The sequence below is a fragment of the Necator americanus genome, chromosome III, assembly GCF_031761385.1.
Source record: "Necator americanus strain Aroian chromosome III, whole genome shotgun sequence".
Lineage (NCBI taxonomy): Eukaryota > Metazoa > Nematoda > Chromadorea > Rhabditida > Ancylostomatidae > Necator > Necator americanus.
Window position 1 is genome coordinate 32,433,408 of NC_087373.1, and position 72,089 is coordinate 32,505,496.

The following is a 72,089-nucleotide window of genomic DNA, read 5'->3' on the forward strand; positions in this document are numbered from 1 at the left end:
CTTCGGCGATATAGTACTGCTTTGTCGTATCCACTTTCGAGCGGGCAAGGCGATGGAAAAGCTGTATCTTAGTGGTGCATTGATCGTTGCAATTGGCTAATGTCCTCGCATACGTCGACACCTTGATCTCACAGTCGACGAAGGTTAGAACAAGGGGCAAACGGTATTCCCGGTAAGCCTCTGTGACCCACGAAACGGTCTGGAATCAGGTCAAGGGGCTGTGTCAGGTTTCATGCTCTTCATAGTGACAAGTATTTCCAAAGGGAGAATCCGTGTTTGGACTCCACCAGTGGAAATCAGTTGGAGTTGAAGAACGGAAAAGTTTCGAAGCTTTTCTGTTGCCAATGTTTGTTACTAACCGCTTAATGCGCGATGCATTCGGATCAAGCTTCAATCTTTTTTCATGAAACGAGAATGCTCGTGAAAGAGGCGAGTGGCGGAGAATTGTCCAGCAAGACGATTGCCGCTTTCATTCCGATACCGCAATCCATATCTTCCGATTCTGTACTTCTCTTTGGTCGCGTTTTCTGGTTTTGCGTTAAAATCGCCGATAACGAATTTGTAGAAAGACTTCTTCTTGGGAATCACATCTTCCAGCTCCTCATAAACGCGACCAATTCGGATTCATCAGCTGCAGATGTTGATGAGTAGCAGTTAATGATGCTAATGGGTTTTTGGCGCAGAGGACGGAGGCGAAGAATGGCCACACGAGGTGACAAAACCTCGTGAGAATCGAAAAGACTGACAACAGATAGGAGCACAACAAAACCAACAACGCCTACATTTCGCGACGGAACCTTTTCTCCACGAATAACGAGTGTAGCGTCATTCATCTGTCGAACGTTGTCGCTCCTTCTGCTCTTGGTCTGCTGCAGAGCTATCATATGGAATTTGATGCACTCTAATACTCCGAGAAGGAAAGCGTGCAGGTCAGCTTCTATGGACACTATTCTCGTGTTGCACAGTCTGTCCATGACGAGCCGTGCGTGTGTCTTCTTGGTCCAAAATCAAAGACGTCCTGAGCAGCCGTGAGATTTCATCGCCTCTCACCGGTCGCCATATCGTCTGACGTCTGAAACAACGGGGCCCAATGTCCATGGTACTGAGCCATTGAGTATGCTGGAGTAACAGGTAGACTTTTCCCCGTACTAATCAGACCAGCTATAGCGAGTTAGCTTTCACCACAGGTCGTCGCAAAACCTATATATATCTCATTGAGCCACCGTGCCACATTTTGCCAGGTTTACTCTCAGCTAACTCTCCGATTACGAGAACTCGGAATGTCGGATGTATCGAAATCCGACTCTGCTTGGGAGACCCTGTCAGAGGAGATCCGCTGTGCAGTGCAGTTCGATGCCCATAGTCATCTGCTCGCCACTGTGAGGCGGCAAGCCGTTGTGTGGGGGGGGAGATTTTTAGTAGTATCAAGAAGACCTGAATCCTCGTGCACACACACAACTACGGACAATGTAGGGCTGTGGAGCTAACGGTTTCTTTAACGGTTTTTTAAGGGTTCCACCTCCAACCACCTGCGGAACTCCACAACGCTTCAGGTTGTTTCGATCTGAGTATATACCTATAAGTTCTTAATCTAACCTAAGTTGCAGCATGGATTTTTGTTCTAAATCACCTCTCCGTCCTACAATCGGCAACAAAAAAAACTTCAGACTTCATTGTTTATTTGTCTGAATATTTGGTGAATATTTTTGTCATGTGTTGCTTTATTTTTTAGATCTCATTATGTGGAAGTTGAATTTTTGTTTCTTTTTAAATTTACACATGACTTGCGTTCTTCGTAGTCTCTTCTATAAGTACAACAACGAAGAGAGCTAATCACAGACAGTGACACAAAAAATGGAACAGAAATCCAATCCCTACTTACTGAAATCCTAGAGGCATCCTGGTAGCGAGCAAACGATAAAAATAACCAAAAAAATTGTTTAGCAAGGACTACGTGATCCTAATCATGAAAGAAAGTTGAAGTACGCAAAAAAACAGCGAAAAATTAGCTGAAAAAGAAGGAAAAACTCTGATGAGCTGATCGACACCATGACGTTATCGATCACTTGTCTGATCGATCGGAAGCGGAGTCAAAAACATGTGGTGTATGTATGTATATGTGATGTATTTATATAATTAGGATAAGCTGTAATCGCTGTAATTCCTCGATGTCGATTGAAAACGAACCGTAGCATCATTCAGCCAGTGATCTTCTAACCAGATATCCAGGTTTATCGACTGTAGGATTATAAGGTTTTCGAAAATGTTAAGCTGTTCGTTTATGTTGGAAGCCAAGTTTTGTTTTTCTATGTACATGTGTATCCATTTCTGTTTTTTTTTTTTTTGGCTAGCAGATAAAAAATACTCAAGGATTTTCTGGATGCAATTGACAGTAGCTAGCGAATGAGAGTTTCCACTCTTTGGTGGACAAAAATCATTCATCAACACATAAAGCTGTTTATTTTCCGACAGTTGTTCCTCCCTCCATGGCTGTGTTGAAATCGGTGCCGATCTCTGCCTTTCTCTTCCGAGATGTTTTCCTTCTCAGTATTTTTCACTCGAATTGCGTGTTGCAGTAAAATTATTTTCCAGACGGGCACAATGTTTGTTGCTGCTCCTAACGAAATCCATTGAAACACGGCGAAACAGCTGTTGGACAGTAAAAAACACCCATAAGAAAAAAAGAGGCCCACACAGGATGAGTGTGTTCGCTTTGCATCGTCTTAGGAGGTCGAACTCGTCCCTTATGTCGTAATATTAACCCTGTCAGGCACGTTTTTGAAGGGTTTGAATCACATTTTAACAATTTTTAAACCCCATTAATTGAATAGTAAGGGGAAATTTATTTGACGATAGACTGTAGCCTCGTTTCTGCTATTAATTTGTGGGCTTTCCATCTTCTTTATCTTTTTTTTTCGTTTTTTTCTCATTCTTAGTACCGTCCTTAGTTTCTCTGCTTTCTCTGCTCTGTCTGGAATGACTGCGAAGTAAAATTTGTCTAAAAGTAAATGCTCCTCGATTTTTTTCTTCCAATTAATTTCCGTTTTTCTTTCGAATTAAAGCGTGATTTTATCGTTCTTTCAAATTTCTTATTTTTATCTCAAGTTTCAAAGATTTTTCAACAGAGGCTGTCGACTTTCCCTACATTTATCGAAATATCCTTCGTATTCCCTGAGTTTTTGGAAAAAAAGGAAATGTTGAAGTGAGCTACTACACGTATGTATGTACTTGCAATAATATTTGTCTAGTTTTTTTTAATCATCGAGCTATTTGTTTTTTTTTCTAGATATTATATATTCTATATCATTACACTTTCTTATTTATCTTATTTCTTTCTTATTTCTACATCATCATATGAATTTTATCGTAGGGAAAATATTAGAATAGCTACACGTATGTTTGTCCTTACGACACTATTTGTTTAAGTAGTTTTTTTTTCGTTCGACGTAATATTTGTTTTCCATTTTAATATTAATGTGTTCCTTGAGAAAAAAAGGTAGAATGAGTGGCTAGACCTATATAATTGCTTACAATACTATTTGTTCAGGTTGCTTTTTGTTTCATTTATACTAATTCCCTCCGGGAAAATGTGGGGAAAAACAATACCGTTCAAACCTCAACATTATGAATTCCAGTAATTGGCGCTCCCTGATTGATACGCCAGTGACTTTATCCTTTTTTTATACTAATTCATATCTGTATGTTTACATTTACACATGAACATTATTTATTTATGTTATTTATTTATTTATTACGCTCAAAGGCGTGCTCAGAGTAAGAGGCAAGGAATGAATACAAATAAACAATAGAAAATCCAGCAACGAGAAAAGAGTAGAATGAGAATAAGCAGGGATTAGTCCAGCGAACAGTAAAGCAAGGGAAGATTCAGTAATTCCAAAAAGCACATAAATATTTATTTATTTGTTTAAGTTATTTATATTTAATATTCGTACTATTCTACCCCTATCACTCATTTTTGAGACACTTTTTTCACCAGAAAATGCGTCCAAAAATTCAGTTGAGAATATTTGTGTTCTGTGTGTGGTTGTGTTTTTCTTCGCCACTACTCGAAATGTCATGTTTTCGCCGGCGACGGTGGTGTCAACTCACTCACTGCCGCTCGAACGCCGCCTCCTCCTCCTCCTCTCGCTGCTCTACGAATGAGAACATACGTGGTATCAAATTCCCTTCTGTCGCCGGCCCCCGGGGGAGAACATGGGCGGGGCGGAATTCGAATCTAATTTGGCACTAAGCCAAACTCGTCCATTAGCCTTGAATATTGAATAATGGAGATGCGAACGGCGGAGTTCACACGGACATTTTCCCGTCGTTCAATGAACCGGTTCATTTTTTTCCCTCGTGTGGGTTGATGTGATTTTTGCTCTAAAAGGCGTTTCTTCCTCTATGAACCACAATACTCTTCTGTACTGGCGGTTTCAAGGATTATTCCTCTATTTTCATATTTTTCCTGACTCATTTATTGACTTGTTTTTTTTGTGATTTTTAAACAAAAAAAAATAATCTCATTATCCAGCCTTTTTCATAGTCAAACCTTTACAAGCATCATTTTGACTTGCTTAATAATTGAACGTTTTCGTCCATAGACCACTCTTCCAGATTCTGTTGTTTACTAGCAAGTTACATTATTTGTTTGCTTATGCATGAAATAGTAGGATCATTAAAATGTGATCTAACCAGTTCGAAATGGTAACGAAAAGCAGGAAGCATCGTAGTTCACAAACCATAGGTCTTACATACTTCTGCACTTCTGTCGGCTAAAATTTTCACACCTAATGGTTTTGGAATTTCTTTCTTTTTATGTATCATACAAATTTACAAAATTCACGTTGCGACTCATACTTTGTTAGAAAAAAAGTCTAACGTATCTAAAAAGGGAATTTATGTCACGTAAAAATTTATGTTACTTTTATAAAACTCAAATAAACTGAAAGTTTTTCCGAGCAAATCCTAGAAGCTATATGATGGCATTAATCGCAATTAATTGATGAATTATATTATTCGTTAGCAACTTATTTTTTTTTATTTTAGTAAATAAATCTCTCTTCAATTTTTAATCTTTAATCGCAATTCTCCATCAACGGGGATTTTCACGAGAATTTTTGTGAACCGAAACTTTTGTCGGGAATTTTTCTCGGGGAGTAATTTCCGGGAGAAGCTTTTTCTTTATATTTTTCGTTACGTTACTTCGTTTCAACATGCCAAAATTCAAAGACAGTCGAACATGGGCAGAACTTAGAAGCTTCTTCTCCTGAAGCATTTTGCTATGGAGATGATTGGTGTTTTTGCGAATGATTACATACTATTACGCAGAGCTCCTGAAATCCTGCACAATTTTTGGCGAGAACCAAGGAAACTCATCCATACTGCCTGGTGACGTCCACACATACACAGATCCACAGAAAAACATTGAGATGTTGTCGAAAAGCGACGCGAGCGAGCGACACAGCATTGCCTTAGTTGCCCCAGTCGTTCCCTATGCTCGCACATCAATACATAATCAGCTGACAGCCCACTTCTCGCTATATTTAGATGTACATGTGTTCCCTACCAAGTAGGGATGAGTTTCATCCAATAATTTGTAGTGTTTAGATTTTACGATTTTTTTTAAAATTTCACTCATTTTTCTGGACCACATAGTTTTCTTTTCGTTATTTTTTTCTGCGGTTCCCTGACTGCTTCTTCTATCCGTTTTTTTTCCGCACAATCTCTTTAATCCTTTACTTGTGTCAACGACAGCTGAATCGTTTCCCCTCGAGCGCTTTTCTTCGCGTACAACTCGTTCAACGTCGTCGTTCACGACTTATTCGCCTCGGAAAAAACCCCATAAAACATCCATCAGCGAATAAGTGCATTTACGTGTATGTTCCTCGATCGTTTCAGTGTGCTACGATCCCAATTTCTCATTACGTTCGATTACGGATCTCCTGTTCCACGTGTGAATCCTCATGAAAAGTGAGCTGAGATGACCTCGGATTACGATTCAGGAGGAGGATCAACAAGTGAGTTGATTTACTGCACGCGGCGGCGTGATGAAGAATAAAATCTTCAAAAATATTTCAGAATTGAGAGATTTCCGAAAATTTACGGAACTAAATTTTAAAAACGTTTTTATAAATAGATTAGTCATAAATTAATGATCTTCTGGTAGTAATTAGATTGAATCTGATAATTATCGCAACCGATCCGAAAAGTTCCGAAGGAAAAAAGGGATTTCGATGCGACGATTTGATTTCATGCTGATATTTTCTCGAAGATACTTGTTTCTATATCTTTTTTGCCATAAATAATCCATGCCATCACGAATTCGATTCAACTAAGAATTTTCTATTTTTACGCTTGAACTTCTAATTTCTCGCCACATCCTTTTCGTGTTTCACTTTTTTTCTCTAGTTGCGTGCGAACATCCCGCAGAATTGCATTTTTCAACGTGAAATTGTGGAATTATTCACAAAATTGTGTCTTTCATGGATTTCAAAATCGGTTTCTTCCAGAATCGCAAGCTCTGTTTTTGATTTGAGGTTCAAACTAATTCGTTTGAACGAGAACCTTAGTTGCCGATGGAAGACTAGGTGTACGCCGAAAGAACGTAGCTTTTTCTCTAATGTTAACATAGAAGTGGATTTAAATCACATCAGTTTTACATTCTGATTCTTAGTTACCCTCTTCACGCTCCTCAAATTTGCGTACAGAGTCAGCGCAGAACGCATCGCGTGAGGTGACGCGTTGCGTACCACAGTGGAGGCGTGCATCGACTTCGCTTCACAGTGCGCGACAAGCTCCTCGAACCTCTTTTCTTCTTGTTTTTCAGAGTTTTTTATTACTTTTTTGTACAATGGTGCAGGAATAGAAATATGTAGTAATTTTCGTCCTTGTTTCACTATTAAGGCTCCTTTAAAATTTTACCCTGCAAAGATGCAATTTCTCCCCAATTTCTTCTTAAATTTCTTGCTAGAAAACGTTTAAGTAAAATTACACTAAAAATGAGTCAGTGCACGCTTTAGAGTAAAAATCCAGTTCCTGCAAACTAAAGTTCTTCGGAGAGATGTTTTGGCATTTAGAGGAAGAAAATAAAGCGTCGAAATGAGGATCTTCTTAGTTCTATGAAGGAGGAAATTCTATAAACGTCCATAACTGCACAAACAAAACGGTAAAGAAATTAAATCGCTGCGTACTGCGTCCTTAGAGGCACCTTAACAGAGTAAATATAGAACCAATAGAAAGTGCCCTGAAAATCAAAGAAAAGGAGCTCCGAGAAGCATGTGGGACAGTGCACGCTTTCGAACCGTGGACACGACACCTCACCTTGGCAGAACATGTGTCACGCGGCGGCGGCTGTACTTTCGTCTGATTTCTACCAGTCTTTTGTAATTGTAAGTGAACCAAAGAAAAAAATCCAGACTCTTCCATGCGCGGGCGGTTGGGGGCACTCAGTGGCGCACTTATTTCTCGAGGCAAATAATTAAAGGCATCTCTCCACGAATCTGAGGTGGTACGGATTTCAGGTGGAGTATTCGTATATGGGATGGGAGACTATGGAGAGGGCGGTGATTCCGTCCATTTCTTCCTAATTGCCGTAGAAAACGGCCCCGGGAGATGCGTGCACAGGGCTGGCGCGCTCTTATCGAACTCCTTGTAGAAAATAGTGCGCCAGAACGCCTGAAGCCGTATCTTCCGGGGTGTTTTTACGGCAATTAGGAAGAAATGGACGGAATCACCCTTCTCTCCATAATGTACGATCCCGTATACGAATACTACACCTGAAATCCGTACCACCTCAGATTCGTGGAGTTGCCTGTAAACTAAAGTTACTAAACTACATTTTCCTCTATGCGTTTTGAAAAGTGTTCGTGGAACTTCCTGGAAAATTTCTGTTATACATCGATGCGCGGCCATCTTGTATTTTTTTGCGGCGCAACTGAGGTGAAGAGAATCGTTTCATGTTCTTTGGCCATTGCCCAGAATTACCTATGGGAGCGCAGAAAATCTCTTGAGGAGCCAACGCGATGAGGATGTGCTGTGACAGAGAGCGGATTTAAAGGCAGTAGATTAAAAAAAAACTGACGATGTCGGTATCTTTCCACGAAAGGAAAAGTTTGGTGGTGCAGATCAGAAGTATTAGTGCGATCACGCCCAACTTCTTCTAATCGTCTTGAAAGAAGGCGTGGGAAACGTCGAATTTCTACACGAGATACCCAATAACGTGGAACATGTGCGGGCACAAGAATAGGCGACGCGTCTGCCACCAAAAACAAGGGGCGTCGGCGGACCATTGGTTATCATAGATTTAGGACGTTGCTAGGTGTCTTGTAGGAAAATTCCATCGCCAACGCAGTACCCCATCTTGTTTTTCAGCAGAATTAGAGGATGCCAGTGTGATCGCTTGTAACTATACGTCGATTATAGTCGTAGTTTACCGCTGTCACTTCTACCGCTGTCGTTTCGTGCAGAGATTTCGATATAATCAGTTTTATGGTGGTATGTTTTGTGGTATGCCTATAACATGTAACCGTTGCCTAGAGATAGATATGAACACAGCCTTAAAAGGGATCCGAATCATGATCAGCTAGCACTTGCTGGAAATATGTAGGCTTACTGACCGGGTGTAGCGCAATCGGTAAGACATTCGCCGTCTACACGATCGGTCGGAGGTTCGAATCCACCCTAGCGCTCACCAAGCCTTTCAGGGGTCGATAAATTGGTACCAGACTTTTCTGGGAGGATAAAAACACTGACTTGACGCATCGGCTAGCCACCGCAAGTCATTGTATGGGCCAGTTACACGTTCGTAAACCTCAACACCTCAATTCTGAACTGAAGTGAACGTGATGGCGCATCCCAAACGGATTGTTACTTTATCCTTTTATACTCATGTAGCCTTACTGATTTATGCTCAGTAGGGAGATGCTGGGAAAAATACTGGTACCGATTTAGCAACTCCCGTTGAAATTGCGGAATCGCTGATGAGATTAGAATTGCATTAAAACTGTCACCTTGGAAAAAGTGAAAGTTGGGAAATATGAAGAGAACGCCAAAAAAAAAATCGATGAAATGACTACAACGTTTTTTGTTTCGGGGTAAATAAATCCCCCATCAACCTCTAATTGGCTAAACGAAGAAGAAAGAACCTTTAGCTATCAGCTTCCTAATTATAATTGGTATTGTGGAATTAATGTGGGAAAACTTTAAAGTGAGTAAATTTAACATCTTCATAGATATCATTCTAGAAGATTATCATCTTTATCAAACAGATGGAGTTTTTACGAAAAAAAAAAGACTGAGTAGTAATAAACTGGAAATTTCAGGAGCGACAACTCAACTTCCCACACTTTCGCCGAGCACATTGGATTTTCTCGGCGAATTGGAGCGACAAGAGAATGGAATGCCTGAAAATCAACGACGTGACTTTGAATTGGCTGTGGAAACGGAACTTGAGGATGTGCTTGAAGCGTTCAATGCTGAATATGAGAATGTTTCTCAGCAACCGTTAGATGATAAATGCATAAATAATAAATGATTCTTATTTTTTTTTTCGTCCACCCATTCATTCATTCAAATAGATCAACAGCACACCGAGAAATCGAACATTATGTAAAACGAGATTTGCAGGCAGGACTTAGATCTTCCTCAATAAAAACTAACGTAATCCATTTTGCTCGTAGTTGATAAATCAAATCATTCTTCTTTTTGTTGTTTAAAGCTTACATTTAATTTGAAAAGTGTTTATAGACCTTTAAGAAAGTTCATACGAATAATGTTATGACGCGTAAAATTTGGAAAATTGAATTCTGTTACAGTCTCATGAGTGACAGATCTGGATGTGTTAAGAAATAATAGGTCTTCAGATTCTCACAAAAGGAATTTATGTTTTCTTGTTATCCCAAAGGTGTTTTGGTGAAACTTCATCATTAGCCTCATGTTTCTACATACTTGTCTTTGTCAAAGGGTTGAAAATGGTTCGAACTCTCTGATGCTATGCATATCTGATCAAACTCTTCCTTACTCGTTGCTAGGCTTCGATATCATTCCAAGTACACCACGCAAGAACTCTAAAAGGAATTCGGACTGACCGACTAGCGGGGTCGCTCACAGCACAGCTTTGCGCCAACGATTGTCGTTAAAACGCATCACGTGTACTGCTTGCGTAACGCTCAGATTGCTCTTTATAGTCTTGATATTGTATTGTCAGTATTTTTTGGGTTACAGGTAATAATTATTGTTATTAATCTAAAGCGTAGTTCAGTTATGGACCTTCATCGTGCAGGAGTGAAAGTGAAGCCAAAGAAGATCCCCCGAACATTTCCACTTACTCTTATAGCGGTGAATCTATGAACCAAACTTTTCAAAACTACTGGATGCACAGTTGCTCGGGCTCGCTCTGGCTGTATTGTTGGAGGACTTGTTTTGGGCTTCGGTAGTTGACGGTCTCGTATTATGTGCCACGCGGGTTATTACTTAGCAACTTTATTCAGCACCACCTCAAACTTGGGTAATTAAACGCATAACATTAACAGTAACTAAGGCAAACAAAGCGAGCAAATGATTAACAGTAATAAAGGCAAGCAATACATGAAGGCAAGAAGAGCTAGCAAAATTGTAAACAACATGAAAAGCAAGAAAAATGGCACAATGAACTTTCTACGGCTATTTATATGGTACATTGAGGGCGGAGTAGACTGTTATGATGTCCTGTAGAAGCTAACACAAAGAAGTACTCGGTTGGCCTGTAAACATCTTTGTCCAATGAATCATTTTTTTGCTACTGCGAACCTAAGGACTACAAATTCGGCCGCCAGACTGCATTAACTCAAGTTATGAATCATCGACAGCTATGCATTGCTATAAGATACGAAAAGCAGCTATTGAGCTAATTAAGTAGTATCACGTTTGTGATACTGGCCATCCTCCTACAGCTGCTATGAGAGTAAACATCGAAAACCCATTCAAGATTCCCAGCAAAACAATATAACACGAGTGGCTATCAAGAGCATGAAACGTGGCACAGTTACCGGACCTGATTTTATATCAGCACATCTTCTTCGGGTAAGTGGCCATCTATTTCATGTAATTCTAGCGGACCACATGACGTCCAATCTTCAGAAAGAAGGCTCTGAGGCCAGCGAAAGACCTCGCGAACTTTCCTCATCTATCTCTCCAAGTTTCTCAAGTTCACGAAGCTTGAGAACATCTTGAATGACAATGACGAGGGAATGAAACGAGTGAAAAGGATGCTGAGGTCGCACGTTCAATGAAGACGGTCCATCTAAGTATCTAAGTGAGTTTAGATGCTACCTGACCGTGGTACTCAGTGCCCTTCTTGTTTTTTTTTTCAATGTACTCAGCCCCATATAATTAGATGGTGATGAGGCAGACAATTTGTGACACCACTCGTTCACATTTCCTCCAAATCGGGGAAACGACGCAGTTATGTGTACCGCAGAGCCTGTCGTCGGCACAATAGCAAACCTGCTACTCCTTTAGCTTCGCAAGTTGTATGTCCACTACTCTGACAAGGTCTTGGAGACCTACCCGTCGTAATCTGCGTATGTCCCAGTATGTGACATCGCTGCCCTGCTACTGATTCTGTTTCGAATGTGAAATTTCCACTGGGTACCCATTACACAGTATGGTTAGCCAAATTTACGGAAACATTGAAACCATGCGGATATCTCCGATATATTCTCAGTGATTGACTTTAAGGTTTGTCAGAGGTGTGCCGAGTCTCTTTTTTCAAGGAAAATTAACGCAAATTACATTGAAAAAAGCCAACGACGTTTGTCAATAACTTTCATGAAGACACGCAGAAACTTAGGTTCCGGAGAGAGTATAACTCACATTAGTGATCAAAGTCAAGACCATTAACCGCCACACTTGCCATTTAATATTACGTTTGGCTTACTCGAACTCTATTCTGATTAGCCAATTCTTCAGTCTCACAAATTTTGTTTAAAAAAAGAAGATTTCTCAATGATTCCTAAAAAAATTATTTTACCTTTTTTATTGTTCTTCTCTAATCAATATCTCTTGTGAAAACTTCTTTCCCTATTCTACTGATGTAACATATTTTAGAATAACAGTTACGTCCCTAAATGTCCCTGTAGGAAAAAAATGCTAAGATGTTGAAGAGTTTAACTTTGAGACAAGACAAAAAAAAAAGAATATGATAATTTGTTATAAGTCTAGCCCTTGCGTTAAACTAAAACAGTGCCTTCTCTCTTTTTTGAATAGTTTTGGTATTAGCACAAAGAGTATTTTGTTAGTGTTGGTGATTTCTTCAATGTTGATTATGTTAGTTCGTCCGTCTGTGCTTGTATTTCTTTTCTTGTTAGGAACTGAAAAATTTTAATGCTAACGTTTTTTCATGTTGTCGTGGAAGAAAAACTCATAGTCTATCCTTTTTTCTTCTATAATTTTTCTTTCTTGTGGTGTCTATAGGTGATCCTGCACATGTTTTGCCCGAAAATGTGAGGTCGAGATATCAGAAGCGGTGAACCGAACTTCACGATTCTGAAGCGGTGCACCAGCGCTAGAAAGCAAAAGATATGATGGCACAAGTTCCACAACGTCAGATTGTGTGCCACGCTGGAATGTTCCAAAATTGGCCAGTGGTCCTTCAGCGTCAGAGAGATGCGCCTATGTCGGAATGCAGAAAGATGTACTGGGACGGATTCTACTCCAAACTTCTGCTTTCTGGGTCTCAGATTGGTGCGCCAGACATCAGTAGGATTGTGTAGCACGCGTCGATCGTCACCGGTCAGGCATGTTGGCGCCAAAGGCAGTGGAACATATCCCGCAGCATCATGCAGATCCTGCTACAAGGAGTTGAAGAGCAGGGGAACGGGCTTAGGCGGGTCCCAAGACGTCATAGTGTGTCAACGTCAGAAAGCAGTAAAATGAATTGAGACAGCCTACCTGCGTGGCGATGCCCTGAAATGTACTCTTCCGAATGTCCACTCCTCTATACGTTACACTCATCATGCATGCTAGGTGATGGGATGATTGCCAAGTGTATGTATGTATGTGTGTAACAAAATCTCAGAGAGCAAAGAGATGGATCCGACGGTGTCAAATTGGTGTATTAGTGCCAGAAATCGATGCAATGGAGTGAGTTGGGTCCGGCAGAGTTGAATTGGTGCGCCGACGCCGGAAAGCGCATGGTACGGCGCGGCATCGCCAGAACTGGAATCAGGGCAATTGTTGGTATAGCAGTACCGGGCAATAATTCCAAGCGGATTGCATGTCTACTTCCCTGCCTCAGATTGCTAACATTCTTTTTTCAGAAACTAGCAGGAGTGTAAACAGGTGTTTAAATAGTATCTAAGCGGTTTACTTTATCCGACGTAGAACACTAACTTTGTCATAGCGATGATGATGTTCCCATCCTTTTGTGATCGTGCATCATTTTATTGCTAATTATTGAAGGAAAGGAGGGGAATCTTCCGTACCACTACAATTAGGCAAAGTATTAGAAGTATCTAATACTTCGATTACTTTTCTCTAATTGTAGTGGTACGGAAGGGAAATAGGTGTGAAATTAAGTTTGAACATTTTACAACTGAAGTACCGACAACATAAAGAAGTATTAAAACACAAGTGGATCTTCCAATAAAGGATAAAATTCTTTTTAAAATAAAGAAAAAGTGTTAGTAGGAAAACAAAAATTCATTTCTGTAGCAAAAAGTTGCACTAAGCGCCACTACTTTTGATTTTTACTGATCTGTAAAGCAGATTCGAGCAGACGAATTCGAGCAAAGCGGAGCTGCAAGAAGTCTGAAGTCTGGCGATAGCAGGATATCCAGAGTGAGTGGTGAAATATAAAGATAAATAATAAGTAATGGTAAAATTCAATATCTAAATGCAGCGCTCCGCCTTGATCAACGCATTCATAGTGTCTATCGGGTTCAAGATAGAACAGACGAAAGCTTTGGACTGAGGTAGTAAAAGGGGACGCGAGGACACTCCAAGGGGGCATCCACAGGGAGTACAAACGAGACGCCAGAGATCGCAGGATATGGAATAGCACTGAATCAATGGTTTCTGTGTAAGATCCTGCTGAAGATCGGTTGGGGTTTGGCAGACTTCACATCAGCCCTCCGATTAAGTCAGGCCAGCTTATCTTTGCTAAAGATCTCTCTCGTAGTATGTACAGTCCAAATTGCAGAACATCTTAACGAGTTCAACTAACCCCTTGCTTACCGTGATTTCCGTCGAGAGTATCGCAGAGACTCACATCTGCTTATCTGAAAGCGGATCCCGGGAATACGCGCACGATATGGTTACCTTCATCAAGATGGAGTTGTGAGTCGTAGGATACAGGTAATTTGGAACCAAAGGCCGTCGACATTTGTAACTTCGCACTACCCAAAGCGAATCTTTCTACATCGTCTGATTACTCGAGGTCGATCGGTCGAAGGTACGACCAAATGGTGCGGAACCACATCTGTTGGACACTGCCCAACTTTTCTGTTATAATATCAGCGGCAGCTAACCTGTACAGCATGAGATCACAACACTCAGTTGTCACATGCTAGTTTTTTTGCTAGATCTCAGACGGTGAGGTACATTTGTGGTTAGTGTTCGAACAGCAATAAATACTGCTCGAATGATAGTTTGTTTTGAGACGATAGGAAGTTTCACATATTCGATTGCATTGTACTGCGATCCTAAGTTATTTCCACTTTTTTTTTGTTCCTACAGTTACATGCTTGGACTCTCTCTAATTACTAGGTTGACCAGTCAGAAATGTCCGTTTTCACGGATAATTCAAATCACAATGAAACCAAGTTCACGAAACTTCAACTTCAATGGTTGATTTAGAACATCCAAAATGTTCTGCCAATTCCCGAGTTGTTTTGGTGGGATGCTCTTGAATGACAGCTCGCAGCACCTCGTTTTCCACAATTTCTGGCTTAAAGGCATCACCCCACGAATCTGAGGTGCTGCAGATTTCAGGTGGAGTATTCGTATACAGGGTGGGAGACTACGGAGAGGGGGGTGATTCCGTCCATTTCTTCCTAATTGCCGTAAAAAACGGCCCGGAAGATACGGCTTCGATCGTTTTGGCACACCGTTTTGTACAAGCCGCATCTTCCGGGCCGTTTTTCACGGCAATTAAGAATAAATGGACGGAATCACCCCCCCCCCCCCCCCTCTCCGTAGTCTCCCATCCTGTATACGAATACTCCACCTGAAATCTGCACCACCTCAGATTCGTGGGGTGATGCCTTTAAATCCGTGTTTATCACATTCGAGAGATTCGTCGCCGGATTGAAATCGCCGAAACCACTGACGATAGGATATTTTTGCTTCTCCAAAAGCGGCACAAATTAATCGATGTGATTCGCATAACATACTAGCGCGTGGGACAAACTTTCGGTTGCATATTTTCCAAACAATTAATTCAGTCAATTCGCAGACGCTCACAAAAAGTAAAACAAATGGAAAACGTGGAAAATAAAACGGAAAAGATTTTCCAAGTAATTGTTTCTCAATCTCGTCTCTTCGTAAAATTTCGGGGCAATGGAAGACACGAACCGAACATTTCTAACTGGCCAACCTGATAGAAATGACATATTTTATTCGAGTCGAAAGAGTTCAGGATCATCTGTGATTTGTCAAAAAGATAATAAAGGATAAAGGATGAAGTGTCCGGCGTTAATCAGTCGGCTTGGGATGCGCCATTGCATTCACTTCAATTCAGGATACTTGGAGGTTAACAAACGTGTAACTGGCCTATACAATGACTTGCGGGGGCTAACCGATGTGTCAAGTCAGTGTTTCTATCCTCCCAGACAGGTCTGGTACCAATTTATTGACCCGGGAGGGATGAAAGGCTTGGTGAGCATTGGGGCGGATTCCCGGAGGGATGAAGGGCTTGGTGAGCACTGGGGCGGATTCGAACCTCCGATCGATCGTGCAGGCAGCCGAACCTCTAACCGCTACAGTACACCCACCCGTCAAAAAGATACGAAAGCAAGATCTTCACTTTGCAGAAATTAAACGAAGGACAACAACACCGATATAAAATACCCAGTGTATACTGAAAAGTTTAGATGTAATAACCAACGCATTTATTCATCGATCAGAATACAAGCAACATGAAATGGTAGTTATTTCCAGCCACAAACATGCTCAAGTATTGAAGTAAACGATTTCTACCGCTGCATATTTTTCCCTGACGTTTACTTTATTTTTGCTTTCTTTATATTTTATTCATTGTTTTTTTTATTATTTTTAAAATTTTTTACTTATCAGTTATGATCCTAACAAGAGAAACGTCCTTTAAAAGGATCATCTAAAAACTTCGAAATTGCTTTATCTATGGCTCTTATAGCATCAAAGGTTTCCTCAAAAAATAACTCATTAAGGTTGTTTTTTTTCTTGTAAGCATCAGCTAAAGCTTTTTTAAGGTTCATGCTCTCTTTAGTGATAGGGCAAAATTTCTTCAACACATCCATCAAGGAAGTCATAGCGTCAAACAGGTATGGAATTATTACCGCAGTCACACGCTGCGAATTGTGTTCTATTTTCTTTTTTAATATTTTCTCTCTATGAGTGTCACTATATCCATCAAATAAAGTTTCGATTATCTCAAATAATGCACGGTTCACACATTCGCCTCTTCGTGTTCTGCTTTTAAGGTAATAGACTGAATTGTCGATAGTGCGCATCCATTTTGCGATTCCGTACATAGGTTTCACAGCCTTGAGCCTCTTCAACACGTCCTTTGCAGCCACAAGCTTGCGTCCGGCATAGTACACCGAATTCTGTTCATTGTAAACACATTCGTCGCAGTGTTTACAAACGGCACTTCCTATTACAGCGATGATTATCAACTAGAAATGAGTGATTGAAAATACTTTTACCTTGAATTAGTAAAGGGGTAAGAAGTAATGTCACGAAAACAGTGACCATCCTAAAATGAATAGGATTTAGTTCATATATGTATATATTTAAAAAAAAGGATAAAGTCACTGGCGTATCAATCCACTTGGGATGCGCCAACGCGTTTTACTGGAATTCGTAATCGTTGAGGTTTTTTGGAACGCGTGTTGGCCTATACAATGACTTGCGGGGGCCAGCCGATGATCAAGTCAGTGTTTTTATCCTCCCAGACAAGTCTGGTACCAATTTATCGACCCCGGAGGGATGAAAGGCTTGGTTTGCATTAGGGCGGTTTCGAACCCTCGACCGTGTGGCTACAACGGACTGCGCCACACCCGCTCCATTTAGTTTATATATATATATATATATATATAATATACATTATATATATTATATATATAGCAGTATTCAATCATAGTGTTGAAGTGTGGTGTTGTTGTGAAGTTGGCATATTATTAAAATGGATTTTTTCCTCTCTGATCTCTTTAATCAGTGTAAAAGTTTTTGTCACGAACAGTAGCGCGTCATCTTAGTGAACCACTTTTAATAAACTCAATTCTTAATAAAAGATTTACCTGATGAGGAGATGACATGAAAAGAAAAGTGGCGGATTTATTGCATTGTGTTGAAGCTTCCATGGTTTTGCGGAATAGGGGTGTTTTTATACGCTCAGAATAAAATCGCATGGAATACACTCAATGACAAACGATTGCTAAACGTCTATGGTAGTGTTAAAACATATTTTTGAGCGCACCCCATTAAATATGCACATTTACGTTTACATACTAATGGAAATAAAGCTGGAATGCATCACGTGGACCAATTAAAAATAGCAAATCATTGTAGGGACGGATGTAACGCAATCGGTTAGAGTTTCGTTGTAGTCACACAGTCGATGGTTCGAAACCGCTCTAGTGGAAACCAAGCGTTTCATCCCTCCGGGGTCGATTAATTGGTACCGGAGCTATCTGGCAGGATAAAAACGCTGCTTTGACCCGTCGGCTAGCCTCCCCCCTAAAGTCATTCTATAGGCGACACACGAGTTCCAAAAACCTCAACGATTACGAATTACGGAATTGATTTAATGAGAACCCTTAGCATTGATGGAAAAACTGAGTGTGACCGGGAGAACGCTGTCTTTTTCTCTAATGTCAACATTAAACTACCTTTAACTAGATCCCACCAGTTTTACATTCTGATCCTTAGCTACCTTTTCATGCTTTTTAACTCTTTGACGACAGCGCTTTTTTTTCGTGGCATGGGACAATATGGCTCAACGTTGAACCGCACGCTTTCCAACTGTTATTTCTTATGATTTCGCATTTTTTAAAAAAAGTTTTTCGTACTTAACTGGTTTCTTATTTTCGAATAATATCACACACACAACATGGCCGTGAAAAAAAATTTTTTTATCTATTTCTATTTCGTTTCTATCTTTTGAAAACATGTAACAAATTCAAACGTTATATAGCAAATCACACTTTTTGTGCACTCTTCAGAAACATTAAGCGCAAAAACAGCTTTTCATTTACTTGAAATAATCCGGCGAAGTTTTTGATTTCAGCAAGATATATGTCATTAAATTTAGGATACTTTCAATTGCTCTGTCGACTCGCTTCTTCGACAGTTACTGACCACATTTTCTCCCCGTATAGCTCGTAAATGTCGATTGGTTTGTGACAGCTACGTGACTGATCATGTGGACCGAGTTGTTGCGAAAATTTCCAGTCATCATGAGTTTCTGCATCGCTTGACCATTCGTCCGTTCAATCTCACTATCTGACAATGACAATGTCTCATTCACTTCTCGAATCAGATCCCATATCCGCTTTAGCAAAGAGTAACATTTTGAAAGTATTTTCCAAATCGTCTAGTTCAGGATCCAGTTCTTTGGCTCCTAAGACTTCGAAATTCATAGAAGCTATAGTTGGGTCAAAACGACATGAAGCACGGACCGTTGCGCAAGCGGCCGCGCTCAGAAGCGGCGCGGTGGAGACAGCGGTTGGAATCGAGATGGGACGATGGCGAACTGCAGAGGTGTGTGGCGGTAGCGTGGATCTTTACACGATCCCAACCGCTACGCTCCACCGCTCAGCTTTGAGCGCAGCCGCTTGCGCAAATGTCCGTGTTTCATATCGTTTTGACCCGACTATAAATGAGTGGGACGAAAAAAACTCGAAAAAAAAAACAAAAACTAGCAATGCCATTTGCAACAAACACAAATTAAGTAATATGAAAATGCAAAAAATCCTACATAAGAGAAAATAAGAGAAACTATGGGCAGCGCGGCTCAACGTTGAGCAGCGCTTGCTCGGTGACTCCCACGTGCCAGACACGCAAAAACGTGCACTGTCGTCAATGGGTTAAACGTACGTGCGGGGTCAGTGCAAGTAGCGTTGTGTCGGGGTGACGCGTTTACGATGACTGCGTAGAGCTACGTAGAGTTATTCATTACTTTTTCATATGGAGTTGTTTGGATTGATTGGTTGTGCTCGAAGCGTTCAACGCAGAATATGAGGACGTTCCTAAGCATGAACAATGAATGATTTTTACTTCGTCCATTCATTCATCCATTCATTCACTCACTCACTCACTCATTGAGAAAATAGCGAACTAAGGCAAACAATATAGTATCAGAGAAAAAAAAAAGATTTCCAGCAAGAGTTAATCCTTTGGGAATACAAACTGATATAGTCAGTTTGTTTGTTTTCATGGAAACTAATGAAAAAAACGGTGGGACGTAACGTTTGGGCGATTTAAAATAGCAAACCATTGTAAGGAATGATGAAATTCCATTATCAAAGATGTGGGAAGGCAGCGACATCAAAGCGCAGAATATCTTTATGCTATTATTTTTGACGATTGCTAAAAAAAATATGGGCATCATTGATGAAATCCCTCTGCTCGTTGAATAAATTTTGTGTCATCACAAATGCGAAGAAGAGGAAATACTCATGACGATTGACGAGTTGTCTGGAAATGCCAAATACTCTTTCTGGAACAAAACTGATCCCCTTATTTCACCGCTCATCCGAAAAAATAAAACAAGAAACTGCTGAAAAAGGTCATATCATATTATTGCAGATAAATAAATCTTTGCGTCTGTGTCTGAGAAGATAACTTCTGGGGTAAAATTGTTTTAACTTTATTTCTTAGTGAAAAAAATGCTAGGCTAATTGTGGCGATCTTTTTGATTCCTCCGGAGCCTAGTCAGTTTAGCTTCAGAGAAGAGTCGAAAATTCCCCGTTGACTTCTTTAATTGACCTCGACGACACGTGAAAGCGTTGAGCTTCGACGCGGAAAAATTAGGGAAGAATTCTCGAACTGACGGACTGATACCTCAAATGGGGCTAAGGTAGTACTGAGGTGCTCGTCATCCTGGCATCACTCAGATGTGCTCTCAGATTTGATCACGAGTTGAATGAAGCAGGGGCGGATGTAGCGCAGTCGGCTAGAGGTCCCGCTGCCTGCACAATCGATCGGAGGTTCGAATTCGCCCTAGTGCTCACCAAGCCTTTCCCTCTTAGGTCGATAAATTGATACCAGACGTGTCTGGGAGGATAAAAACACTGACTTGACGCATCGGCTAGCCACCGCAAGTCATTGTAGAGGCCAGTTACACGTTCGTAAACCTCAAACGATTCTGAATTGAAGTGAACGTGAGGGCGCATCCCAAGTGGATTGATTAACGCCAGAAACTTTATCGATCATCCTAACGTGAACTAATTCTCCAGCGATGTACGCTCTCAATGAAACTTAAGCTTTTACGTATGTGAAGGTAAGTCATGGATATTCAAGGGAATTAAAAGTTGTGCATTTAGTGTGGAGTACGCATATCCCTCCGTACCACAATGAAATATTGAAACAGCTGCTAAGTATCATCCAAACCAAAGTGTTCACGAACGCTGCAAAAAGATTTCTAAGGGGGAACTGATCCATAGCTAGCTCGTAACGATGAAGACAATGTTTGGATCTCATTAGGATTAGATGGTGGGTAGAGCAGTGGGTCACGAATGTGAACTTGAAGGCACTCAATCCCATTTTGTAAACCAGGAACAGGCGTGCGAAACAGCTCCAGTTGCACCCGTGTTCCCAACAATACAACCTATTACGGTTGATATGGTAACTATGGTAATTCGCTGGGAGTTGGCACTTCTGCAGTTTTAAGAGCTTCTTCTTTTTTGACTTACCGTAGTTGTTGGACGATAACAAAATTGCACGGGTTCTATCGCGTAGCAGGTTGTATCGTAGGGGGATCCGTTTTAACAATGGCTGATTCTTACGTTTTCTTTCTGGATTGTTAGGGAAAATTCACTGTGTTGATGCTTATTGTGAACTTCACCCCTACTTTTGTCTAATCGTTGAGAGATCCAAGTTCCTTCAATTTAGAGATATTTTGCCCTAAATTAACCCTAATTAATTAATTAATTAATTAATTAATTAATTAAAGTTATAACACTAAAATTGTACAAAATCATTCCCAATTAAATAATGAATTGTTCACGTTTACATCTTGCATTAGTAAGAATGAAATATGAGGAACGTTCCCAATTTTCAACAAAACTTTCAAGTATTTGGAAATTATCCTTATAGAAGCTCAACTTGCTAAAGTTCTGGATTTTATGAATTTTCATAAGTGAATGTATTACGATTGACGACACTCAGTACATTTACATATATCAACTCTTAATATAGTTTATTTCCTCATTCATGATCAGTGAGCTTTATTTTCAGTTGATCAACGCACTACTAAGAGTAGCATGAGAACACGGATCTAATACTTACCGGCCGAGTACGCTGGTTCACCGATGGAAATGGTTGCTACTATTGTTGTTGTCGGTTGATAACGATTTCCGCTGGTGAAACTGTATGGACAAAACGAAAGGTTTTGAAAACAATTGCAATCGAAAACAATTGCAAGTACTTACGATCCATTAGGCTGGTGCTCTTCCGTTCTTTTTTTTTCAGCAAAGTTTTCTTGCAGTCCCTATGGAAGCGAAATCTGGAATGGGACGACTGTCGATAAAATCGACCCAAAATGGAACGATATTTTAGTGATCTATTTTGATCCGATGTGCTTTATGTATTGTACTTTGATCGTTTCTTGAGCATAGAAATGTGAAAAATGTGATTTACTGATTTCTACAGTTATTCGCTTGTTATCTCTCGCGTGCATCTGTGGAAATGTTGTCTGTCGAAGGCATATAAGAGAACACGCGTCTAGCTCATGCATCGCGTTGTTTTCTCTCATTTTCGCTTTGAATCATTTTTTCTCATTTAGTTTATTTCATTAAATTAGTTCACTCATTTCATTTAATCTCGCGTTATTTATCGTTAATATATGGAAAAAAATATAAAGGTTTAATTACCCAAGTTTGAGGTAACATCCGCGTGGCGCTAGCAAGTGCTAGTCAAGGGCGAGCTACCCATTCGAGTTCAAACCCCGATATCGCGTTAACGACACTTTCTCGGAGGAACTAGCTAGCAAATGGGAATTTCTCACCTCGAAATACACTACTTTAACATTCACTGTTCCACGACGAATGATCTCAGGTGCCAAAGCTGTCTTCGACACAGACACGTTTTCATAGACGCTTCAATGCTTGGATACTGTACTGTAGGGTACCTGGAAATCTCCGACATTCGCAGAAGTACATTGCTCATGTCAAAAACACGACTGTCTCCATTTAAAGCTACAATAATGACACCTTTTGACGGATCTCCGCGAGAACCTGGATCTTCCCGTATTAAAAACAGTACAAGTAGTGTAGGTCGGACCGCAGTGTTGCTTTATCACGGATCAAAAACGAAAGAGAACTCCCAGTGTTCATTCGAAATCGAGTGAAAACTATCAAAGAAAACGCATAAAGTACTGAACTACGATATGTGCCAGGAAGTGATCACCCCTGCGACATTGCCAGGAGAGGAACAAGCGCCCACGGATTCCTTTTGATCCCCTTTCAGATTGTGGTGGGAAGAAACAACTTTTCTAGAACAAACGAAAGACCGACGGCCACCCGATATTACCTCAGATCCCAACACCGAGAACTATCACGCACAAGAAGATCAGCCTACAATCACAATGCCGGACCACGTCATCCATACGAAACGTTTCGGCACATGGAAGAAACTACATCGGTCAATGCACTTCGTTCTTCTCTTCCCTACAAAGAAATCGGATAGAGCCAAACAGTACCTTGGTAGCAATCGCTCGGCACTATTCGACAGAGCAGAAACAATTTTATTTCTTCTCGCTCAAAAGCAAAATCCACCTTCCGAAGAATTGGAAATTGGAAATTAGAGTCGTCAATTAAATCAATTAAATTAAGTCAATTAAATTAAAGTCTTTTCCATCGTATTGACTCCGGTCTATGGAAGTCAAAAGGACGTGTAACCAACGCGGAAATGCCAAACCATTTCTCCTACTTTTTTACCACGTGAGAATTATATAACGTCTCTCTACATATTTCATATCATCAGGAGAACAACCACTGTGACGTCAATCAAACGTTATGCGAACAACGACGTCGTGTCTGAATACCAAAAGGAAGAATAGCGATCAAAAAAAGCCTTACACAACTTATTCCTTTATTGTCGACGGTACAAACCTCAAGTTTTTTCCTTACCAGAATTCCCAACCCGTCCACCTTGAAGAGTGAGAAAACCAAGTTATCCGTTTGGGAATGGAGGAAGAATGGAGGTTTACGTAGGACTACTGCTTTGCAGACTCTGCAGGCAACATCACTTCAAAATACTGGATTCTTCTGTTGATCACATGTTTGAACCCCAGAGACCACCAATATACGCAATATACGTCGACCTCGTCCAAAAGAGAGAAAAGAGAGCAAAAACTCTCTTCCATACGCTAAAAAGAGCTTTTGCCTCTATGATATATCCAAAATGGATATAATGTGATGACGCAAAAGCATTCAAATCGATTGACGATCTTCAGTTATCTCAGAGGTTTGAAGGGAATGAAGATTCAGACATTGTCGATTACTGCGCTCAAAGAAAAATCGAGTTTATGTTCATTCCCAGCTTCAGTCCGTAGCAAGGAGACCTCTATGAGAAAATGGTACATATCTCTTTCAAACATTCACTAAACAACAGTCTGCTGAAATTTGAAGAGTTCCAAACCTTCTCCGACCATTGAACACTCTTTTACTACCAAGAACAAGTGGTTACGCAGATGAGTGGAAACCCAGGACACAAACAAGGGAACAACTAACGGAAGAATGGGAAACAATGGACGGGATGCTCACACACTTTTGGAGAAGATGGTCTTTAGAATATTTGACGACCTTACGGGAGTTTCCCGAAATGCATCAATCAATCGCTGCCAAAAACTGGCGGCATTGTTCTGATGCAAGAGAAATCACTGGACAGTGGAAAATCGGTCGAATCACATTGTCATCAGATAACTTCCGAAGAGTAGCAGTTATCATGTCACCATTAGGACGAACGATGACAAGACCCATCAATATGCAATGGAAACTTGGAATCGAAGACAATCAAGAAGGAACAAAACGCGATCCACGAGAGGAAGAACTAAGCAAACTGTGTCCTCCTCAAAATCAACATTCCATGATGAGAAGATCGAAAACTTCCAAAAACAACATCAGGAACTTCCTGGCGCTAGCGCTAGTACTTTTCAATGACTTATCTGTCGACAGCAGATGCATAGCAGAAATAAATACGCCTAAAACAATTATCTATGCTACAAACTGCGTTGTCAAAAGAATCGCCACCGAAAAGTTCAACGAAAACGGAAAAGGTCAACTATGTTGGTTTTCATTATATTGTCCAATTGGATCCATCCGAGCAACCTTGGCACTTCAACACGACCAAGGGATATGCGGTACCCAGTGCTAATGCCCACCGTGGACAACGTCATGTTCATTCAGTTCAAGTCCTGGAAGGAAAAATTTAAAATTCTCCAGCGTTTCTTTCGGAATGGCGTCATATCCACCACCTCATGTGTGCTCCTTTTCGCCTACCAAAAAATGCGACAAAAGGAAGAAAATCGACAAATTCAATCAAGTGCAACTTTACGATGACGCCCTCCTCGTTGTTCAAGAACTCCACATTACCATCAGAGGTTATGTGAATCCAGAAGATTTTATATGTTTCGACAAGAATGATACTCAAAAGGACGCAAGAGCTTCAGCGGAACGTCATACTTTTGCAAGAAAAACAACTGTGATGACAACGCTGAGTTATTCTGTACCTTTGAAACACCAAGCCCAATACTCGCCACACCAAGTGAAAAGGAATCACCTTTGGTGAAAGTCTGGGGAGTAACAACAAAGGAATACTACGGTCACCTCCCTTCCACCTCAATCCTCCGTCAATATCGACGTGTACAAAAGGAGGAATACATTTTTTAATAACGCCACCTGCAACAGCGATCGAAGCATGCATAAACAACTACTGTCACTTCGTCACCAACCCATCAACTTCGAACAACGTCTGCCCAATAAAATTCGTGGCATTCACTTATAGGGTAGAAGTCTCTGCCTGGAGCGATGGAAAACTCACTTATCAACGAAAAGTGATATGCCACCCTTCTCCTGTGTACTCACCGATTGTTCACTATGTCTTCAACTCATCTACAATCCAAACTGTTGTTCCAAAACTCAATTTGTAATGACTGGAAGGATCCTCATCATCGTTGTTCTCCCTTTGAGCATACTCCTCCAGGCTCCATGTTCAATAGTGATCAAGATTTCAGTCCATCTTTGTCGAAAAGTAACCAGGAAAACAATCTCAAAGAGATCATCAGAAAACGACAGAACTTCGCTGCCTACAAAAGACATCGTCGCAGGTTCCTGCTTGCCATCCTTTTCACCGTTATATACCCAAGTAATCAATGCTCAGAGGTCATCTTCTCCACTGCGACAGAAGAAACATGCACACGGAATGGAAACGAAAACACTTACACCTTCAACTAAGCGTCAATTCAGCGTACAACCTCTCAATCAAAAAACATGCCTTTTTCTCAAGAACAGCAACAACACCTACGTCGACATGATAACAGTCAGAGTGAAAGGGTTGTACTTCACAAGAGAAAAATCGAATTTTTCAAGAAGGGCTATCATTTCTGCTCAGATTCAGTGCACAGATGCCGCTTTGCAGGAAGTTGTAACACTGGAACTCGTGACAAAGTCAAGCCCACTGACAAAATTCAATAACTTTCCCACACAACCAATAGCCACCTTGGCTATATATTTTGTGCAGCGAGCTGTGGATGCTTTTTTTCCGTTCCACACTATACACACTATACACGGTTTTTAACTGTCCACTTTGTGAATTCACGATCGATGCACATTCAACACTGCAACAGAATGGTCACTCGGAAGGTACAGACACTGTCTTACATCCCGCGAAAACCACTAGATTGAACAACATTCCACTGTCACTGATCGTGTCAATGTTACCTCAAATGCCAATGCTATCGTCTACGTTTGTAACCGATGGACAAACAACAGCTGTAACAAAACCCGTGTCATCGGAACAACTCATCCCCAATACAGTTGGTCAGCTTCAATGTATGAGCCACAGCAACGCTAAACATTCCTACTTTCCAAGTAACGCGTATCTTTGCTCACCAGCAACAAATCAAGCCGTGTACACCTGCAGTAATGAAGATATCAGCGAACTGTTCAAGAAAACATCACCACAATTCACCGAAAATGTCCTGATTTATCAGTACAAAACTGAAATCATCGCAAAACCAAAGTAGGAACTGCCGTAGAGCTCCACCATCATATTTCCATCATCATCACAGACGACATACAACTTGTCTTTGAACGTCTCAAGACAACTTGTCCGATCATCACCTCAGAAATTTCTGGATGCTACGATTTCTTAATGGCATCACCCCACGAATCTGAGGTGATACGGATTTCAGGTGAAGAATTCGTATACGGATCGTAGACTATAGAGAGAAGGGTGATTCCGTCCGCTTCTTCCTAATTGCCCCAAAAAAACGGCCCGAAAGATACGGCTTCGAGGGTTCCGGCGCGCTATTTTCTACAACGAGTTTGATTGGAGCGCGCCAGCGTTGTGCACGCGCCGCATCTTCCGAATCGTTTTTTACGGCAATTAGGAAGAAATGGACGGAATCAGTCCCTCTCCTTAATCTACTATCCGGTATACGAACACTCCACCTGAAATCCGTACCACCTCAGATTCGTGAGGTGATGCCTTTAACAGGAACACAAGTACCGATCGCATGCAAATCCGATAAAAGAGAAATTACGGCCGAAATCAATAGTGGACATCAATTTCAAATTGCGATTTGTACCCCAAGCGGTCATCAACTCAGCAATATCTTCTTCAACATCAACTCATCGAGAATACGAAAAAATTGCACAATTTTCTGCCAGGGAGGTACGACTTCCTTCAAAATCGTCGAAGAACTCAGCTACTTCAATGATCGTATTTTCTTAAAACGACAAAGAACAACGAACTTTTGACTGATGCTCGGTTCTCATTGCCATCCGCTGAAAAAATTGTGGAAATGTTTCGTAAATTTTGATCCGATCCTAACTATTCTTATGAGACTTTTCGAACCTTATCAAAGAGCAAAAGCACGAAAAAAGGCAATCTGGCTCGTTTGCTTCTGTTTGCTTCCGAGGGAGCTTTCTGCGTCTTTGCAGAATTCCGAAGTTTCTGAGGTGAATCATAACCTAATAGGAATGTTTAAAATCTTAGTAATCGATTTTAGTAACGTCCAATGTTTTGTCCAAAGTTTTGTCCGAAGCCGAATTGTATCATTAAGTTCCGGATATGTATATGTACCTTGCCGAAATCGTAATAAATCCTTGAGAACAAATCCTAAAACACACACATACACACATACACATACTCATATGTACACACATACACACATACACATATATATATATATATATATATATATATATATATATATATATATATATATATACCTCATTATACAGCACAAGACGGTACACGAATCTCTTATCTAATAGTGGCAATAATTTGCTTCTTCCCACAACAATCGTTCAGAGAACGGAAGTAGTTTTACTAAAGCTTAAACAAGGGCGGGTGTGGCGCAGTCGGTTAGAGGTCCGTTGTAGCCAAACGGTCAAGGGTACGAAACCGCCCTAGTGCAAACTAAGCCCTTCATCCCTCCGGGGTCGATAAATTGGTATCAGACTTGTCTGGGGGGATAAAAACACTGACTTGATCATCGGCTGGCCCCCGCAAGTCATTGTATAGGCCAACACGCGTTCCAAAAAACCTCAACGATTACGAATTCCAGTAAAAGGCGTTGGCGCATCCCGAGTGGATTGATACCCCAGTGACTTTATCCTTTTTTTAAAACTAAAACTAAGAACTACTAAAAAAAAGAAATACTTTTGTATGTTCACTTACCTTTAGAGTACTGCTTAGTATGTTTTCGTTTCGTAGTTATACGTATGTTTCCTGCTTCAATCATCTTAAAAATTCAGTTATCCTGAAATATTTTCACGCTTTATGGCATGGACATATGGAGGGTTTGGGCCACGATAAGAGATTATCAGCGCGCCCCACCGTCGACGGTGCACCACCATAGGCTAACGAAGGTTTTCATCCTCTGAGGAACACTGACCTAAAACGAGAACGAATAGTCTGATCCCTCCTGGAGTACGTCGTATGCTTCTTCGTTAACCTCTGCAGTTTGAAACTAAAATAGAGCGGCTTGGTGCATCAAGAAAAGACTGATTAATGCCAAGCAATTTTGTTTTTTTCTTTTGAATTTTATTTTTGCATAAATTTTGCATCAATCTTGTTGTAAAAGCATGAAATGTGAAAAAGAAAGAGATTCCAATATTGCTTCAATTTACATCGCGATATGTTCTTTTCTCGTTTTTTGTTCAATAAGCAATCGTTCACGGTTTGAGAGACGATCTCACAACCTTATCCGCCCCCATCTATTTGTCTATCACGCTGTAATAAGAAAATCTTTTTCAAAAAGAAATTTCTACTTAATAGATTTGTAAAGTCTTTCCAATAGTGAGGTCAAGATAGAGTTATGGTAGCATTTAAGTACAGTAAGAAATCGAAATAGGTAAGAAAAATAATAATAAAATAAAAATGAAATATGCAAGAAAATCCTTGATTTCTCGTATTCCCGAGAAATCAGGGATTTAGGAAAACTCGTGAAATGCACATGAAGAATTCTTATAAAAAGTTTTCTGAACATCTTTTCCATCTATGATTATGCTGTAAGGACTGATGAGAGCTTTTCCTTGTTCAATTTCAAACAAAAAAAGGCGAAGGTTAAGAAAAGTATAAGGAATAAATTTCTATGTGGCTGAAGAGCAAGAGATCGGGAACGATTCTCGCAAGACTAAAATTTTTCTGCACTTTCTGACCCTGTCTCTGTACCCACAAATATATTGTCAATACATTTTATTAATTATAAGTACAAACAGTACAAGTACAAGTGAGTACAAACAAGTCGGTTATTGAGGGAAAATGATGACAGCCGAAGCACTTGGCGTAAACAAATCCAGTTTATACTTGGATAAATCGTACAGTCATGGGTTGCGAACGTTAGCGAGGTTAACAGGCCAGCAAGAACTACCTACTGTCTCCGGATATCAAAGACTGCGCGAATCCTGAGCTGTTTTAAGCGATGACCTTTCGTCTAACTACCCATCCGAAGTGCTGCAAGCCTCCTCATGCATTGAAATGTTTTGACCCTATGAAAAACTATTTGCTTTAGGTTTAAAAGAAAAAAGGGGAAAAACCTGAGGAATTTTAAGAAATGTTCAAATTGAAAGAAAATACTTGTGATCCGCACTTTATTCGTCTCTACTGTACTGCGATATGGTGTTGCTTGTAACTGTAACTTACTGTCAGAGCTTACTGTTCGGCTAGTAGCGGAATACGCCACAACACTCGAAGTTCCATGAAGACAAGCAAACAAAGAGCCTTACCTCACTTTTATTTCAAGTCGTACATGTACACGACAAAACAAAAATCTAACGTGACGTAAATGTGTGCATCCACACAAATTCTCCGCAACTTTACGACGACCCTCGACGCTTCTTCACTCGATTTCGGCGGAAACGGCAATATAAACGACAAGGCGGGACGCTTTTCATGAGGTATTTTCGGGATGAATGGCGTCCAGTTGCTTTTCATCAACGCACTACGCGCTTAGAAGCCAAACAATTGAGCCAACAGCATTCACCACCGCGAAAACGCGTTGAGCCTATAGTCAAGCATTTACGTCTATTAACTATACGGTACGCACACAAAACTTTTCCTGGAGTGAATTTAGTGGAACCGATTTGAAGTCTTTATTGAATAGGTGTTTTCGAAGTTCGAATAATATCACTTTTAACCACTAAGAAAATGTTATCTGGATAGAAATCTTTGCGTTTATGGGACATGTTGTGGACTGCTTTGCTCGATGCAAGTACATATTACGACTGTAATCTCGTGGGGACCAGTTCTCGCCCAAGCCGATCAGTTTTTGTTCTGCCATTCCTTCTCTTTCCAGTTTTTTTTTCTTTCCAATTGCTAAGGTATCACTAGATAACATAACTGCGTAAGGACAAGTAAACTCGTAATTTTCCCTCCATAATTCGAATTTTGTGACAATAATTGCTGCCTCTGAGTTTACATGTCCATAGGTTCTATCTGTCGACCAATTTCAGAAAATTTCTCTATGAAGAAGAATTTTTTTTTTCAATTTGCAGAATCGAAGTATATGATATTTATTATTTTTGTTTATTTTGTTTAATTTATTTATTATTTTTTATATTCACTATTATTTACTCTTTTCAGATAGTGATAATTTTTCTATCATAGGGATGAGTCTTTCATCGGAATGGCAAAAATTCTGGAATAGATTTCCTTCCCTCAGGAATTTATCAGGACAGTCAGTAATCATTAAAATCACTTACAATCACTACAGAGTTTTTTTGATTTAAAAAAGAGGTTTTTCCCTTATTCTCTACACTTTATCTCTACATTCATGTTTATAAGGATTGGGGGCAGATTGGATAGCTTAACAGCTTGTCATTAGATTATCTGCTCGGAGAGTTGGAGATGAGCTGAATGCTGACAAGGCAGCCGTGCCAATTTTTCTTGCGCCTGATTCCACGTTTGCTCCCCTTTCGCGCTGCATTCTGTGTGCGATTGTAGTTTCCGTAGAAAACACTTGGAATTTTCAATTATTTGAGGGTGAGATCAACTGACAGGTTGGTATAGGGTGGGTGTGGCGCAGTCGGTTCGCTGAGGTCCGCTGAAGCCACACGGTCGATGGTTCGAAGCCGCCGTAGGGCAAACCAAGCGTTTCGTGTCTCCGAGGTAGGCCGAGTTTAGTACCAGACTTGTTTGGGAGGATAGAGGCACTGACTTGAAACATCGGCTGGCCCCCGCAAGTCATTGTATAGGCCAACACGCTTTCCAAAAAACCTCAACGATTACGAATTCCAGTAAAGCGCGTTGGCGCATCCCAAGTGGATTGATCCGCCAGTGACTTATCCTTCTATCCTTTTTTATTTTTTAGGTATTTCTTTTCGGTATACAGTACGGACAAACGGAACGTTTTAGATGAAACAGCTATAGGTCTAAGGTAATGTGTAGTTAGTCTACTTACCAATGGTTCATAGCGATGGTTGAATAAAAGAAAATTCCAGAACAAAATGATGAAAGAGACCTTCACGACATTTTCTAGCAACCTTTATTAGTATTTTTTGTCTTTAGAGCAACACTGACGACAAAAAAAAAAGATTCTCTGAGTCATACATACTTAATTCTCTATCCAAATAGAGTGAAGTTGCAATCTGGGGGAAAATGAGATCCAATTCGCTTTTACTGATGAAGTTGTTTTTTTCTTTTTTTTTCAAAATTTTGTTAATTTCCCCCTATCTATTTCTGCTCTTTGCCTTAAGGTAGGGGTCCAGCTGCCTTCAAATTGTGCCCGCAACCGGATAGTTGAAATCGACGCACTGTAGGTACTGACTGTGCTTTAGAAGAAACTCCATAAAAATCTTCCAGTTTTTTTAAAATATTTTCTACTGCAGTAGAATTTTAACACAACACATGTGTTTACAAGGATCAATTAGAGCGTGGCTGGAAAAATAACGTCCACAATGCTAACTTTGTTCGTTCCACGATATAGCCATATTTCTCCTCTTTTTCGCTTCCAACTCATCAGGAAGCCTTTTTCGGTGATGGTCGTTAGATTTTTTTATTTGGGAAACCAGTCGACTAACCTACAATCGGGGCAGGTATGGCCCAGTCGGTTAGAGGTCCGTTGTAGCCGCACGGTAGAGGGTTTGAAACCCCTAGGAACAGCCTTTCGTCCGGGTCGTAAATTGTACCGATCTTCTGGGAGGATAAAAACTCTTGATCTCGGCGGCTATTTTTTCTTTTCCTTTCTTTTTCTTCTACCTCCGTAAGGGTATTTGTGAAAAAATATATTCTGTCCAGGGAATCAATTTTTTCTTTTTGTTTTTTTTTGATAAAAATAATTCTTAAATAACTGAACTAACCTTCACAATTTTCTTTACTGTGAATTTTCAGAATTTTCAAAGTAAAAAACTTGGTTTAATGTTGAAACCTGATGTGAATTGTGAATAATCAGCTGTTCATTACCGATTAGGACAGATATCGATCGATTGCCGGGGATCCTGTTCTCCACGCCTATAATTCTAGCTTTAAATTTTCCTATTTATATTCAAAAGTACAGAATGATTACGGTAGTAATGTATTGTTAACTGTGCAACCTAGGTTAGTTGTCTTGTTAATTAGTTTAGCTACGGATACATGCATGAGAAGATTTTCTGCGCTTCAGCGTTTTTTTTTTCAAATTTTACACCGATTTTCCCCGAGATCCTAAATGCGAAGAATTTGAAGCGTAAGTTTTACGTTAGAGCTCAGAAAAATGAAAAAAAAAGAATTCTTAGCAGCGGTAGATTCCTAGCTATTGCCATAACGCATCAAAATTTAAATTTCTTTAGGTAACCGCTGCTTTTGTGGGATTTGCAAAAAAAAATGAGGAAAAAAACTATTTGGATTTCTTTCAAAAAAAAAAAAAACAAAGAGTCTTTGCGGGTCTTATTTTATGATATTTTATGGGGTTAGTATCATTTTCCATTCCCATTCTTTCCAAAAAAAATTTTTTCGGCGTAAAACGTAAACTGTTGAGCATGGAACCCTACATTATTCCCGGGGAGGCGCCATCTTTTCTTTGAAAAATTTCTTACTGCATCGTTAACTTCCTCCTACCTTTTCCTTGAGGGATTTTAATTCGATAAATTTCGCTGCATACCCTTACTTTTTCAGAAAATTCCCACAGTGATTCTGTTGCGGAAGCGTTAATGCTGTGCAAACGAAAAATGTATCTCTATCGATATCCAGAAGAGTTCTGTTCTTAAAAATGCGTATGTCCACACCACATCTTGTCACACTATTGTCATTTTTTCATCACGTAAGCTGACGTATCCGTCATAATGGGATCCTTGCAATGAATTCCACGTTCCTATTTGATTAGTGCTGCTCTTTGCTCTTCTATTGGTCTGTTAGCTCGACTGAATACGAAATTTTTTGCATGCGGGGTTTTTTTTTTCGATCACCAAAAAAATTACGCCTATTCCACTTGGAAGATCCACTCGTCATTATCTTATCTGTATCGACATAAGAGAAATATTTCTCCATATCCGGTATTTTTCAAATTTTAGAGACAATTTTTTTAGGGTTCTTATAATCTTTTAAATCATTGTGCGTAAGCATTACATTAACACAGTAATTAACATAGTAATAAAATGAAGATATAGCATGAAATATAGTATAGAAAATAATTTAAAAAATAGAAAAATAATAGATAATATGGAAAATATGCGAAAAATCACAATTGACTGAAAACAAAGTGTTGTGGAAACCACCAATTACCTGAAAATAAGATAAAATGAAAGTTAATTTAAGTTGAAACAAAAGAGTTATCCTTCAATGATTCGGAAGGACTCAAGCGGCCCTCGATTCCCATCCAGGACCCCAGTTATGTACTTCTCCGTTAAGTCTAGAAGAAAAGATCAAAGACGTGGTTGAATCTTTGCCTTTTGGAATAAGAACCATGTTTTTTTTTAGGATTTAAATATGTTTTTGCGACCTCAGATCCCTAAGGCAATAGAATCTGATCGCTAGTAGCGCCAAAGGAAATGTTATTATTGCGGAGTTTCTGAGAAAAACGGCGGAAATTCTTTGGCTCTGTTTTCTGTGCTGAACACTGTTTTTTGGCTCGTTTTTTAAAAATCTTTTTCCTTTTTTTAAATAGAAAATCCGCATTTTTTCATCTTTCTCGTTTAAAAAAACTTTTTTTTGCTTATAAACATGTCGTTAGATTGTTTATTTTTTTTCAAATTTTCCACCCCCAATTAAATTCGAAGGAGTGTTACGCAATTATGTATGTTTCGGGTGACTTCAATTTAACAAAAAAAAATTTTTTTTAAGATTTTCGTCAAAAGTAATCTTTTCATCGTTTTTTGAACGATGAAATGGAGCTAGACGCGTTATAGATGCTCGTTTGAATGCCACATTACTTTCAGTCTCGTCTGCAAGTGGACGAGTTTTCTTCTCCAATTTCTCCATCTGATAAATGAACTCATGGATTTGAATTGAAGGGCACTGCAGGAGTAATTTTCTTCCCATGGGGATAATTCTTTTCATCCGCTTGCACTTTAATAAATCTCTCGCTTGGTTGCATCTTCGTGTTTCAGCGATTTTCCTTCACTTTTTCCAATGAAATTTTGATAAATTTTTAATTTTAATTTTTTTTTTCCAATAACAGCCAAACAAATGAAACATGCTCGAGCACGTTTCATCGATTCCCGATTCATCTACGCTTACTATGAACACGTCATTTGCGTGCGTTGCGTTGTGAAGAGGTGCGCAGTTATCCTGAAAGTTTCGCCATTCGCCGTTCCCCGTTCAACAGGCAGCGGTTCACTACGGTTCCAACTATGTTTTCTTTTATCCATCAGGAAACGGCGAAACGCATCCAATTTCATTCGCTCCGTGAGACGTGACAGATCCACTAAAAATGTCACTTTGATCCACATATACGTGGAAAATTACGCTAACCGTATCCGTGTGTGTGAGAGAGAGTGATATTCATTACGTTTAGTAGTAATTCCACTACGCTAGTCTAATTGATGTATGGAACGAGACAAAATAGATGACGTCATTAAAGGACACGGAATAGTTCGGGAACAACAACCGATTCCATATATCCCAATTAGATTTTTTTCGAAAAAAAAAATCTATTGTGATTGGAGATTTTTTCAGATAAAGCACTCTTTGGTTCCACTTACCAGTAAGTGGTGATTGAAACTTTTATTCTTAATTTTTTAAAGTTACTTTTTTTTCTGAAACGAGCAGTAGTAGTATCTTGTTCTAATGTGCAGTTGGATATGTGAAGGAATAATTGTATTTTTCAATTATTCACAGTGAATAACCAATAATTCTGGCATCGATATTATGAAAGAAATCTTGAGGAGAAATTCTGATCGGGAACTGCCTGACCTACCTAGTCAATATATTGAATTTCAATCGATTTCCGTGTGATCTACAAGGGAAAGAATTCAGTAGACGTTGATTGTTCCTCTTTTTGGACAGCTATAACGCGAAGTGTACGGTAATGCCATCAAACGAATTCTTTTTGCAGTTAAAGCCCCACCGTTTCGTGGTATTCCTCGTGTTTTTGGAGTTTTCTTACGATTTCTGTGGCTGCTAGTCAAGGATCGAGGTGATCACAGCATATACTCGACCCCAAAAATGTTCCACCACGCGACCGCAACGCATCCACGCGCCTCCGCTGCGCGCGCGTCCCATTCGCGCGGTTGAACAACATTAGGAGCATCAAATTCGAGCTGTTCCATTGCTGAAATGATTTCCTGTGAAGATTTTTATAGTGAACATCGCAAAAAAAAAGAAAGCGAAGAACAAAACAAAACGCAAAATGGACTCCTTGGGTGGTTCCAACCTATCCGGACTGAATTGGGGGATATTTGCCAACAATGGGGGATACGTGTTCCTCAACAGAACCAAAAAGGCCAAGAATCATCATCATCAAATATTGCTTGTTCTAGTCCAGCAGCTAGGCAAAAAATGTCAACAATGGCATTTTTTTCAAGTGTTTTTGCTTCATCTATATAGATTTTTTTTGGATAGAATCATTGAAAAAGTTCGGAGTTCTCCCCCTACAGTAACCTTTTTTTTCGTCCTTTCGGCAATTTGTTCGCATACTATTGCGGTGCGTAATTGTCGCAATTGCACTCAAAATAATCGCAATGGTTTCTGTTGCTTAGGAAATTTCTAATACATCAAATGGTTTTGACCACATTGTTCGAATCTAATATATAATAGATGAGACTAAACCGAGTTCCGATCCACCATCGGGCAATCACCTAAAACATTCGAAATCGAATAAATCGACGCTCGTCGACCAACTATTTAACCCCCTGACCATCGGTCGCGACGGCATTTCGTCGTAACGTCGTCGGCGACGCCAGCGTTCTGGTTACTGGCCGTGGCCACCCGCCAGTGTGTAAATATACACCTAGTCTGATTAGTGCTAGCAATTTTTTTCCCCTAGGCAGAATTATTTATTATTTGGAATTTTCACATCGTTTCATTCCCTATTCTTGTCCACACGCCCAGATTTTTGGCATTCCTATAAACAAAACATCATCGGATTGAATTCTGGAGTCGGCCGGGGAATATTTCCGCTCCATCGAACGCTATAACACTTTATTAAGTATTGAATTACGACTGGGTCAAGAAATGAGTGTTGGAGCACATTAAGTCAGTTGGTGGCACGTATCCCTATGATTTCCAATTTTTTGTTGATGTTTATTGTTGAAGAACAGTATTTCGATTGATTTATTGTTCATTATTCGAAATAATTTGAATTCACACGGGAATTGTGATTGATCTCTAAGGTGTGGAATCGCGTTGAGACCCAACCTCAATCCTTGTGTGATTTAGAACACGTCACAATGTTTCGAAACTTTTTCTAAAAATGAATATTCAAACAGAAAACGTTAGAGTTCTCCACGTACTCATACTGGAAAATTGGTGGGAAAAAATGGAAAAATTAAGTGAAATAACGATAAAACAGTGAAAATGAGTCTTTTATAGGTTTAAGAGATAAATAAACACAAACATTCTTTTATATGAGTAGAGAGAGTGAAAGAGAAGGGAGAGAAAGGGAAAAAGAGGGAGAGAGAATGTGTAGGATCAGGAGAAATCCGGATGAAAGCAGTAACTTCGTGTCTCGTCGTTGATATAAAACAAAAAAATTCTCTAATCTATCTTTAAAAATAAATACACCAACAGCTAGAGGGGTACATTTCCGAACATTTTTCTAAACATTTTATTTTTTTTTAGTTTACACCGAAGAGAAATTTTCATAGTCGATGCATTACTGGAATAGTTAGATGGATTTCGCCGTTTTCTATTTCTGGATTTCCGAAGAAATTTTTTTGAGAATTAGTCTTGTTGTCCTAATCTAAATGTTAATGAAACCCTCACTTCGATGCTTTGTGGATTCATTGCCATCTCTGTGTGGTTTGTCCAATAATTTTTCTTTTCGATGGATTTTGGAAAAGGAGGAATAGATAACTCTGGTCATAATGGGTAATGGTCATAAAGTTGTTTGTTGAAAGTTTTTCTAGAGGATTCTGTTAATTATGCGCAGGATTCGTCACACACAATGGGTCCGACGCCTGGTGCATACATTAGCAGGAAGCCTTCTCCGGGTATCTCTATGTTATTTTTGCATCATAGGGTTTTTTGTAGGTCGTGATCCGGTTCTATCCTGGTTCCAGGTTAACCACAGATAAATACTTCAATTTTTGATCCTTTAAAATAATCTGAGAGAAATTTCCACGAGAAAAACTGCTTACGCCAAACTTTTCTTACATGAGTATTTCCCCATGTATTTTTGTCACTGCTCCCATTTTTTTTTGTTTATTTTTCACTGTCACTTTTTTTTTTGTTGATTTTTATCACTATCGCATTTCTTTTCTTCGGAATTCTGAACTTTTAACCCTATCTACTCGCTATGAATTTGTACTTTTAATCTTATCTCTACCTTCAAAATCTGTTTTAAGTCCATTGAGTCAAATTCGAATTCAAACGGGGAACATTTCAGACGGAAATAATTAGTTACGCATGCGGAATTATTTCGAGAGGTTTTGCTCCGAAAATATTGACGGATATTCGCCCTTCGCGCGCGACCATTTGATCTCTGACACGTCCGAAATTGCGCATGATTCTCTAAAATAATCCGGAAAAATCGTTCAGTCCCCCTCGTCTTCGGAAATCGTGCCATCACGCGGTATTTATCTCCTTATCCACTTTTTACAATCGAGCCATTAGACTTAAAGATATTCCGGCAAAAAAAGCAGCCGTTTTATTCTTATCCTTGAATACTCTTTGACGTAATCACGTATTGTTTATTAAAAAAATCAGAACTTGGATTTCAGTTGTAGAATCTGAAGTTGTTGCAACTCACATCAGATGAAGCGCACTCCACTTCAAAAATCCTGACTTCGAGCAACTGAACCTGCCTGGAGGTACCCTCTCAGCGAACTTATTGCAACCAAAATGGCAGCGAGTCGCGCCGTTAATTCCGATTTGAGTGCCTGAAAAACACAACGAGTTCCTCTCACTAAAATAATTCAATATTTTGTGGGATTAGATGTACATAATGTCTGCCGCGCGCGAGATTTTCCCGCACAGAAAATCCGGAATTTCTCCTTTTTTCCCGATGTACACAACTTAGAACGGATGGGATTAGGCGAGATATCCTTACATTCGAAGTACTTTATTTCTTAGCACGTAGTCATTGTTTAGTATTTTATTTCTTGTGCGACGCTGGAAAAAAAAACCGCAATACAAACAGCTATTTCAATCCTTAGAAAAAATATTCCAAAATCTCTGCTGTTTAAAACAAAAATTAGGAACGGCACATTAACGCTTTGAAATTAAAGAAAAATCCATTGGTTGATGGTCTTATATTGGACCATATGTTGGATTTATATTGAACCAAGTATTACCGTCTTCCAGCGCACATTTTCGTTCCCATAAGGCCACCAACAAGAAATTTTCCATAGAAATACATATTGGGCTATAAATGTGGTTTCAGACTGGAAATCGCTGGAAATTTGGAGATTTCTTTTTAGACTAAAATATGAAAAGACATAGAATATTGTATTGTAGGCGTAAAAAAAGAACATTAATTTAACTAATTAGTTTATAAATTGACCCGCACTATATTTTACTTTCACTTTCTTTTTTCATTTTTAGTCATTTTTTTCATGTTTTTGGTGATTTTGTTCATATTTGTTGCCCAGAATTCCATTAAAAACGCTCGGCTTAACTTGAAAGCTGGTAAATAGAGCAATTTTAAGGTGATTTGTCAACGCTTGCCTTTCACATGACTTTCACGTGAATACAATAGCGTGTATTTTTTTCTTGTTTACCTATTCTTTTCCGGATGAAAAAAATCTCCTTGTTCTGCAGGGAACCCGTTCGATACTATGCCTTTCTGACAGATAAATAGTTGACCGCTATGCGCAGTTGTGATTGGTCAACGGCTTACAGTATCCTGTCAAAATTGCGGTTGTAATTTCACTGAGAAATGCGATTGTTACCTTTATGTTGTTGGACCCACACTTTTCCATGATCCTGACCCTTATTACATGTGCGGACGAGGTGAAACGTGTTCAATGTGTGGAGAGGTAGGAGAATCTGGGTCCGGCACAGCGGGGGCGTTGCGTTGCGTGCGGATGCGTCGCGTGACCGCGGTTGAACATGTTAGAAGGCAGTTGAACACGTCCTTTCCGTAATGCAAATTCTTGTTTTTTTCGATTTTTAATTTTTAATTTTTCCTAGAAATATGAAGGGAAAAGATATATGAAATTCCACGGAAAGTTCGCATAGTTTTCTTGAACTGACGGTAGCTTTCGCTTGACCGATGCGTAAACGCCAACGTGCGTTTTCAAAATGTCATTCGATCCGCGGAGAGAATCCTAGCCTGTGTTTCTCGCCAAGTCCCGCTAAAATTTCGTTGTTTTCTGGTTAATTTGATGGAAAATGAATCAATAGTGGAGGCGAGTTACTGTAGGAACGGTAATGATGGGTGCATTCTTCATGTGTGCTTCCCAAATTCCCGTGAGTTTCGCTTGTTGTGCGGTTATATGTGTATATTTTTTGGATTTCGCTTATTTTGTCCGCCCATTCAGCAAAAATCTTCACGATGCTTATCAGGAGCTTTTCTGAGATCTATTGGAAATTTTCCTCATGGAGTCGAGAAAATATTAGAGTGGTCCAGAAGAAACTGCCGATTTGACGGTAAATTCAAAGAAAAGACATAAAATCAAAGCGAGAAATCTTGAACATTATGTTAAAGTTTCTGGCGTTGATCAGTCCGCTTGGGATGCGCCCCCACGTTCACTTCAATTCAGAATCGTTTGAGGTTCACGAACGTGTAACCGGCCTCTACAACAACTTGCGTGGGCAAGCCGACGGGTCAAATCAGTGTTTTTATCCTTCCAGATACGTCTGATACCAATTTATCAACTCCGGAGGGATGGAAGGCTTGGTGAGCGCTAGGGCTGACTCGAACCTCCAATCGATCGTTTACGAAACGGAACCTCTAACCGCTGCGCTACACCCTCCCTGAGAAATCCTTATTCATCGAAATGTTCACCACAAGCATCGATGACTTTTCTCCATCGAACGTGAAGATATCGAATGCCATCTTCGAATAACTGGGATTACTGAGACGCAAAATAGTTGAGCACCCGGTCACGGACCTGAACTGCTTCTCCTTCACATCATTTCTAACCTGCTTCTTCAGAAAGTGCCGCAACGAGTGAAGTAGGTGATAATCACTTGGGCAATATCAGGAGAATATGGCAGGTGGGGCAGCACCTCCCATCCAAATTCTTCGATTCTGCGATTTTCGAATTCTGCTATGTGATTTTCGCAACATCTTAGCATCTTTAACAAAACTTCAACTCTTAACATCTTTAACAACATCTTTATGCAAGTTTCACCGAAGTCATGTCCAACAGCGTAATATCCAGTAGAAGATGGCGTTCGATGGTGACATGAAACACAATGGAATATTTTCGCAAAATCTCGAAAAGATTGGAAGATTGGCATGGATCGGCCTGAACAACGTACCTCAGCTTGGCTCCGTCCTTCGATTTCTGGCTGCTCGGGGGCGCTGGGCGTACTCGTAATCCTCCAAAGTGTCGTCTCCCTCTCGGAATCGTTGAAACCATGTTTGACACTGCCTGAGACAGAAAAACTCCGAAACCAGCACAGAGAGAACGATGCGATTCGACAGCGGACTCTCCAATTTCGAAGTTAAAGTGCAGTGTAGCTGCTCCTAGCACAAATTTTTGTTCGACCATGATCTAAATAAAAAAATTTAAGCATTTTTAAAGAAAATAAACAACAACCAAAAAATTCAAATGGCAAATTAAATAGAAAACAAATATACGAACAAAACATTTAAAAAATAATGACGTTAGCATTGCTGATTTCTGATAAATGAGAGCTGATACCCATCGGCAGTTTTTTTCGCACCTCCCTAATAGATCATAGCTTCGTATTTTCTTGTGGTCACGGTAGTTTACATTGTGATTGAATACAATCCAAAGGGAATTTTTATCTTTTTCCGCATTTAACGGGATCAAAATTTCTAACAGATTGATAACAAAACAGATTGATCTGAATTTAAATTTAACCAATTTCAATTTTTTAAAATGAAATTTCAATTTATATCACATTTTTTAATTGTGAAATAAATTGAAATTTCATATCCTCCCTATTTAGTAGATCGTATAACTCCAAGACATTTTATTCCTGAATTTTTCAATTCAAGCAAAAATTTGTGAGAAAAAAGCTTGCATGTCTGCAGCATCCACTCATTTTGCAACTGTTTAGGCTATCTTCGAATTTTTCCACATCCACAAAACAAAAACATTTAGCCATATGTGCACAACATTCACATTTTTTTATGAGCCCCTGAAATGTGTTTAAATCAGTTTGAAGTCATTTTCATCAGCTGGTCGCCTTGATTTTCAGGCCGAAAACATTTTAAACGGAGCTTATTTGGCTCCTTTCCAATGTTAAATGTAGGGGGGATATTTTGACATTCAATTGAAAATAGCCATCGTTGCAAAATATCGTTTTTTCATCCGGTAGTTTTCCGAGTCATTAAACAAACAGCGCCAGGTGGTCAGGCGACAATCAAGCACAGCTCGGCCAAGCGTCAAGCTCCACCACTCAGCTCCTCCCACCACTCACCACCACCTCATGCTCGTCGTAGAAGTGAGCAGCAGCAGCAGCAGTTAGCTGAACACCTCCCTCCAACAAGGATCCTCACTCTTCGTCGGACAACTCGTGGACTCCGCTTTCATTGCAAAAGCAGTTAGTTCCATTCTCAAAAATTCGACCAGAGAATAACCCTTGAGGAAACGTTTCTTTCCCGAAGCACCTCCAGAGCTCGACGAGAATACAAATTAACTTTTTATTCAAGTATTTCTGTATGTAAAGGCTTTCTTCTCTGAAATTAGCTAGTTTTCCAATTTTTCGGAAATGAGAAATTAATCCACGCGGAGGAAATTCTCCTTCTCCTTTCAATATTTAATTTTACAGTGCAAATTCGATGTCATTCAAGTTTAAGCTCCGACAGATCCAGAAAAGTCTGGAATTTTTCGTAAGTGAAAGTTTCGATAATAATCAAATTTCACTTTACCACTTTATCACTCATTTTATTCTAAGATAGGAGCTATGCTCATTACAAAACTATTTGTGTTCAATGACGTCATTCAAAATGATTACAACTTACAAATTTCCCTAGATTTCCCATAGTCAAATTCGCGGTCGTCGTCTTCTTTCCGCTTCATCATTTGGATCCTGCCACGAACCTACCGTATGATTTCGTGTATCGTGGTGCATTTTTACAAACAGAAAACATTTCCTATTGATATGTAAATGGTAGCAAAAAGTGAGGAGTTTAAAAATTTTCGCAAACGTCCTCTCAACCATTTTCTGTTTCTTTCATTCTGATACAGGGTAACAACTTATCCTTGGGCGAATTCACGTTGGAAAGTTTCCAGAACGTCCGAGTACAAGGTCAGCTAGAATCAAAACCGGATGTTTAATATCGAGCGGCCGCGACGCCTCCGTGCATCTGCGGTAGCGGTGCCGTTTTTGCAGGAATAAATGCGGGTCAAAGCAGTACAGTCGGACCGTCAGAATTACGATGAACGACCATTCACACAACGTGCAAAAATTTGTGCATTTTTATCCGAATCTAGAAGTTAAAAGAAAAAATCTAGAAGTTCCCAAAAATGTGGATTTTGATACTTTGGAATAATATTTTTTCAAAAAAAAAATCAAAACTTATTTACATTTTATCTGCGACAAGCAGAATTGCTGCATCAACACATAAAAGTAGATGCAATGAATATAAATATTAAATAGAATATATAAAATGGAAAAGTTCATATTTATATTTATAGAATAAATATGAATATAAACTTCTCCAAATTTCCGAGTTCCAAACTTTTTTATGAAAGTTCGAAAAAAATTTGAACAGACAAGAAAAAAGATTAATTCTACAATTTTATTCTTCTTAAAAAAGAATTTTTTTCTGAATATTTCAAAAAAAAAGCTTCTACATAACAAAGTTAATACTCATTGAAATTTTCGTGGAAATATTACTAAGTTAAATTTCTCCGTTCGAGTAAAATTGCACTGTGTTTCCGCTTTTCAAAAAAAAAAAAATTCCTTCCCTAAGGGGGGTTAAAAAAAGAAAAAAAAAAAAAAAAAAGGGGGGGGGGAACGTTATTCCAGGATTAGGTTAGAAAAATTCCATTCAATTTTGTTTTGATTAAAAATCCCCGTTGCACGCGAGAAATAAAAGTCTATAAGCGGGTCCCGTCGGCAGTTTATGACGAGGCTAGTCCATGGCACTTTCAGGGGAGGTTGCTATCTTTGTCAGTCCCATTGTTTTCGTAGGAGGATAAAGGCATTACGTATCTTCGTCACTTAATCCGCTTAGGACTAACACTAACGAATTCGACATTTATTTAGAATCGTTTGAGATTTATGAACGCCGACGTAATGTCGCTATGACTTGCGTAGGGCTTCCCGATGTGTCAAGTCGATGTTTTTATTCTCGCGGACGGGAAAAGGTACCTATTTATTTATTTATTTTTTTATTTATTTACTGACACTGAAGTGGTTGAAAACTTGGTTGGCCCTGTTCCGGTTTTGACACCTTCACTTTGCAGTCACTTCTTGCCAACTCTACCACACTCCCCTTACCTCCCTTATGTTAAGGTATCTCCAGAAATAATGGATATACAGTATTCACCAGGAATTCTCCTTCAAAGTGCTTAAAAGGGAAGATTTATGTTGGTCGTGTCCTTTAATTATTGGAGGGGAAATAATTGGCCGGGTCTTACAGGCGACGGGGATAGACGGAAAACTTTTGGCCACAGTAATTACTTACTCGATTACTTCTGTGATTAACGAAAGGTAAGGAGATTAAAGTGATCTGAGTAGTTGTCTAGTTTTGAAATCTACTTGTGTGTCACTGCTCATCTGAGATCTTTCCACAGGTAAACAGAAATGAAGGCGTAGTTTATGATTACGGCCTCATCTTTGTTCAGCCGTGATTACACTTAATCCTCTTTTGTAGCCGAGAAAAACGCGTGCAAAATTGTCTTATGTGATCCTCTCTCCCCAACGATACAACTTATTACGTTATGGAAAGCGTGCAGCCTCGTCCTCGTCCAGTCCAATTAATATACCTTAAATAAACAGGCGAAGCTGCCACACGCGTCCAACTGTGGACGCGTTACGGACTGCCTACGTTCTGTCATCCGTAATAAATTGCATCGTGGGGAAGAAAAGTGCAGTCTTGGCTGTTTTGCACGCCTTTTCTTGATAACAAAGGCGAACTGACCGCGATCGTACACGCATACACTCGTGAACCACTCTCTTCTCCTACTTATCCCGAGATCCCAACATCCCGAGACTCGTGATGCGTTGCCTTTAAATTTCTGCCAAATTACTAGCCGTACATATATTTCTACGCTTCACTTTGTACTATTTTATCTACGCAGACAATTCGAAAGTCACAGTATCTGCTCAAGGGCGCCTAAAGTGTTCGTTTACTTCCAGATTGGCCGAACTCATGACCTTTTCATAAGCAGGCAGTGCCAGACGCAATCGGGGCCGCAATCGGGTGGACTTATTTTATTCATAGTTCCCCTTCTGTTTACTAGCTAAAGCAAAAGTGCAAAATATTTGTGAAAAATATTACGAATTCTCCAATTCACACATCTAACGCATAAATTCATAAGGGCCAGCGACTAGTGCAAAATGCATACTCCGAAACATCTTTTTGAGTTACGGTACGTCTGGTTGGACGCAAAGCCATCACAGAATTAATAAGTTTAACTATTTCCATTTCAGGTTATTTCCTAGTTCAAAAACTGTATTGCTTATTGTTTACTTAGTATTTATTTGTTGTTAATCCGGTATGCTCGTTTGAGAGCACTTTATACTCATCCGCTCACTGTCCGTGCCGGAGCGCGTGCGTGCGCGTCGCGTGTCTCGTCGTTCCTAACCGAAAGGACATCCTTAAATGTATTCTCTGTGATCAGTGGATTATTCTGAGTTTGCTGGAAAACGACAGGGACAATAGGGCTACGCTAGCAGATCCGAATAAGAGCCTTTTCTTTGGGGGTTTGACTTCCTTGAGGATTTGACCTGATAAAAAAAACTACATCGAAAACTTCCTCTCTTAATTTACTTTTGTATCCATATATCAAAAAAAGATGCTTCAAATTCATTCCTTGCAGAAAAAAACGTGTTTTAGACATATGAAAGTTTATTCACTAATTCGGTCGCTTTGTGTCGATCAGTCTGATGTCTTCATTAAAAGATTTTGGGACTAGTTCTCGCATATGTTGGTGAGCACAATGTAGAAAAAAATTTAAGGTTTGGGCTACAAATCGAACCGTCCGGTTTGTAAATTTAATAGGTGGTACCTGAACGGAAGCCAGCAACAACTCACGCGGTGAGGAAATTTTCCATCGAAAAAGTCGTAAGAATTCAAGTAAGAGAGAATTGCCCCAGGAGGTGCTGGATTTAAAAACGTGTCATTCAGATCAAATTGGCGCATTTTTCACGCGCCACCTTGTCTACTCACATTTTTCAAACCGTCATTAGCAATAGCTTTTTCGCTGCGATGGATCTTCCGTCCTCCAATTCTGGAAACTTCCAAATTGCCTTTGTTGGGGTAATTTTAGTTGTTAAATGAATTTTTTGTCTTCAATTATGCATCATGCATTCGTTTAGCCTCGGATACATTTCTGTCTGATACTTCTTTTTCGCTCAGCTTATTTTGCAGAGATAGAGAGAGAGCACAAACGCTCGCTGGATCCTCAGAAATTTCTGGAAATTTCCTGGAATCACACCGGTATCGATCACGTTTCCCCCTTCCAGCAGATCTTCCAGCAGAAGCACTTAAGGTCCACAATCTTTGCACATTCCTGGTATATTTGGAATTCAATGGAAGTTCCACTGTGACTTATGGGGACCTTAACTGTTCATTTCCCATTTTTTCGTGCTAAATTCGTGCTGTCCGTAGAAATAATTCATAAGTAATGGGGAAAAAATATCAGGAAAATATTCCCGGCTGTTTTTTTACATGGTGACTTGAATAAGATCAAACAATTTAATTATTCGCCTAAAAAGGACTGGAAATGGAAAAATCGAATGTTTCATGAACGCCAAAATGGGAGGTCATAAATGACGTTTGAGAGAGCAGCGTTTATGTGAATTGATGCATAAAAAAGCACCAATTTAAAGGGAATGACTTTTTTTCTGGACTGAATATTTCCTGGAAATCTGGAAATTTAACGGAGCAGGAACAAATCTATAGTTTCCACTAGGTTGTTTTTTTTTCTTCAACCACTGTTTCAACCACTATTTCTTATTTTAAAGCTAGCGTATCACAAAAGTGACATTTTTGGGATCTCCCCTTTAATAAATAAGGATAGAGGTGTAGAAGATGACTATGAACGTGATCACGCTCAAGTCCTACTACTAATCCGGAGAAACACGTGTGAAACCGTTTTATGTGGCCCTGTCTACCCAACGATGCAACTAACTACGCGATACAATCCGGGCAGTCTCGCACTCGTCTCTAGTTCAGCTGATATAACTCGAATAATTAGTAGAGACTTTCCACTCTCACTACCCTGGACGCATTGCGGACCGCCTACTTCCTATCATCCGTAATAAGTTGGATCGTTGGAGAGACGGGATCAAAAAACGATGAATGAATGTTGATGAACTTTTTATCGGTCTCAGCCTCAGGATTTATCATTCATTAAAGCACAGTTAGCAAGAAATTTGAAGAATTTACAATACAAACTGCAGTGTTTTTGCACATTTACACAAATTTCTACCGTAAGATTTCAATTGGTAGTTTTGTTCAAACGAAGAAAGTGGATGCGAAGGTTGGAACTTATGTCGATCTGAGAAACCGTGTCGCATCTTTGCAAGCAGCAGGACGGAGTGTGCAGGAAGTATGTGCTTTGAGTATTTTCCGAGGCTATAAATGTAAAAAGTACTGTAAAAGTTTTTCAAACATGATACGAGCATGTAACTCCTCAGCCTTTCACTCAATCAATACAGGGATGCGCCTACTTACCTGGGTCCGACTTTGAGAATCGTTTGAAACTTAGGAGCACCTTGGAATGAGTAGCGTGAATAAGCCTATATGTCAAGACAATGCTTTTTTTCAATAGTTCACAATGAATTTGCTCCCAATTTATCGACCCGAGAGGGATGAAAAGCTTGGTTGGCACTCGGGTGGTTTCGAACCATCGATCGATCGATCGATCGTACAGTCAGAACGGGACTTCTCTTCAACTGCGCTACAGCCGCCTTTGCCTTTCATTATCAAAAGGCTTTGTATATGACTATAAGAATTACTTAGTAGAGTTTTTATTGGGCCTTTTTTTCTGATGATGTGGGCGCAAAAATTGTGCTCAATGACAGGTGTAGGCATTGCAGAAAAGCTGTGATTGACGTGAATGGCTTAATAGCACTAATTTTCATGGATTTGACAAGATTCGTACAAAAAAAATCCATGATTAATCGCATCTTTTTCCACAAAAGAAATAGTTTTGTTACGCTGTTAACGAACTTGTGTTTATTTTCGTCCAATTTATTCCATAAAGGTTACGGGTCCTTAAAGTACGCAATTATGAAGTGAGTGGAAAGTCCTCTTTAATTGCATGATTTTTTTGTCAGAAATCTGAACACCATGAAAATCATGCAATCTTTCATCATTCATTTCATTTTCCGAATTCATCATTGCGTCTTTTAAGAAAACCTCTTTATGCATTAATTAATTGATTAATTTAATCTTTATGAATCTGTGATCTTTGATCTTCTTCATTCAATCTTTATGCAGATTCAATACGTCATCTACGCACACTCTATCGTCACGTCAATTTGCATGCATCAGAATATCATTTAGAGTGAATATCTAGGACTTGTTTCCCGTTAAAGGCATCACTCCACGAATCTGAGGTGGTACGGTTTCAGGTGGAGTATTTTTATACGGGGTAGTAGATTATGGAGAGGAGGGTGATTCCGTCCATTTCTTCCTAATTGCCGTAAAAAACGGCCAGAAGATGCGGCGCGTGCACAAGGCTGTTGTGCTCCAATCGAACTCGTCGTAGAAAATAGCGCGCCGGAACGCTCGAAGCCGCATCTTCCGGGCCGTTTTTTTGCGGCAATTAGGAAGAAAAGGACGGAATCACTCTCCTCCACATGATCTACAATCCCGTATACGAATACTCCACCTGAAACCCGTACCACCTCAGATTCGTGGGGTGATGCCTTTAAGAGACGGGTGTAGCGCAAATATTCGGTAAGAGGTTCCGCTGTGACCGCACGATGGTTCGAAACCGTCCCGCTGCCAACCAAGTCTTTCATTCCTCCGTCATCGTCGATAAATTGGTACCTGACAACGTCTGGGAGGATAAAAACACTGACTTGACTGATCGGCTGGCCACCGCAAGTAATTGTATAGGCCAGTTACGCGTTCGTAAACCTCAAACGATCCTGGATCGAAGTGAACGTGTTGGCGGATCCCAAGCGGATTGATTAACGCCGGACACTTTATCGATCATCCTTTGTCCTGTTCACCTAACTCTTACAAATTATATAGCTGCCTTCGGAGTAATTCTATTTCTGTTCTTCTCGGTCATTCCAACGTCACGCTAGAAATTAGAAACCCATTTTGTGCTGCCTATTTCTAATTTCTAGCCATTTTCCGGTCTCATAAAAGCATATTAGATTAGTATATGTGCTTTCGTAGACATATACTCTCTTCGGGGTGAAAGTAACTTGGATTATAGATATTGGTCGCTCGACGGTTGGTAGGGAACACTTCCTCAAGGGATCCGCAAAATTCAACCTCAGCATACCGTAAAATTGACGTTGTTGGGATCTCTCCATGAAAAGACAGGGTTAAGGTGGAAATCGCAAGCGTCGAGACGCGATCTGATTCCCCCGAGAAATGAGCGGCCTGAGATACGCCTTCTCGATCGAACTTTCCGACGAAGCACCTAAAAACGTGCCACGTATGCCCAACGCTGCCGCGAAGCATGTTTGCATAACGAACGCAGAGAACTTAGCGGAGAGATATGTTAGTTGTACAATGGTCCGATCACCCGCATTCGTGACACTTATTATTGACGTTGATTGCTGCGTCGTAGGAAACTTCGATCGAGAAGACTGTTCCCCACGCCATTTTTGGGGACGAATTAGCGCCGAATTGAGCGTGGTCGTGTTCATAGTCACGTACATACGAAATACGATACATCTCGATCCTATCAATTTGTGGAGAGGTCCCGACACTCTCAACTTCGTTAAGTGCTGCTTTTCAAGTTAACATAGCCATTTCGAAGGTTCTCCCTCGTGATGACGTGGGAAGTAAAGTTCAATTTAATATTCGCGCCGAAAAAAAAATGAGATTTCCCTACATTTGACTCTCAGAGTAGTCCCACTTGTCGCACTTTTTCAAACTTTAGAAGAGTTTATTGGATTTTTCCAAATTTCCTCAAGAATTTACATGTTGAATCGTTTTGATTGGCTCCTTCTTGAACTATGTACTAACTGGTCTCAGGAACAACAAGGAATAAGTGTATTCTTTCCATTCCGACAATATTCTCTTCTTTCCTTCGACTTCATTTCTCCGTCAACGTCTTATTTACAAATATTTGTTTATGTATAGCATTTATTGTTGCCGTCTAGAATTTCCGCCATAGAATGATCTCTCTCTTTCGCGAAGAATAAATACCTATGCTGCTTTATAGTCATAATGGATTATTTTCAATGCATCCAGACAATCCACGGGCTTGGGGGTGGGGGTATTATCCATTCAGGACCGTGGAATTATTGAAAGTTCGGTGTTGAACTCTCACTCGCATTTTTATAGTATTGCACTTATCCAGCTCTCTTACGGTCTACTCCCTCTCATATTGATTAATTAATTAATTAATTTATTTATTTATTTATTTATTTGAAAACCGATATCCAACAACCGACAATTCTTTTCCACGTACATGTGTTCTTTACCGCATTTATTTACAAACATTTGTTTATGTTTAGCAAAGTAAGTTTTCATTACCGCCTACCAGGTTTAAGTACGAACCAGGTATTCCTTTGATCCCTTTCATCAATAATGTTTTTTTTTACACCTTCATATCAAAATTAGAAAAAATGCATCATAGTTTTTCTCAAACTGAAACTTGTAGAAATTCTCCTGATCCACAAAATAGAAAAAACGAAAAAAAGAGAACAAGTTGTGCTACGGTATGCGAATGGCGTGGACCTTCACACAATATTTCAAGCTTCTGGAACAGAGGGTCGCTCCTATGGGAAGAATTATAGAAGTCACACCCTCGCAAAACTGGATTACCGTGGAATATGTTGTCATGTAGTGTAATATATTGTCATATGTGTTGTTGTGTGTGTAGTACTTTGTTGGACCATCAGCTGGAAGATTTGGTCTCGGCAAATGTGGTGAAGTGAGATGTGAATCTTGGTTTTCCAGTCGATACCCTTAGACCACGGTTTCATTCCAGGAGTTCGCTAAAGGCTAATCAAGAACGTAAACAAGTCGGTAAACATCGACCGATTTACGCGCTCGGTTACCGTTAATTCAATCGATACTCTCCTTATTTGGAGAGAAATCTCCTTCATTTTTGTTTACTCTACAATTTGTTTTTTTTTTCTTTGGAAAAATAGTCCAAAAATAGTTCGAGAATACAAAAGTAAACAATAGTTTTTGCAAAGATAATACCAATCATAAGTGGAACTATGAAGTGGTTTTCTGTTTTCTTGCACCATATAACTCGTCTAGGATCGCCAGCATCAAAGCAGTAAACAAACAAATAAACAAACCAAAGCTCCGTAAAACTCAATTATCAGACGGTTTACGGATTTGATACGCTGATGCACTCATGCTGGTTGATTGCAAATATCATTAGAGATAAACAAGTTACTACAAAACAACTTGTTTACCGAAAAGGTGGGAGGCGGATTGGGAAAAGTATGTAACATTTGTTTTGTTCGTATCGAGATTTTATTGAACGTAAATATTAGCTTGGAGAGCTTGGAGTGATTTGGTAAAAAAAAAACGCAAAAATATTGAAATGGGCGTGATGCACGGGTGACTCACTTGGGGACCTCAGTTAAGACCAAACGTGCGCTGAGATGTTTCAATATGCTTAACCGTCAGCTCTTGGTTTTTCTCGTGAAATTTTAGGTGGACTTTCAAAAAAAAAGGAAATCTTCTTTTTAAAAAAAACTCAGATAAGATGAAGTTCAAACAAAATAGTGCAAACCATTAGGAGCTAAATATTGGGTAGCTACAAACACAAGAGAAAAAAAAAACAAACAAAATAAAAAACTTACTAATATGTAGAAAAGTAACTACGAGTTACTATAAACGAAACTGTATTCTTTGTCGAGAAAATTCAGAAAAATTGGTAGAAAATTCAAGAAAATTTTGAAAATTGAAAGAAAAAATAAAAGTTATGAAATTTCACCAGTTATCCGAGAAAATATTTCAAGTTCCCAACCATTCAATTCAAATAGGTACAAAACACTCTTCTACTGAAAATAATTAATCTCCTAATTAATAATTAATAATTGATCAATAATTAGTAGATTTTTTACCGCGTTTATAAAACGAATTTGCTTTTTCTTTCTTCTTCTTCTTCTTCTTCTTCTTCGTTCTTCTGGCCTTCATAGTCTGCTTGTTTACTTGTTTACCATTTTACGGCAAAAATACATTGGTGAAGAACTCGTGTTCTTGAGTGTCAAGATACACAATACTTTTTTTATTATTATTAATTAACGCATTATTAATGTCCAGAAGAAATTGCTGGCAGCTAAAGGCGTCCAGAAGAAATTTATCGACACTTGGTACATCTTCTAAGCCCTAACGTAATTTTATATCCGAATGAATTATTAATAAGCGAAGAAAAGAACGCTATTCTTTATCAAATATGCTTGAAATGACAGAAAATTAATTTTAATGCTTTTTGAAAATTTTCATAGTCTTGAATTCGTGACATGTTTCATTTCGGTTCACTTATATGACGGAAACAACGTTCGAATGAATTAGGATCATTCCAGAAATATTTTCCAGAAATGCGTAATTCTTTGAAGCTCGAAATTTTTCTGCTCGATTCAAAGCGGATAAAAATGGAGGGAGATAAGTACTCGAGAATTTTCCAGAACTATATGGTTAATTCTTTGTGGATGCAGTTTTTTTTCGCATTTCGCTTGGAGCAGAAAAAAATAGATGGAATACGAAATAGAAATAAATATAGGAAATAGAAATATAAATTAAAGGAAATATCCATGTGTGACACTTCAGAATTTTCCAGAAATATGCGTGTAATTCTTTGACGCTGAAATTTTTTTTGTCTTCTCCAAGGGCAAATAAAAAGGATATGTCCACGTGTTTCACGCTAGAATTTCCCAGAAATACATAATTTTTCGACGCTGGATTTTTTTTCCTTGCACTTTCGCCCACAGCAGATAAAAATAAATGAAATGAAATAAGAGACAGAGATACATATAAGAAATAGAAATTGATGGATGTGTATGTACATGTGTCACCCCGAAATGTCCCGAAAATTCCAAATTCTCTAAGGTTGAGAAATTTTCCCCCCTCTGCTCAAAGCGGATAAAAATAATTGGATAGCTGTACGTGTGCATTTTGTGCAACTGACAAAAAAAAAGCAAATCACAGTCGTCTTATATAAGTCGACAGAGCTGTAATATATCAAATTTGGCTTTCCATTCTACTTTTTCTACGTTGAGGAAAGAAAAATCTTCCTCTCCGGTGGAAAAAAACGCCAACTGATTGCAATCGAATTTGTCAGCCGAGCAAAAATTCCCATCAGCTGACACGTTTTTCACGTAAGTCATTTATCATCTGTTGCTTGTCGAGCATCTCTATATATTGTCGTGGAGAAAATTCAGAAAATTCACATCATCAACAGCTAACGTTCCTTCGTAAAAATTCGATTCGATTCTCTTGCCATCGACGTGAATGCATCGTTTTTACGATAATTTTGTACGGTACATCCACAGTTGCAGAATCAATGCGGAAACGTTCCGCACATCATTTGTCTGGTTACGTTTTTCTCTGGGTGCCATGCAGAATTTTCAAAGAAAAAACTTACATTTTCTGTGTTAGCGTAGATTTTACTTTTCGTCTATTATTTTTTGAATTCCAAAAAATTTTAATTTTTACTTATTATTTCATAAATTTTAAAAAATATGGGGAAAACCGTCACTTGATCACAACCCTTGCTTCACACACCACGCATCTCTCGTATCTTAATGTACGGCAAACTGTTGTCGTACGTAATTGCGTCCATAGTGTCGTTGTACGTAATTGCGTCCAACGTCCATTACGATGAAGGTTTCATAAAATGGCAAGTAAACTGTAAACACAAAATTTGCATTCATTCTTTCACCTTATCTAAGCTTCTCGCTATTGCAAATAAATAAACAATGAGTAAACAACAATAATAGTAAATAATAATACTTCGGTAAAATAAACAAATAGGATAGGACTAGAGCTTGATTCTTTTTTTCTAAATTCTAATTTAGAGGAATTTCTACCATTTTCTCATAAATTATGAATGATAATAAGATGAAGAAAAAAGAGAAGTAGTTCCAAAAAAGATACAAAGTCCATCGCTCTAAAAAAAATAACTAACTTTTTCATATTTGTTAAGCCCATACGTATGAATTCATCATGGAGTTTTTTTTCTTTCCAGAGACGTGTCCCAAAAGATTTCGGAATTCATGGATACATTTGGTAGAATAACATAAAAATTAAGATTTAAAAAAATAACTAAGTAATAAAAAAATAAAAATGACATAAAATAACTGCTGTGTTAGATGTACTTTTGGCACGGTTATTCTACCACGGTACCTGCCTGTTACGGTACCATTTTAGACATAACCGTGGCACGGTTAGCCACGGTTATTTCCGAAATGATACCGTAACTGGTATAAATGTACGCCCCGTTAAAAAAAATATTCGATATTTCTCAGAGGGGAACGAAAACATCAGGATATCTCTATTCTTCCCTCTTTCCTGCTTCTCTTCTACCGTACAGGAAACGAAAAATCGTTAGAGCTCGGAGAATCTCCTTATACAGGGTGCGTAAGAAATATCACTATAAATTATTATATTTTTAAATTGTTATAATAATAATAATAATATTATTATTATTATTATTATTATTATTATATTCTTCGCCGAATATTCCATTACTATTGAAGAATTCTTAGTTGGTTTCCATCTGAAATTGCCATGTTTTTGGTTTTTTCTTTCAAAGTTTAAAATTCAGCTATTCAAAATTACATATACATATAATAAATAATATACATAAAAATAATATACATAAAACCTCGGTTATGCGCAAAATTTAATGAAAAGTCGGGAAGAACACATTGATTTTTGATGGAAACAAACTGAAAATTCATCAATGGAATATTCCGGGAAGAATATAATGCTTAGATAATTATTTTGAGTATTCCATGGGTTCTGAAGAGTTTTTAGTTGGTTTTCACCTAAAATCAGGACGTTTTTCGATTTTCATTAAATTTCGCTCTTAACTCTGCGCTTTTGTGTAATTTTATGTTGATTTTCAGTTTCTACTATGAAAGGAAACACAAAACAATGGCAGTCACGGAGTTCCACAAGGAAGAATTCCAAAGTAAAAAAAACGCCTCCTCCAAAATAGCTCAAACCCCTAAAGCAAACATTTGCGTCTAGCGGTGACGTTAATCTTGGAACAAAAAAAAATGTTTAGGAACAAAGAAAAAAAAAGAAAAATGTGAGAAAAATGTGGAAGCAGAGAAATGTGGAAATCTTCACGAAAATCTCGTCGAAGCGTGTTTTGGATGAAATAACGGTGGAAGAAAATTAAAAAAAAACTCTACCACAAATCTATGGATAATGATAGAGGGAATTTTTAGGGAACTACCTTAAGGTGTTGAAACTAGTTGATCGAATACAATCTGATAATACAACACATAAATATGAAATAAATAAATAAATAAATAAAACACATAAATAAAGATGATACAATAATGTTCCGATGTTTTCTCTCCTCTTGCTTTGTGAATTTTGCCACGAAACCTAGTTCTTACGCTTTCACCTTCGTACGGTACTGTGGTGCACGAACTTCCCGAAAAAACGACAGTAAATATGTCAGCAAATGTCACCGTCTTTTTTTCCCTCGAATTATTCGAATGATAACTATTTCAAAGAAGAAAAATGCTACCAATTATCGCAAATCAAGCGAATACGATGCAATTTCTTGAAAATTTACACTCCACACTTATGGTAATTTCCCGAAAAATTACGGTATTCAACAGCAAGACGTAATTAACATTTTTCATCAATACAATTTCTATTCTTGTTTTTTTCGCTACATACCCAGGGTGAAAAAAAATTGAAAAAACAGGCGATAAGACGGTATTTTTACGCGTGAAATGAACGAAATAATCTCTTTTTAACATCTTGGCCAGGTTTTGAAGAAGAACCGGCTATCTATGATCATGAGTGACTTTATTGGCTGTATATAAAAATATTCCAAAAAAAATAAAAAAAAATAAAATTATAAAAATATAATGATAAAATATAAAAATAAATATATAAACAATACAAAAATATTTATCAAAAAGATGTGTTCCTAAGAAATCTGAGATCTGAGATCGCAAGAATACATTGCCCAGATATTTTGGCTCTGCTTACTGCAGTTACATAGGTTTCTTTTTTTCAAAAAAAGAAATATGTAATCCCTTGAAACTCCTACAGTGTCAGGAAGAAGTATCATAACTCCACCGACAAACCATAACCGACAGAATACTGGCGTCGGCCGTAATTGCACACTTTCGTTCCTTTTTTTCTCTCGAAACATCCTTTAACTTTTCACCAACAGATTTTTTCCTCATTTTTCTACAAGATGTTATTCTGGCGAGGATTCCCTTCAACGCGAATAATTTCTACAGTAATTTTCTGAACACAGACCGTTTAACGTTCCCAAGAGTATCGTATCCAGGAAAAGCTTATAGAATTTCCGTTCAAGCACAAAGTACGTCAACTTTTTCGCGGGAAACCTATTCTATAAATTTCTAGTTTAGTTCTTTTCAGGATGTATTACTCTATTCTTTGCTTTCAAGTCTATCGTTGGGTATACGGTAGAGCAATTGTTGTTCGCTAACTGCTTCAGATTGCCGCAGAAATTATTTACAGCTCAGTTTAAGCGCACTTCAACGCCATATTTTTGATTTAGGGTCAATCATCGTTTATTTGACGTCTCCGCACCCAATTGAGGAGTGGGTGGAGTCGGGGGAGATGAGGTGAAAAAAGCGCCAGCGGCGTCGGCTTCGATGGAGCATTTACAAACGTTTTGCGCTACATCACTGTGCTATGGGTGTTTTCCTTTTTCTGGGTTCCACCACATTAAATGCTTTGCGATCCAAGAATTCTACGTTCACATAAGGTCCTAGGCACCTTAAACACCCTAATAATTGGAGAAGAAATCCATCTGAGAAATTTCAGCACCACCTCCTCACTCAGTTCTTCGAAATCCTTGGAATATTCCTGCCTTTTTCCCAAAATTTGATACCATGAATCAGAGCGACTTGACCCTTTCAACTAACACCTTCATTTTTGGCGACTTTTTCACCACAGCTAAAGTCCGCAATTGCACTCCTGTAGGAACGAACAGTAAAATATTTACAAATTTACATGTTTATTTACAATAAAATGGGCGTCTTAGCACTGCAACGTTAGCTACTCCCATTTGGTGGATCACTTTACGATTCTGCAATTGCGGACCATCACAGTACCTTTAAACCATGTCTACACATGTTCTAATTTAAATTTAATCACTAATTCACACTTTAAACAACCTTAGAACAATGCACGTTTAAGAAACACTCATTTTTCACACCTTCTCACTTCGACATGAATTTTCGCGGATACGGTAGCATTAATAGTCCGTAGTCAGGTTACTGCGACAAATTGAAATCTAGCGTCTCTGCCACGTTCGTTCTAAATTTGGCTTACTCCGGATTTCGTGGAACCCCGAAAAACCTCTCCAATCTCTTTTGCTGTGGCAAAGTCCGCAGTTGCAGAATGCCGTGGATTTTAGGAGCTGTTCGCGGTTTTCGCACGTTTTATCCCATTCTGCGTATCTTAGACAAATTTCAAAACAAAGGAGGCTTAAAAGGCTGATACTGTGCCAGCAGATTAGCCCGGTGCCTGCCAAGATCCTGATCGACTGCTTGTGCACGTCGAATAGAATACTTGTTCTGTAGGCACACACACTGCACTGGGGCACCATTGAGCGGTGAATTTGTATGCGTATTTCTGCAATTGCGGACAACCACACCCGATCGATATTCGTTGTGGTCATCTTTTCTCTATTTCCGTTTCCGAATATTTCGCTCTACCCTGCTCATAGTCGTCCTTTAATGTTCATTGTGTTGCATTGTCTTTCATATTGCGTGATTTGGTGTACGGTATCAACGAGATTCCGTAACGTTGTTCGTGGTATGGTTCCCAGGATCAGAAAAAAAGCTGAAATGAAGACTAACCTCTATTCCAGGTATGATCTCCCTACGATCGATCGTTCTGGCCGTTCTCTCCATCGCCTTCCTCATCTGCGTGATTGATGCTAGGATAGTGGACCAATATGGTGAGTCGATCAATACCTACTGTTTGCACAGCGGACTGAAAAAAAGAACCATTGGAGTGAACTTTTGTAATTTTCTGTAGGAGATCTGAGAGAGAGACAGCATTTCTAAAGTGGTGGTCGAATAAAAACGAATACGCGATACGCGTACGAGTGTACGACGATAGGCTTACCGTATCCGAGCGCAGTAATGAACTTTTCCCGTTTGTTTCAGTTGTTTGTGAACTCATGCGTTAGAATTATATGCGTCAAAAGTTAGGGAATTTATCGTTGATTCAGTTACTAGTGCAACCAACCGTAAAGTGCAGTGTAAAAGTAGCTGCAAACGAGTCTTTTACTAAAGAAAGCAATAAATTATGCTACTGATTCAGCTATACTGCTAATTTGCTATACGACACTCTCAGTTTCCGCGTAAATTGGTGTGTCGTCGGTATAAACGCTACACTTTCGGTACGTGTTGATGGGGAATGGTGCACGAATAATCGGTGGTAAATATGGCAGACAACGGTTTTTCACCGTGAACACGTATAACACCAACATTGCGGCAGTTTCAGCCGCTTCAGTTCCGTCGCGATGACGTCATCAAATACAGAGCATCTTCTAATGCCGTAATGAGTAATCTCGTATGATAAAAAAAGGTCTAAGCTACCGAGAAGTTATTTCGAACGTGAAAGCGTCTTCATCTCTACCGCTCTCTCTTACGAGAAAAAAGTGTGGGGAAAAAATCCTCTCGTCCTCTGCCGAAAGAGCTGAAATTCTATACATTTCCAACGCACAACTTGCTAAATTTGCAACAGTTATCGTCCAAGAATTCTTTCCGATCAGTTTTCCTCCCAGACAAGTTTGATACCAATTTATCGGCCCCGGATGGATGAAGGGCTTGGTGAGCACCAGGGCGGACTCGAACTTCCGACAGACTCTAGCCACAGCAGAACCTCCTATCTACTGCGCTACTCCCCCTCCGTCCAAAAGAACTGAAGCTGATATCAGTTAAGTGTCTGGAGAGTATTTCAAAGAATAAGGAGCAATATGGTCTCTCTATTGATTTAAAATCTTAATTTTTCCTGTACAAGTCAGCTACTTTTGCTGGAAATTATGCTGCATATTAGAAGGAGTCCAAAGTCCGACTTTCAATCAAAATCATCATAAAAATCAAAATCAAACCATGTGATAAGATGATTTATTGATTTTTTTATTCACGTGGCTGTCATAGTGGGGTCAAAGCGACATGATGCTCGGTGCAGTTACGTACGCGACTGCGGTCGAAACGATGCGACGGGGGATAGCGGTTAGGATCGAAATCGAAGAGGGAACCATGTTAGCATCGCCACAGTTTGCGATGATCCCATCCCGAATTCCAACCGCTAGCTCCAGCTTCACGTCATTTTACCCGACTATGGCAGCCAATGAAAAATCAATAAATCATTTTATCACAGAGCTTCATGTTGTTGTTTTTGGCCCGGCTATAATTGATTTTTATGAAGCATTTCGGCAAATAGCTTTCTTCTCAGAGCCTGGAATAAAGACGACTTGATCCGTGAATTACCAGATCAAATCCATCCAGATCTGCACAGAAAAGCTCTAAGCTTATTTTTTTCTCAATCCTTAACGTAGCGACTACACTAAATGATCACCTTGGACTGGAGGACCTTAGTTGTGAACGCTGACCGTGATCGATCACAAAGGGGATTAATTTGAATGTCTCATTGAAGAATCGGAAGAACAATCCGAGATGATGGCGGGGGTTCCCGCGTACTCCCGAAACATTCTTTCTTGCTACTCATCACAGAGTCCTTCCCATTGATCCAAAATGCCTCCAGGAATTCTCCAGTCAACGCTTCTGATTCGAGCGATAGGATTTGGACCTAGAATCCGAAATTGGTTCATCTATCCATGTTTTTGTGTGGACGCCATGGACGCCTAGAAGTTTCGATTCCCCTGACTTATTCTTGCCATTTACGCGCCTCTTTCCACGAATTGACGGCGGTCGCACTGTCCAGATAAAGACTATAATTATTCCATCAAATTTAAGCGCGTTAATTTTTGAATTTTCAAATTTTCTAAAAGGTGCGGGTGTAGCGCAATCGGTAAGAGGTTCCTTTGTCGGAGGTTCGAATCCACCCTAGTGCTCACCAAGCCTTTTATCCCTCCGGGAACGATAGATTGGTATCAGGCTTGTCTAGGAGGATAAAGACACTGACTTGACACATCGGCTAGCCACCGCAAGTCATTGTATAGGCCAGTTACACGTTCCGAAACCTCAAACGATTCTGAATTGAGGTGAAGGTGGTGGTCCAGCTCAAGCAGATAGATCGACAATTTTTGAATTCCCTAAGAAAATTTGCCTAACATCCCATTGGACCAGCTTTAAGAAGTAGACTTTACGTTAGCGAACAGATAATATCAGTGATCTACTGACGTAAATGCATAAGTAGTTAGGTAGGCGAACCAACAACTTATAGGACAGTGCGACCGACACAGCAATCAATTATCGATTTTATCGTTGTTCTTCTGGTCGTTTTTAGGGAATTTTAGCGTTTTACTCTACATAGATGAAGTTCTCTAAATGGCATACTTGTGTTCAACCGATAAAAGGATTACTTTCATTGAATCAGCCTCTTCATTGCATCAATTTCACCGAAGTTTTTCCTTAAATTTCCCAACTGTGCATCATAAATCTCACAGACGAGAAATGGAGTGAATTTATGGTGTACACAGATAAATTGTATTAGACGATAGCGGAGGATTTTCCGAGGGAAATATTGGAGGAGGGGGGCGGTGGCCAAGCCACCTGTGGCGGTCAACATTCTCTGTTTTGGTTTAGAGAACATTTAACAGAACAGAATTTTTCCATATGATGCGAAGAAGAAAAAAAAAGAGTGGAAATAAACAACATGTCAAAAAAGGGCTGAGTGACATTTTTGTTCACGATTCCAGTTCTGAAACGAATTGCTTAAATTTCGGAATTGTGCGAAAATTTAATGGATTTCAGCAGAATACGACCTGACACTTCATCAGTATCAGTTACTTTCCCATAATTTTTGCCATTACATGTTGTTACGCTTGGTAAATGTTCGTACAACTTGGGATTTCGGAAAAATGCCGAAATTTTCTCTCTCAAAGTCACTACCGACGAAAATTCTACTGTGATTCTTGTCAATAGCTTGTACTTTACGGATGTGACGGGACTACACTCAAAACTTTCTCTCGCAAAGAAAAAGCTGTATAGTAGCACTGTGTGTTTCCGTCTCTCCAACGATACAATTTATTACACGCTAGAACGTGAGCAAATCCGTCTGCGATACAACTAGTAACTGAATATCTCAACTACCGGAGCAAGAAACTGCCTGCCTAAGTCGCAAAATCGCGGACGCGTTGCGGATTGTCCGCGTTCTAGTGGGCGTAATAAGTTGCATCGTTGGGGGACGGAGTCACGCAACGCTGCCTCACATGCGTTAATCCCAGGATAAACAGGAGGAATTGAGCGTGATCACTCACTCACATTCGTGAGCTGCACCGCCATCACGACCAATTGTTTGTGTAAAACTTCAAAAATCGAAGAAATTTCATGAGTCCCAATCTTTTAAGTGTATTTTTGAAGAGCTTAGCACTTTTACAGAAGACCACATGGCAGTTCCATATGTGGCTGGTGACTACCGCCTACGAGCATTCGATGACTTCAATTTTCCGCACAAACGTGTGCCGTCAGCCGGTGATATGATGGTACGATTCGGGAAGCGATCAGTTTAACCCTCTCACCGTCTGAACACCCGCCAACACCCCCGTCACACAGTCGTCGCGACACGTCGCTGATCCCGCTCGTCATCAACCGATCACCAACCGTTTGCCAAATCTCACCAGATCTCTTGTCGACTTTGTGCTTGTCCATAGTAAAAGTTTTTATGTTGGTGCATTTATTTTCTAGAACATTCTTGTGTGGTATGATGGAAGTTCAACACAGTTCGTGCAAGTTAATGTTCAGTAAAAGTTAATATTTTGTGTTTGAACTTATTATTTCCAGGAGAAAAAGGGAATGTGACTAGACGGAAATTCTATAATGCACGGAGGATAACAAATAACCTGAACATCTTCAACTTGACGCCGTAGAAAGAAATATAAAGTAATATTAGTAGTCATAATGTAATGCACATTACTAGGTTTTCCCCTTATGTTGCAGTTTGAATCCAACAGTGAAATCCAGTCCACAGGTGAAAAATCCAATGAAAACCCGTTTGAAATCGTGTTTGTTTCGTAATTTACGGGATTTCATGGAATTCGTGCGTCTGGAACTTGTCATGAACTCTCGAAAAAGGAACTTGTACATTACGCATCTGACAAACGATGTTTCGATACAGTAATTTTCTGGAGCATCGTATCGTTTGAAAGCATCGTAGCGCAAAATTGTGAACGTTGGGATCCCTACACGAAAGCACTGAGTTACGGATCACCAGAATGAGCGCGATTACGCTCATTTTCCCTAACTGTCTCAAAAAAGACGGTAAAGATGGTAAAAAGATGGTAAGAGACGATCTTCGCGAGCGAATCTTCCTACGAGACACCTAGTGACGTTATTGACATGCGCGCCGCTTCTACGAACCAGCGAAGAATCAATGGCTCCTGACCCTGTGTTTTTCGCTCGCGGGCGGATGCGCCGCGTCACGCTAACAAATGGGAAGAACAGCCCGTACACGTTACTAGATGCCTCGTAAAAGGATTTGATCCCTAAGCCCCTAATTTCCCACACCATTTTTCAAATTTTTCAATTCGGGGAATTAGGCGTGATCGTACTCGCGATCTGCACCCCTAACCCTATCTATCTTTTCGTGGAGAGATCCCAACATTGTTAATTTCATGGGATGTTCCGTTTGCCGCAACCCGTTCGTTCCGTCATGATCTAGTAGTGCGTGTGGCGCAATGGTAAGCGGTCACAACTATGTTTGCGCTGCTAACGGTTCCACACCCACCACGATCAAACAAGACTCTCATCCATGAGACACGATCTTACACATCTTCTGAGACCAATAAACATTTCTACAGAAATTCTTCCCTCTCTACTGAATAATATGAATGGTCCTGGACAGATTCGGAGGTGTTTACGCCCGCACCCGATTTCCCGAACATCGATTACCGTATAAGTAGCAAAAACTTTCCGTAGAACGTAGAAAATACTCTGTACATCCCCCCATCTAAGAATTTTGCAAAGATTTTCTAGAAAGAACCCAAAAGCAGCGGTGAAAACAAAAAGCGACAAAGCGCGAATACAAATCAAATCAAATGGAAGAGTAGCGAAAGCCACCGCCGAATAAGAAAACAATAACAAAAAAACGAAAATACGCGAACAAACATATAAAACAATGGAAAACTGCCTAAAAAAACCAACGCCAAAACAATGATGGCCCTATTGGGGCGTTCCCTCATCGATCTTCGATCGCTCGCACGTGGGTGCGGCACGTGCGCTAGGGTGGCGTGTTTCAACGTAATTCGTAGGGAAAAACGGCGTTTCACATGCTATTTCTTAAGAGGATTAGAGGAAGGTGAGCGGGATTTCGCTAATATTCGTGATCTACACTCCGAGCTCTGTATTTGCCCCCAGGAACTCCGACGTACGCAAGTTTCGTGACACGATGTCTTTAAAAATCAATGGTGCATCAAAGAAAGCCGTGTGTAAGAAGAACAGATACATCAACAGAAAAATTCTGCAAACATTTTCTTTACTTCAAAATAATTATTCGCAAAAATTGAGCGTCTATCCAGAACATAAAAACAAATCTCTGATATAACTCTGAAATATATGTATCCGTGCAAATTTACCCAAACAACGGAATCTAAGTGAATTGAGTGCAACAAAAAAAAAAACAAAAGAAAAAAATCTATGCCTATGCTACACCGTTATTCTCATGTAATCTTCTACGTAACGCTTGTTCATAGGTATTTTTAAGAAGCATTGCTACCGTCATCGGACCAACACCTCCAGGAACAGGTGTGATGTAGCCGGCTACCTGAATTCACCTCTCATTTACTCTATGCGTATTGATTAGTTCTGGACAAATTCCTTCAAAAACCGTACCTCTTTCGCGGCTTCAAAATCAACATCGCCGTAGAGTTTATTTTTCTTTCCAGGCTCCGTAGCCTCTTCGACATTGATTCCACAATCGATTACAACAGCGCCAGGCTTGATCCAATCACCTGGAACACAATCCAGTAACCTGCGAGAAAATGTGCATTCAAACTTCAGATATTCTTCAGTCATGATGTGTTGGCGTACCGCTGATTGTCGTAAACAAATAAACAACTGAATGAAAGTCTGAACTGATACCACAACGAAGAGGGGAGCACCTAGCTCAGAAAGGTCCCATAGCTTGAAGAAAAAGTCTTCACTCGGCACTACTTCTAAAGCTACATGTGACTCTTTGAGGTCACACCTATTTTTCGACTCGTAGTATTCTTTTTTTATTATTAAGCACATGCATCACTATTGGAGGCCTAGCACGAACCCTTAGGTTAAACCAAAAACAAAACCAAAACAGAACAAAATCAAACCAACCTAAACCAAAGAGCACCACGTAAAAGATTGAAATTGACCAGATAACTACAATAAAACGTCACTTCCCAATTTTTGTAGCTTTATTTTTTTGTTTTTCACTTATTAAAAGCCTTGTTTACTTGATTATTAAAGCTGAGATGTTTTTGTTTACGGTATGTGCGGACATGGTATAATAGTTCCATGCACTACATTCCCTTGTTTATGATTACTTCAGGATACGGAGTAAAATCTGCAGAAGGTGGTTGGAAGGGGAAACCTAATTTTATCAACTCTTCAATTTTCGAGTCGTGGGGGAGTATTTTTTTAGGATTATTTGACACGCTGAAAATGAAACACGGCATCCGTTCAGCTTACAAATTAAATCGGTGAACGGTTCTCCACGAAAAAAAAATCCAAATCAGCCAAAGCTGCTTCTCTTACTTGATCTATTGGTTGAAAGACTCTTCTCGAATGGGGAGGCCGCAAGAATTCGTGTAACGGAACCCTGACCCACCGAAAGTGAGACTAGAACCTGAGCGAAACACTCTTTGCTATAAAAAGAAAACATGAAAAATATTCAAAAATTTCGAAAATTGTTAAAAAAAAAAAAACCCCCAACAAAAAAAAAAAAATTAAAAAAAAATAAAAAAAAAATTTTATATTTTTTTAAAAAAAAAAAAAATAAAAAAAAAAAAAAAAAAAATAAAAAAAAAATTTAAAAAAAAAAAAAATAAAATTATTTTTCCCCTAAAAAAAAAAACCAAAAAAAAAAACACCCCCAAAAAAAACCCCCCCCCCCCCCCCCCCCAAACAAAAAAAAAAAAAAAAACCAACCGCGCACCTACAATTCAGCGGAAACATTTTCGTTTATGGTGCAATATCGCGTAAACGCTTGCGTAGAGGTTGGCGCACTTTTCAACCGAACGCATGCTGAGTGCGTAGCCCTTCGCTTGGCTGTCTTTTAGCTCGCGGTGGAGGAGGTCCCACCACGCAGAGGTCTACTGTAGACTAGTCGAGGACACAACGACACCTGGGAAACCCAGGTCAAGTTCAGATGGCGAGTTTTAAACTTAATTAAGTTTTAAACTTAATTAACTTATCAGCATACCGTGGATCTGACGTGATATGGACTTCTCATGGAAAGCTTCTATACGGAGTCGTAGATTACGAAAAACCACAAAATTCCGCTCATCTCTCCGTGATCGCCGTAAGAAACGGCGTGGGAATTGCTTTAGTACCTACGAGGTGCGTTAGAACGCGCCTCTATGCACACCCTCCGTTCCCCTCAGCTGTCTATTCATTAGTTTAACCTGAATAGACTGGTGAGAAGATCTTATTGATCCTCGAAGGTTCGCTCGTTGATGCGGCGCGTGCCGAAGGGTGGCGCGTTGCAATACAAGACGTCCTAGAAAGAAAACGCCGGGTTTCGGGACGCTTTTTACAGCGACTACGGAGAACTGAGCGGATCCACCTGGTTTTCCGTAATCTACGACTATGTATACAAACTTTCCATGGGAAATCCACAGCATGTCTGACTCGTAGTATCCTCCCTTTAATATTTTTGATTGAAATTTTCCAAAATCACGCACCTTTTACGAAATGTTTCTTTCCGATCGCCACAATCAAAATGTCAGCTCTAAGGCAGTGATCCTTGATGTCTTTCGTTCTTGAATGGCAAATCGTAGTTGTTCCATGATGCCACATGAATAGAGCCGCTGCAGGTGAGCCGACAATTTTCGAACGGCCCAATACGACAACATTTTTACCGCACATATAATTTGGATCACCTGAAAGCAAGAAAAAAATTTGCTATGTTCGGGAAATTAGTGTGGAAAAAAATCTATATATATTTGTTGTGTTTGCCCTAGCATTCACTTCTTTTTTGGTTTCGCTAAAAAAAAAGAATTATTTCCCTAAAACAGATAATTTCGGTAAAACACGATCCAGCAGCAAACCTGTAGTTTTTTGAACAAGATATAGACATCCGTTTGGAGTGCACGGAATTATCGCTCGCTTCAGTTCACCTCGCATCAGCCGACCAGCGTTTTCCCTTGTCAAACCATCAACATCCTGGCAAAAATTCGTTGAGTATCCATTCATGATGGAAAGAAAAATGTATGGTCGAAAAATAAAAACAAATTGCGATTTGCTTTCCAGATCACACTTTCTCATGAAATTGCATGGATAATCCCGAAAAAGTAAATAAGGTGAGAGAATGATACCTTCAATGGATGTATTTTGTCGATCACTCCATCCGCGTCGATGTCATTCTTACAATCGAGCGGTAACTAAAAAAATAATTCTATTGAAATGTAATTAAGTGGGATGGAGGTTTAATCAGATGAGGAGGTCGAAGTGAGAAAAAAAACTTCTCCGAAAACATACGCTGAGTTCTTCTCAGGAACCTCAAAAATAATAAAATAATCCCCATCTCATTTTTCAATTCCTTATTCCGCAATCTATTGATCACATTGATAGAAAGATTCGCAATAAATTTCGTCAATTTCATTCCGAATCCATAAAAGCGGGAAGGTGGGCATCTCCGCATCCATTTTTTTTTTCAGCTCAGCCTACAACATCGCTGCTAACTTCTGTCCAAAATCCATCGCCAACGGATTAATCCGTCGCGAACCGTTGGAATTCTTAGAGGAATGTTTAAAATTAAATTTTGAGAACACTATTCGAAAGCAAATGAGCTGCTGATTTCAAATATACTTCCAGAATTTAGTTTAGACAAACGTATGGCTCGAAAGAAGCAATGATAAGAAAGTGGGTTGTTGATGACAAAAGTGGAAGAAAAAACAAGGTTGAAGAAGTGCATCTACAGGGTGTAAAAAAGAGAAAAAAAAAAAGGGGAAAAAAAAAAAAAAAAAAAAAAAAAAAAAAAAATTGGTGAGCCTGTCATGGGGAAAAGCTGTGGAAGAGCAAGTGTTTGAAGTAGCAAAGAGAAAACACAATCCGCCGATCGCCTTGCTGATTTGTTTCGGCACGTAACTGATGAAGTGATTGCTTTCCAGATCACACTTTCTCATGAAATTGCATGGATAATCCCGAAAAAGTAAATGAAGTGAGGGAATGATACCTTCAATGGATGTATTTTTTCCATCCGCGTCGATGTCATTCTTACAATCGAGCGGTAACTAAAAAATGTAATTTTTGAAATGTAATTAAGTGGGATGGAGGTTTAATCAGATGAGGAGGTCGAAGTGAGAAAAAAAACTTCTCCGAAAACATACGCTGAGTTCTTCTAGGAATCTCAAAAATAATCCCCATCTCATTTTTCAATTCCTTATTTCGCAATCTATTGATCGCATTGATAGAAAGATTCGCAACAAATTTCGTCAATTTCATTCCGAATCCATAAAAGCGGAAAGGTGGGCATCTCCGCATCCATTTTTTTTTCAGCTCAGCCTACAACATCGCTGCTAACTTCTGTCCAAAATCCATCGCCAACGGATTAATGCGTCGCAAACCGTTGGAATTCTTAGAGGAATGTTCAAAATTAATTTTTGAAAATGCTTTTCGAAAGCAAATGAGCTGCTGATTTCGAATATACTTCAAGAATTTAGTTTCGACAAAAGTATGGCCCGAAAACAACCAAAGTTTCCGCAATCTTCGTTAATTACATACTCCTACACCTCCGTAATCCTGCCATAGGCATGTCCGACTACCGGATACATCTCCGTGGAAGGAAGAGGAAGGGTTCATAGTATTTGCGCTAATTTCTCGTAATGTAATAAGTGTTGGTTGTTGCAGTATCTACGAATACGGTAACAGTTCAATTTTCAGTTCCAACTCGAGATTTCTACTGTTCTCGGAAAATTTCTACTGTTCAGAACATAGTTTTGAATTGATGATGATCTGAGAGAATACAGCTTGCGACTGGATTAAACCCTCTTAAGTAAAATAAAAAGTTCTCTTCAAGAAGATTTACGTCAGTAAGCACGAAAAACACACGTAAATAAATAAAATTTACCAACTAATGCTCATTGAGGATGCAAACGAACGAACGAGCGAATGAACGAATGAATGATAGCGTTGAATTTTTTCACAGTTATCGATGGCAAAACCGTCTCTTACAAAATTATGTACTTTATAATATAATTAATGTACAATATGTACCATTTCTGTTAACATTCGTCAGTGACCTATTTTTTCAAAACGTAAATATCGCAGAATTTCGGGAAGAAATTTTACTCAGTTTGAAGAAAATTCCGAACCATCGTTCACCTACGTGTTATGAATAGAGGAAAAATCCCGGAAATTATACAGTGATTTTCAACAAATAGCACAATTTTTTTCTTCCATACTGTAAAGTTCTGCGAAATCTCCGCTCACTGAACACTTCGAGAAACAAATCCTGCAGGAAATCCTACAGCAACGAACCTGCACAATAATCCCATCAACGTCATCATCTTCGTTCAATTTTTTGATTTCTTCTTCAAGTTCATCCTGTGTGATTGTGTCCGGAAGTTTCACGAGTTTTCCTTCGGCCCCGATTTCGGCTGCTTTTCTAATCTTTGCTCCTATATAAACATTTGAGTCCGAACGATCACCAACCTGAAATAAATCAATAGTTGTCACATTACTCATCGTCATTGAAGCAAATCAATAATCATGTTACTCATCGTCATTCAGCATAGCACCTACACAAATATAGTTGGACCCAGACGCGTTGAACCCCGTCAGCGCGACGCGCGCTCCTTTGCATGTACACACACACACACTCTCTCTCCCTCTGCCTCCCGCTCTGCCGCGCCGCATCGCGTTCACTCGGTTGAACATATCTGGCTTCAACTATAGATTGGACATAATATTAGCACTTATACATATATTTCCGTGCGCTTATTAAATACCATGCGGCAGTTACGTGAAAAAATGTGATTTGCTTACAAAATGGAACTCATTCTTGTGCTCATCTCAGCTCGAAAACAACTATAACCCACAAATATGGGCGAAATGCTTCTATCCTGTAAAGTTAATTGAGGAGAATTGTAATTAAGGCATAGAATACGATTCTGCACCTTCATTTTTTTTTATTTTGGATACTAGCTCTAAACACTTTAAGTAATAAGTCCCGTATACTTATTCGTCATTAAAGCTCTTCACCCTAAGTATGGTTTCAAAACCTTTTTACATTTCAAACTTTGGAAAAAAAAACTAAGCTTAACGATCTGAACGGTCACAGAACACTATAAATAGAAAACCTGGGAAAAATGCGTTGATCTTACCTGAACAATAGCAAGTACAGCACGAAAAGAGGGATTATTTGCTTTTTTATTTTTCAGTTTTTCCGCTACTTCACTAAGCAACTGTTTGGAAATCTCCGTCCCATTAATCAACTCAGCTACCATCCTTAAACCAGATGACAATAAGAAGCATGTGTATCGATGAGGAAAACGAAATAAGAAAAGCACGAACACGGATAAATTTCCTTAAATCGTAGATAAATATAATAACGAAGAAGAATGGCATTGTTCCGGAAAATTTTCAACGTCTGGATCTTCGAGTTTTCGATGTGCAAACCACGTTTTGCTTCCTACTACTACTACAGGAAAAAACCCAGAAACAAATCGAAAATTTCCTCGAATGTTGTTTTTACCAAGAAAAAGAAGAACGTTAATAGAAAACAACTGTCTTTACTAGATAAATCAATAATACAGAGAAGAAGACGCTTAGAGGTTGTTAATGGGACCATTGAGGAGGGAATTCTTCAGAAACTTCGTCTCATTACAGAAAATGGTGTGATGCCGATCGGGCGAGGTTCGATCAGAAATGACAGGTGTTATCCGGACGAAAAGTGTTCCCCGTCGAATCTTATCTACCGAACGGCGTAAGGACATAAAATTCCAAGCTGAAACGTCAGACTAACAACGGGAACACCCAAAAAATCAAGGGCACGCCTAATAAAAAAAAATACAGGGTGACGGATCACGACACTCGAAAATACGAGAATATTGAAATTTTTCTTCTCTTCAGAACAGAATGACAAATTTTGAGACTTCTAGGCTACTTATAGACTAAAAATCAATCGTCTGGGAATCAAATCAAAGGATCAACTTCAGGATTCAGTGATGGGGGAGAGGGGAAGGGGAGGGGAAGGGGAGGGGGGGGGGGGGAAATCAAGAAAGACGGTAGACAACAGACAACAGACGTTTTCTAATAAACGATACCAGACGAGTTTTAAACTACTGCACGAATTGTGGCATAGATATGAAAATGGAGGAAGAAGCACATTTAAATTCATCAGTATTATTATTTATTTTACCATTCCATTTTGAAGAAACATGTCTCAAAATGCTCTACGACTGAAAGACAGTTCTCCAAATTTAATTAAGTAAAATAAAATAATAATAATAATTTTAAATAAAAATTTTTTTATTTTTCATATATAAAATAATTCCGGGAGGTTTTCGAAACTTATATTATATACATAGGACCTGTTCACAAACACTAGAGGTACAGAGGTTTTAAAAGAGGGGAATAATGACCGGTATCCAATTTCTGTTTAATGATTAAACTGATTAAATAAACCATAATATAATAATTGTTTTCTTTAATTGAGCCGGACATATATAATATAATATATATAGTATTGATTAAAAGAATTGATTAAACAAACTGTAATATGTATAATATATGTAATATTGATTAAAAATTGATTCAAAAAACTACAATACGATACGTATATAATATTGATTAAACTGATCAAACATTCATTGGGGTGATCAAACCTACCAATCAAAATGAATAATTTTTGAATTAAATGGGAAATTTTCAACGAGAGAAAAGTAGGAGGAACTCAGTGTGACGGCTGTGTGCAGAGAATTGATACGTTCACATGAAGGTTGACCTTCTGGAACAATATTTCGCAATAAAAACCCTTTATGTGATTGATTGTATAAAAAATCACCGGAAGGTAAGGATAACTCGGAGAAGAAGATGATACGGTAATTCAATCTGGGACATAGCTAAACTTATGATCGATAATCTGATCTACGAGACCTAAACCTTAAAAGACCTTAAAAACGTCAAGTTAAATCTGTGCTAAAGTGCTAAAGGTTCCTTACAAGGACGAATAAATGATTTTTTTTTGGAAATTCATTTAGCATACGATAATCACCAGTGAAAATAATGCTAAAAAAATTCAATTTTTTTCCTTTTTTCTTTTTTCCAAAATTTCCTAATACTTTAAATGAGGATATAAATAGAAACTGTGTTTTTTTTTTCGAAACATATATGGACCTAAATAAAGTGAAGTCAACTTT

General features: G+C 39.2%; 8 protein-coding genes across 9 annotated transcripts; 4 read left to right on the forward strand and 4 right to left on the reverse strand.

Moving 5' to 3' along the window:
* Positions 1 to 584: 584 nt before the first annotated feature.
* On the reverse strand, positions 585 to 974 carry RB195_011693 (uncharacterized protein; the record flags this gene model as incomplete). The annotated part of the gene is made up of 1 exon (XM_064193222.1): positions 585 to 974. The coding sequence occupies one exon, from the start codon at positions 972 to 974 to the stop codon at positions 585 to 587; it is 390 nt and encodes a 129-aa protein (XP_064050805.1).
* Positions 975 to 5,983: 5,009 nt separating this feature from the next.
* On the forward strand, positions 5,984 to 9,535 carry RB195_011694 (uncharacterized protein; the record flags this gene model as incomplete). Its single annotated transcript, XM_064193223.1, has 2 exons — positions 5,984 to 6,020; positions 9,324 to 9,535. 2 exons carry the CDS (start codon positions 5,984 to 5,986, stop codon positions 9,533 to 9,535), a joined length of 249 nt encoding a protein of 82 aa, XP_064050806.1.
* A 6,745-nt stretch (positions 9,536 to 16,280) lies between these two features.
* Positions 16,281 to 18,818, reverse strand: RB195_011695 (uncharacterized protein; the record flags this gene model as incomplete). Its single annotated transcript, XM_064193224.1, has 4 exons — positions 16,281 to 16,831; positions 16,884 to 16,933; positions 18,538 to 18,643; positions 18,707 to 18,818. The coding sequence occupies 4 exons, from the start codon at positions 18,816 to 18,818 to the stop codon at positions 16,281 to 16,283; spliced, it is 819 nt and encodes a 272-aa protein (XP_064050807.1).
* A 5,404-nt stretch (positions 18,819 to 24,222) lies between these two features.
* RB195_011696 (uncharacterized protein) lies at positions 24,223 to 24,774 on the forward strand (the record flags this gene model as incomplete). The annotated part of the gene is made up of 1 exon (XM_064193225.1): positions 24,223 to 24,774. The coding sequence occupies one exon, from the start codon at positions 24,223 to 24,225 to the stop codon at positions 24,772 to 24,774; it is 552 nt and encodes a 183-aa protein (XP_064050808.1).
* Positions 24,775 to 26,332: 1,558 nt separating this feature from the next.
* RB195_011697 (uncharacterized protein) lies at positions 26,333 to 26,644 on the forward strand (the record flags this gene model as incomplete). 2 transcript variants are annotated; one of them, XM_064193226.1, is made up of 1 exon in its annotated part: positions 26,333 to 26,644. In XM_064193226.1, one exon carries the CDS (start codon positions 26,333 to 26,335, stop codon positions 26,642 to 26,644), a length of 312 nt encoding a protein of 103 aa, XP_064050809.1. The 2 variants fall into 2 exon arrangements, with proteins under 2 accessions (XP_064050809.1, XP_064050810.1); XM_064193227.1 differs by having other exon boundaries at positions 26,345 to 26,644.
* A 14,338-nt stretch (positions 26,645 to 40,982) lies between these two features.
* RB195_011698 (uncharacterized protein) lies at positions 40,983 to 41,360 on the reverse strand (the record flags this gene model as incomplete). Its single annotated transcript, XM_013438998.2, has 1 exon — positions 40,983 to 41,360. One exon carries the CDS (start codon positions 41,358 to 41,360, stop codon positions 40,983 to 40,985), a length of 378 nt encoding a protein of 125 aa, XP_013294452.2.
* Positions 41,361 to 58,213: 16,853 nt separating this feature from the next.
* Positions 58,214 to 62,048, forward strand: RB195_011699 (uncharacterized protein; the record flags this gene model as incomplete). The annotated part of the gene is made up of 2 exons (XM_064193228.1): positions 58,214 to 58,301; positions 61,918 to 62,048. The coding sequence occupies 2 exons, from the start codon at positions 58,214 to 58,216 to the stop codon at positions 62,046 to 62,048; spliced, it is 219 nt and encodes a 72-aa protein (XP_064050811.1).
* Positions 62,049 to 64,174: 2,126 nt separating this feature from the next.
* Positions 64,175 to 70,175, reverse strand: RB195_011700 (uncharacterized protein; the record flags this gene model as incomplete). Its single annotated transcript, XM_064193229.1, has 7 exons — positions 64,175 to 64,297; positions 64,366 to 64,484; positions 66,411 to 66,608; positions 66,777 to 66,891; positions 67,044 to 67,109; positions 69,208 to 69,381; positions 70,053 to 70,175. The coding sequence occupies 7 exons, from the start codon at positions 70,173 to 70,175 to the stop codon at positions 64,175 to 64,177; spliced, it is 918 nt and encodes a 305-aa protein (XP_064050812.1).
* Between the last annotated feature and the right edge of the window lie 1,914 nt (positions 70,176 to 72,089).